Below are 58,110 nucleotides of genomic sequence, written 5' to 3'. Positions count from 1 at the left end.
GCCACGCCGCATTGAAGCAGTCATTTCTGCAAAAGGATTCCCGACCAAGTATTGAGTGCATAACTGAACATAATTATTTGAAGGTGGACTTTTTTTGTATTAAAAACACTTTTCTTTTATTGGTCGGATGAAATATGCTAATTTTTTGAGATAGGAATTTTGGGTTTTCATGAGCTGTATGCCAAAATCATCAGTATTAAAACAATAAAAGACCTGAAATATTTCAGTTGGTGTGCAATGAATATAAAATATATGAAAGTTTAATTTTTATCATTACATTATGGAAAATAATAAACTTTATCACAATATGCTAATTTTTTGAGAAGGACCTGTACATTGTTTATTTCTATGTCATCAGTACACCTTCTCACCTCTCACCGCTGAGATACATTTTGACCTGGTCTGTTCTTTATAAGTTTTACCAACAAACAATTGGATTCATTTCCCATCTCAAATAAACGTTGTCTAGCACAAAGAAGATTCACACTTTATTCATGTTGATGCAAAGCTGAATTTTCAGTAGCCATTACTCCAGTCTTCCGTGTCATTCTAATATGCTGATTTGCTGCTGAAGAAATATTTCTTAGTATTGTCAATGTTGCTGCTAATTGTTTTTGTAGAAACTGTGATGGATTTTTTTAGGATTCTTTGATAAATAGAAAGTACAAAAGACCAGCATTTACAATGTTTTGCAGCTAAAAAAATTCTGCACTCACTTTTGATCATTTTAATGTATTCTTGCTGAATAAAAGTGCTAATTTCTCGCTGACCCCATACATTTTATGTCTACACCACTTATTCAGCTTTGGATTTTGAATACTTTGTACAGTCAAGTCAAGTGACCAGTCTATGATGTTTAGATTTTGTGTTTGTCAAATCCTTTTGTAGGTCAGACTTAATAACAACATGTGTTTGTTGATTTAGTTGCCAAATACTGATGGCTTTGTCTGAACAAAGCAGGATGTCATTGCTTGCAAATGACAGTTAAATTGATTTATGTGCAAAGATGTAACCAAAACATACTGTTACACATTTAGGCTACATCTTTAATCCAACAGACTGCAGAATAGAATTGCATCAACCATTCATTCCTTGTGTGACACACACACGCACACACACAATTAAAATAATTTTGCATGAAATAAAATAAGTCTTTTACAATTTCCAAAGTTGGTCTCAGACTGCAAAACTGGGGCCAAAATCACAGTATACACTAAATGTTGTTCCTTTTAGCTCTTTAGCCTACATGATATGTGATGGTTTTTCTGTTATTCTGTCTCAGGACTCTTCTCAGGGGAACTCAGTGTTTCAGATCAGTATGATCAACTTCATTAAACAGAAATATCCAGAACTACAAGTGGTGGGAGGAAACGGTGAGACTTTTTTGTCCTTTATGTGGTTATTTTCTGTATAACGTGAGGATAGAGTGATAATAGACATATTTAAGATGCATGTATCTACAGTTGTTTTCCATACTTAAATCGAGTAATAGCATATTCTTTGTGTTTTATTCTCCTTCTCTTGTATACAGTGGTGACTGCTGCTCAAGCAAAGAATCTTATAGATGCTGGTGTTGATGCTTTACGAGTGGGCATGGGCTGTGGATCCATCTGCATCACACAGGAAGGTATGTGTGAGTTTTTTTTGGCTGACTTTGGAGGAAAAACCTGCTGTGGAAACTTCCCAAAATTAGCTAAATGTAATGTAAAAGTAGCTATGTAAAACAACTTTAAGGACACATTCTAAAGGAAAAATGATGTCTTAATTCACTTCTGGGAATTTTATTTTTTTTTATTTGAGATTTTTGGGATTTGGTTTCAGCAATTATTTTCATTTTATGTTTTATTCATTAAGTTTTTTACAGCAAAAGTTTTGGGGATGACAATTATCATTTTAAATATTATTATATTCCTTTAATTTAAATTACAACGAAAAATTACTTTACTAGAAATAGTAAATGTGTTTATGCAGACATATTTAAAAGGAAAATTATTCTTATAATTATGACAAAAAGAAAATGGATTTAAAAATTATTTCAGGACATTTGGGATTATTTTATTTTACTTTAATTGTATTATTTATTTTATAAGAATTCTTTATATAGTAACGTAAAGGTGTATAAATAGTAAAATGATAAATGGTACTTTTATTCATGTCTAAAAGTGACAAAAGTTGTATTTTAGAGATAATTTTTTTTTCATTTTATTTTTAAGAACAGGAGACCTTTTATTAGATGTTATATAGCAATATAAATATGTGTACATGTTGTGTGTATATCATAAAGTGATGGCGTGTGGGAGACCGCAGGGCACATCTGTGTATAAGGTGGCTGAATACGCCCGGCGTTTTGGGGTTCCGGTCATTGCAGACGGTGGCATCCAGACGGTTGGGCACGTTGTCAAAGCCCTTGCAGTGGGAGCTTCCACAGGTGTGTGTGTTTTCTGAGTGATTTGCCTGAACGATCATTGTTATTAATAGCTGGGATTTATTTGCCTACATTTTACTGTCTGTGCCTGAATGTGCCCTTCCCTCCGCCTGCTTTGTTTCAGTGATGATGGGGTCATTGTTAGCGGCAACCACAGAAGCGCCCGGTGAATATTTTTTCTCAGATGGTGTACGACTGAAAAAGTACCGTGGCATGGGCTCTTTGGACGCCATGGAGAAAAACAACAGCAGTCAGAAACGTTACTTTAGGTAAACACTCTTAAACTCAGGTGACCTTGTGTACATACATAAAGACAACATTGGGTGTATTAATCTCATATATGCTCTTCACTAATTTTATAGTTTCTAGCAACAATTTAAGTTTTATATTTTTACAGTCTTTAGTCCAAAACAAGGTTAAAACAATAAAATATATACAGAAATGGCAATAAAAAAAGTGTTTTGTATGCAGGACATAATGGGTTGTGTGTATATGTGTGTGTTTTTCAGTGAAGGTGATAAAGTGAAGGTGGCTCAGGGAGTCTCTGGCTCAGTTCAGGATAAAGGCTCTATACACAAATTTGTTCCTTACCTCATTGCTGGAATTCAGCATGGCTGCCAGGATATCGGTGCAAAGAGCTTGTCCATTCTGCGGTAAGTGTGTCATTTTCTTTTATAGACATTTGAAGAGCTTGACAAAAGACCTCATGAAATCAAAATGAAATTGCACTTTTGTTATATATATATATTTTTTTTTATTTTTTTTTTTTTTATATAATTTTTCACAATATGAGTGTATTTAGTAGACTTATTTCCCCCAAAAAGGAAATGTCTTAATTATTCCAAACTATTGGCCAGCACTTTTTTCTTCTGAAAAAAAAAAAACTAAAAAAATTATACTCATTCTACACTAAAATTTTTGTTCAATAATTCTCTCTAGAAAAAGAAGGTAACACTTTAGTATAGAGTCCAATTCTCACTAATAACTAGTTGCTTATTAGCATGCCTATTATTAAAATATTTTATAAGCACTGTTTATTAGTGCTTATAACTTAACAACTACCTTATAAGCTAATAATAAGCAGCAAATTAGGAGTTAACTGAGACAAAAGTCATAGTTAATGGTTAGTTAATAGTGAGAATTGGACCTTAAAATAAAATGTGACCAAAAAGAATATTGCCTTTCCTTTGCTACATTGATCTAGCAGTAGATATTAGTGAATCATGGTTCACTGTGTATCTTTAGTTGTACTAATGCTTCGACAATATTTAGTTTCAGTATGTGAGCCCTGTGGTCTGAGCATTTTATAATCACTCTGCTCCGGGTTCACCATTTCCCGCTCCTCGCTCACTGATATCAGAAACCGTTTTTACCTACATCTGTGTAAGTCTCACCTGCGTTACATATAGATCGATGATGTACTCTGGAGAGCTGAAGTTTGAGAAGAGGACGATATCTGCTCAGGTTGAGGGCGGAGTTCATGGACTGCATTCGTAAGTCTCCGCCCACTAATTTAACCCCACCCACTTCCCCTAACATCATGTTTCTTTCCTCACAACAAATGCCCTCAAAAAATGGCTGTGAACACATTTCACATCATTAGAAGTCTTGTGGTTCACATAAACTAAACTTTTAGCAATCCCCTCTGTTTATTTTAAAGTTTCTCTCAGAGACCCACAGTCCATCCTTTCTTACATTGTCATGGAAAAGTAGAGTTTACATGTGAAAATGTCTTCTCTTCCTTTCTCTTACGCTGTCATAGATATTCTTTTGTGCCATGTAAGTATGCTAGCGTCTCATGTCTTTTATAATAGCGTTAAATTCTGGTGGAGGGGATTGTGTTGTAAACAGCATTAAGGTCTGGGCTCTTTAGTGGGCATTGAGACTATTTTCGTTTCCTTACTGTCATATCATGTAGAAAAACCTAGTGTCCACTAACCCAGTGTTGCAGTTGTGTACTCGTAATACTATCAGAGTCTGGTTTTTAAAAAGGAGATATCTTGAAAGAAACCCACTCCTACATTAAAAGATAGTTTAACCAAAAATGAGAGTTCTGTCATGAGAGCTTTTTAACATTCTTCAAATGCATATGGTGAAAGGACAGAAAAAGACCATGAAAGTACAAACTGGGTTGTGGTTCTGCCTTATATTTTGTAAAAAAAAATTTATACAAAGTTCAAAAGAACAGCATTTATTTGAAATAGAAATCTTTTGTATCACTTTTGGTGAATTTTATGCATCCTTGCTGAATAAAATTATAATTTTATTTTTATGTATACACATGGTGTTAACACTGAGATAATACTAAGTAGTATTCGATCATAGTATATACATATAATACTGAGCTCAAACTTTTGAATGGTATTGCATCATAAAAATAATCCATATGACTTGGCACTCTATTTCATATCTTCTGAAGCCATATAATAGCTTTGTGTGAAGAACAGACTGGAACCTAAATCAAGACTAGATTTGAAATCTTCAAGCCATTGTTTCACATACATCTCATAACCGATGACAGTATGCATGTTTCAATATGTGGATGCACAATTTATATTTGAGACTGAGTAACATCTTAAATTGTAGTCTGTTCCTTGCTGAAAGGCACTTGTATGATACTTCCATGCTGCTTTTTTATTTGAATTTTTGGGCTAACTGTTCCTTTAGGTAGTTATCCTGACATCTTTTTAAAAACCTTTAATTTAATAATATAATCAATGTAACTGCATTTATTAAGGTTGTGTTGCTTTGCTTTCCTCTGCAGTCATGAGAAGCGGTTATATTGAGCCAGGCAGCAGGGGGCATCCGAGAGCTGGACCCAATGTCCCGTCACCAGCCATCACTAAACACAGCAGCTGAAAGTGATTTCTGCTATCCTCAACCCCTTTATCCTTTTTCCTGGTGGCTCTTGACTCTAGATAAACATTCAAATGAAAAAACTGTCTGATTGTTAAAAAAGCCAGCAACAGTGCTGAATGTACTATGGACTTTCTTGTTTTTATTTTTATTTTTTTGTTCGGGCTTTCCTGAAGAAATTAGACTTGGCACTAGAGATATTATTTTCAAAATCCTTTGAATGTACAGCATTATCTGAAATATGGAGATGCTAATTGTGTTAATGTAAGAGAGAGTATGAACATTTATGATCTATGTTGGGTATGTTTCTCCAGACTGTCTTGCTGGTTCATTGTAATTCATATTGTCTGTTATTACAATAGTAACAATATTTTTGTGACCATCGTGGTATATGACGAATTCATGTGCATACCACATTGCCATTAGAGTGTTATGAGTTCAGTTTTAATGTAATCTAAGAAAGGCATTTGTTTTCTTTATTTTTCCACTAGGGTGGGTTTGCAGGCTGCTTGTGTCATGATGCTTTTCAAATTACCATTAGAATGATGTTATTCTGTGGACCCGATTATGAGTATCAGCCTTAAAATCAGGTATTCTGTACTGTTACTCGCCTTGCACTAGTCAATAATGTACACTGACATTAGAGGCGCTCATTTCTTAGTTTATTTAACAGTTTCACACACTTGTATCATTTAACTTAGAAGCATTTACATATATCGAACATTTTACAGTATAAAAAAGGACAGTCTGAATTGTAGGACAGTCAAAAGCATTTGCTGTAAAAGTGATACTTTCAACTTTGGGCACCATTTGGTAGTTTGCAAAGACTTGTGTTGTCATTCTGAATGTAATACAGTTTATAGAATAAAGAATGAGTTTTATAAATTGTGTTTCTTATTTTGTTCATGTAGTATCAGTTTCTGTCTACTTTGCTTAAATATTTTAGATGTTAATATACCCTTTTATAAACACAGTAGCATAATGAGCAATACAATTCAGAGCATTAAATTGTCATGTAGAAGCGTGGAAGTTATTGGAGCATTTACTATTCACAGAGAGAAATTGCACATCTCAAAAACTTGAAAAAAAAGAGTAACAAGAGTGAGACAATCTTAAAGTTTATGCGGATGTGCACTAATGAAGATGACTAATGCACATGCTGTTAAAACTTCATAGTTTTACACTTCTATGGCCAACAGAGGGCAGTATTTGTGCAGCGAAATGGCTGTGAGGGATTATGGGTACAGGATAGAATAGATCTTTATCAAGCACTAAATGTAATGAAATAACAGTTTAGAAAAACAGTAGTACTAAAATGCCAAGTGTTCCATACATACAACAGCTAATTAGCATGGTTTTCATCTTCATGCAGCCTTTTGCTAAATAAGTCTTTTCCCCTAAGTATATGCTCCAACAGATCACCCAGGTATCATTACAGAACAAAATATTTCCCAAGTGACAGCGCTGCCACAAATGAGTGGATTAACACTGTGATAGTGATGCAATAAAATGTAAAATGGTACTAGAGAATGTGTCTCTCTATAATGTACATCATGAGTGTTTAGGTGATCTGTGCTGTAAGAGCAAAACCAAAAGACATATCATCATAAAAACATGTTCATAAGTGCTAGATTTTTTGCTAGCAATACAAGCAATACAAAAGCCTCCTGTACAGCAGTTTATTTTTTAAAGTCTTTTGATCAAACCAAGCATTTTAAACGAGACTGGTCAAATATGACAAGTGGAATTCAAAGGATTTCTCTGCGTCACTCAGAGGTTGTAGGTTGCCTTTTTTTTGTTCATGTCATGTCTGCTTCTAAAATAAAACATTTCTTTCCATTCAATCAGAACGCATTAACAGCAAATTCATTTCTGTGTGTATGTCAAGAAAAGTTCTGTAAATTGGAGTTGTGAGGGTTGAAATTACTTAAAGGCGTTATAGGTCAGGGCTGAGCAACTTTGGTCCTTGAGGGACCACTGTCCTGCAGAGATCAGCTCCAACCCTAATCAAACACACCTACCTGTAACTTTTTTAGTGATCTTGAAGACATTGATTAGCTTGTTGCCCTAATTAAACACCTGAACTAGCTGTTTAAGGTCTTCAGGATCACTTGAAACTTCTAAGCAGGTATGTCAGATGTAAACTGTGCCAGAAGTTGGACCTTGAAAGAGCACACCCAGACACCCAAGAGTTAAATATTGAACTGGAAAATATTAAGGTTAATTCTGCAGGAAAGTACGACACATGCTATACTTATGTGGTACTCCTACAACCTTTATCAAACTCTCCTAACAGCGAATTTCTAGTAATCCTGAAAACTTTAATTAGCTTGTTCAGGTGTGTTTGATTTGGGTTGGAGCTAAACTTTACAGGAAAGTGGACCTCGAGGGCAGGTCAGTGATGAGAACCCCTACAACATAATATGTAGGTGAATAAAGATTTCTCCCCCTATAGGTCGATCGTATCACTACTGATACTAAGTGCATCTATCTGCCTGCAGACGTTAATGAATTCAGCCTGAATGGCAAGCTCATCAACATGAGAAGTTGTCTCCACATCCACGCTCCCTCTGGAGGAAGTAGAGCCTAAGGTTGTGTAGCGTCTGTGGAGTTGCTGCCCGGACTGATCGCCCCTATGTAGGCTGCTCTGGGATTGTTGCGTTGAGTTTAACCCACTGCAATGGACCGAGACGTGAGCTGGTCTGCCAGATATAGTGCTCCATTGCCTGGGTTGGCTGGGGACTGTAGTGGGGTCCACGTCCCCACAGGAGGCAGTACGGTATAGGCTGGGTTCGGTGGAGTTTCCCCGACAGGGTTGTCCATCCGGGGGTCCACGTGTGCTGAGAGAGAGCCTGGAAGAGCCAAAAAGGCTATGCTGGAACAAAGCCTCACTGTTCAAGGCCTCATCAATGCTTCGTCTCAGGTCGATTGGCGAAGGGGGCCGCAGATCTGCCGTGGAGTCAACATCAAAGCTTGCAAAGGAGGATACATGGGATACTTTACTCTTCTTTGTGGTTTGGGTGAGTTCTGTGCAAGACTCATGCTGAGGGCTGCTGGGATAGTGGAGGTCCAAGCCATCGGATTCGCTGTGCGGAAGCTCCACCAAGGTGTAGAGTGGCATGCTTTCGCTTTCACTTTCCCGCCGTGCTATTCCCTCACACAACCCCAGCTTCTCTGCAGGCCGCAGTGACCAGCCACACCGACTCGAGAGGATGGTGGGTTTGGCCATGATTGTTCCTTCTGTGGGTGGCTTTTTGAAGAGCCAACTACATCCTCCTGGTTTGGAAAGGGGCACTCCGCAACAGAGAAGGGGGTGAGTGATTACAAGAGCAAGGGTGAGACATACTCCTGTTTCACAGACTCTGCAGCTGAGCTGGAAGCCCCACCACGGCCAGGGCATCAGGCCAACAATGACTCCACCGGTCAGCCCTGCTGCATTGAGCATAGCATAAAGTCGTAGACTGCCACATGCTAGCAGAAACAGGGCAGAGAATACCCCTGTCCTGGCTGCCCTTTCCCACATCCGTGCTTCTGTGAATTGACACCTGCTAGCATGGCACGATGGCCGCTCGGGAGAGCTATCACTTAGCCGGTAAATGTGCTTGACATCGGCACGAGCACAGCAGTAAAGAAGCAGGTATGTGAATGACAAGAGAGAGGACATCAATACGAATGCTGCAGGTGGTAATAGAGGCACAACTTGCAGGGTGGGAAAGAGTTGCAGTATTGCCATAGATGCCATTACTATAGCTATTTGCAGCAGCACTAGGGCAGCCAACAAGCAGGTGCTGCGCTGCAGGGTGTTTTGGGAAAGTAGCTGGGTACAAGAGCGAGCGGTTAGCAGTAGAAGCAGCAGACCAAATGATGCCGTAATACAGGGATAGGCAGCTTCATGCAGTAGTCGTGCCCAGGCTATGGGTAGGCGCTCTTTTTGGCCGTATGGATCGTAGAGGAGCCACATAGCTCTGCTGGAACCTGTTAGTAGTTGGAGAAGGTGGAGGAGGCTGAAGTGGGCACAGCCAGAGGGCCAACGCAATGGCAAACACATAAGGCTGAGCACAGACAGCACAGCCACGAGCGAGAACACACAGCCAAGTCCATATACCTGCAACTCCCATGCAAGGCCCCATGTAGCCATTGCAGCATTCCAATCAGTCAGCAGAGGGACCAGTAGAGGTGGGGTGAGGGGTGGGGTTATTACACCAGGGGGTGTGGTTTCATACACAGGAGGTGGAGTGGACAGAGTGTTGTTAGTTGAAGCATGATTCCTTGAGTAGTCAGGTGACTGACAGATTTCAGTGCCAACCAAGCTGCAGTCCAGAAGTGTGGAAGATTTGCGCCAGTCATCACCTGGAGATGCTGAAATACAATATATAGCTTAATTTAAGATGCATTGTTATATACATACACTCTCAGAGGTACAAATGCTATAACTAGGCACGATACCTTAGAAACACTAAGGTACACCTTTGTACCTAAAGGGTGTGCACTGGTACCTAAAAGGTACATATTTAGAACCTGAAGTGTACATATTAGTACCTACAATGTAGATTATTGTAAAGTAAAAAATAAGTATTGAACACCACCATTTTTCTCAGTAAATATATTTCTTAAATTGCTGTTGACATGAAACCCTCACTAGATGTTGGTTACAAGCTAAGTAATCCATATATACAAAGAAAACAGTACAAATAAGTAGTGTTATAAAATTATTGAAAGTATTGAACACACGTACTGAAATTCATTTAATACTTCGTACAAAAGCCTTTGTTGGTAATGAAAGCTTCAAGAAACCTTCTGTATGGAGAAACATTTGCTCACATTTATCAAGCAGTAAAAATGCCCCTCCCCATGCCCTAAGTGGGTTGCCTGTGGAGGATCCAGAACTGGTGGGAGGTTGTCCTGCTCCACTTCGAAGTAGCCGAGTGAAGTTTTATAATGACACACATTTATACAACAATTTATTCAAAAGGAAGAGCTCTTGTTTCTCGCGTCATATGTAATTACGCTATTTCTGCGTCATTGCACATGCACAGTACTTTCAATTTCGTGGTTCAATCCGATCGAGTGTTTACTTGCACTCTCAATCATATTAGAAAAGAAATAAACCAACCCCTTCAATTCGATCAAAATTTCATTCCGATCGAGCTCAGTCTGATCAATTAAGGTGTTTACATGAAGGCTTTTCAGTCTAATTGAGCCGTCAGTCCGATTACAAATGGATTATTTGGTAGCCATTGTCTCGCTGGAATGTCCACCCTTGTTTCATCTTCATTATCCTGGTGTCACATGTTGGTTTCTGTTTAGTTCCTGTCTGTCCTCATTTTGGTTAATTCCTTGTTTTCATCAGTTAATCTTCATTCTTTAATTTCTTTATTCTTTATTCTTTGCTCCTTAGTTGCCTACACTTTATAAGCCCTCAGTTTCTTTATTGTCTTTGTTTTGGATTAATATTATGTTTGAATGGTCAAAGTGTGTTTATGTTCATTAAGAGATTATTTTATCTCCACTCCTTCTTCGTGCTCTTTACTAAAACCACGACCGCCTGACAGAATCCAAGACCAAATTACAGAAGACTGTGATGGCTGGGGACGAGTGGTGTTGGAGAAGGCGGCTGGTACTGGTCCGTAAAGGAGTCAAGCCCGCCAAGCATTCATGTGGCAAGCCCTCCAAGCATTCATGTGGCAAGCCCGCCGGACATCAATGTGGCAAGCCCGCAGAACGTTCAGCACCACCACCCTTAACCCCGCCCTTTTTTCCATTCATCCATCCTTCAATTATTTGAATAATGCCGGTGCTACACCATGATGTTTTGGGGTGATGTGCAGTGCCATTTGACCTCCAAACATGGTGTGTATTATGGCATCCAAAGAGTAAATTGTTTGTCTCAACTGACCAGACTATATTTTCCCAGTATTTCACTTCCTTGTCTAAATGTTGTGCAGTGTGGTGAGCATGCATATAGGTCACGGCAGTTGAGTACATTGCATATTGTACTTATTATTTTCTTTGAAAAAATTGTACATGCTAATTCCAGGTCTTCCTGAAGCTTTCCACAAGTGATCGTTGGCTCTTGGACAACTCTTCTGATAATTCTTTTCACTCCTCTGTCAGAAATCTTGCGAGGAGCACCTGATCATGGCCAGTTTATGGGGAAATTATGTTCTTTCCACTTCTGGGTTATTGCCCCAACAATGCTCACTGGAACATTCAGAAGTATAAAAACCCTTCTGTAATCAATGATATCAATATGTTTTGCACCAATAAGGCTGCGAAGGTCTTGAGAAAGCTCTTTGCTTTTACCCATCATGAAATGTTTCTTGTGTGACAACTTTTTATAGGCCATCAGTTGGGACTGAACAAACTAATATTAATTTCCACTGACAAGGGGCAGGATTGCTTTCTAATTACTGATAGACTTCATTTTTGGCTTTCCAAGTTTTTTTCACCTCCCTTTCTTTATGTGTTCAATACTTTTTTCTGTGTGATTCTACTTTATTACACAGAAATTAATTTCTGAACTTATTTGTTTTGCTTTCTTTGTACAGTGTGTATGGATTACTTATTACCGACATCTGGTAAAAATTTTACGTCAACAGAGAAAAATGGTACTGGTCAATATATATATATATATATATATATATATATATATATATATATATATATATATATATATATATATATATATATATATATATATATATATATATATATATATATATTTTACCAGCTGTATAAGTATGCATAAAATATAACATTAATTTGTTTTTGTTTTTCACACAAACATTAATCAATGTTGTATAGATGAACATTTACTGTTGGAACTGTTGTATTTTTCTTTTTTTTAATTAAAGTTTACAACATTGATCATACCAGTAAAAAGAAACCACAGCACAAACATTATTTTTCAATTATTTATATTATTGATTTCATATTTAGTTAAGATTTTTAGCACACTTGTTTGACTTAGCATTATTTATTTATTTTTTTTACAAAAAATTACAAAACTAACTGTTAGTTATAGAATGCTTTCTTTCAAATGGTGTAAGATATTGTAATGTAGCTTCTAAGTAGATTTAGTCTGTTTATTCACTCATGAGGTTATATTCACAAAACACTAAGCTAATATTCTCCACAAGCAGTTTATTAAGTTTTTTTTATGCATATGATGAAGTTACACTGGATACAACGCAAGAGGTATTTAAGTCACTGAGAAAACACATAACAAACCACATACTGATGTTTCACAGAACAGTCCTGTATCTAGAAGTATACAAATGATGTAAAACAAAAGTTAAGATAGCTGTGCATCAGTATTGTATGTACTGTATGTATGTATATTCCAGTATGTAAGCCATGTCATGAATCTCAGCATTAATATAAGAAGATACACCATCAGCCGTAAATATATAAAAACAATGACTGTTAATAAGCTTTAGAGAGATGTGGAACTAGGCTTTTGTAAATGGGTCGCACTTCAGCTCTGACACACATTCACATACGGCACAGTTAAGAGGCATTGACCTTGTTGCCGTTCTCATGAGTGTGACTATTTAAAAACTAGTAACTGACACACTTTCATGACATTACATCACTTACATACCTGTGTGTTGAAGTGAGGAGGTGGGGCTCTGTGTTTTAAGCTTGTGTTTCTGAATACAGCCTAATTTTTTCCAATACCCAGCTCTAATTGTGGATTGAGCAGCACTTCATTGCTTATTGGAGGGTTGATTGATTAATATAGATTATTAGTAAGTGTTTCCACTTGAGTTACGATCCAGAATACACTGGGGCTGAATCTCTGAGTCAGCATTAGCCTTTAGCATGTGTTAATTAAGGTCAGAGAATCTGTCTTGAGTTTAGAAGCCTTTGAAGAACTGGAAAGCTCTTGCTCTCTGCTCACCAACAGTATAAGTCCATAGAGGTAATTCTGACAATAAATGCTTCAGTACCTGCTTCAGGATAGCTTTCAGTGACCTCGATCACAGTGGTGGTCGATTGGCCATTTTGTTCCTTTTTCACTTGGTCAACACCCTTGCGCTCCTTTTTTTCAGGGTCAGGATTTGTCATATTGATAGTCGGCTCTGTCAGACTAACTGAGAGAGGGAGAAAATAGGATTGTAAACATGTTGTCAAGCAAGCAGAGCTTCGAGCTAATGCTAGCTCAAAGTGAAAACATGTCCTTTGATTTAAACCTGTTTTTGTTCTTGTTTTATACCCATAATCCTCAGCCAAACTTTAATTCCAAAAGATTCATACAAAAGAAGCTGTAAATTGCATTAAGTTTCACAATGAGTCGCTTAGAGGGCTTGTATCCCACTCACATCTGCAGTGATGAACGGCTTGTTTGCTGCTGGAATACTGATGTTTTCACTGCAGCTTGAGAAACCGCAAGCAAAGTAAGCTAAGAGCACAATGAGGATGCACTATACTGACGCAGGCATTAAGTGGAAGCTATTATGCCAAAACAGCTTTACCAAATAGATGCAGTAAAAGTTCAATGATACTAATATCACTATATTACAAAATTCTGATGTGTACATTTACTCGTTTTATTTAGTTTAAAATGTCATTATCAGTGTTTCAAGTGTCATACAATTAATAATAAGTAGATTTTCCTATTGTATTAAAAATTGTACTGCAAAATATTGACAATAAGTTATTTTCTACTGAGTTGCCCGTGGAGTCTGCATTCAAAAAAACATACAATGTGACCTATAAATCTAACACAAATGACTCAAATCATATAGCCAAAAGTAATCAGATTCACAAATAAATCTTCTGAGCCGAATCTTTTTTTTTTTTTTTTTTTTTGATGAACCAAAAACATACAGTGCAACCAGAGTAATCAGATTCACAAACTATTCTGAGCTGATTTTTTTGTGAATCAAAAGCATACAGTGTCATAAGTAGTTAGATTCATGAATGAAATGACTCTCATGAGCCAAATATTTTTAGTGAATCAAAAAATACAGTGCACTTGTAGTCTGATTCACGAACAAGTGACTCTTATGAGCCGATTCTTTTTAGTGAATCAAAAACATACAGCACGACCAGAGTCAGATTCACTGGTTTGAATCAGTCTGACAAATCCTTCACTGAACAGAATGCTTACAACAAATTATTTACTATGATTATTGTGATTATTTTGATGACTATTTTCAGTGATGTCTGTATTAAACTGAGATATCAGCTTTATCAGTTAAGCATGGTTATGCTCAGTCATGAGCACCAGTACAGCATGAACTGTCATGATCCAACATGGAAAATCATTTGATTTAGGGTTTTCTTTTGTGTTGTTTTTTTTTGCAAAGTTTTGCATGTATTTCGTACACAGATATACATTCACACACTATCATGTTCAGAGTTGGCTCTAATTTGATTACCTGTGGGAGCATCTGTCAATTGCTTTGTTTCCTCATATGGCTGCAGACTGTCTGTTAGCCCTCTTGGCAAAGTGGTACCATCTAAAGTTCCTCTGGCATATGGTGTCTGAATAGCACCCGAGGACTTCCACAGTGTCTGGTAGGTGCTAAATCTAGTTTCAGCAGTCTGAGGTGTATATGTCTCTGTATTCCAAGGAATAGGTGTCTTGGATTTGGTACTCCAGGCCTTAGAAGAAAAAGGCTGTAGTGTTGCCAGTGGAGATGATTTAAAAGATTTTTCCATATTGCCTTGCTTACTAAAATTTGGCCAATCAGATACCTCTGTTTGAGGTCCCTCTTCATCGTTCTGGATATCTGAAGGAGGTTTAATCTTAGCAGAAGTCAGAGTTTTTATCCATGGTGTTCTTGAGGCTAGAAGTCTTGACAAACCATGATCATCTATTGTGACAGAGGGGTTTTGATCAACTGAAGGGTCCACCTCAAGGTCTCTGCTAGTCCCATCTGAATGTAATACATCGGTTGGACTTGTCATATCCATTTCTGTTGATCGAGACGTCCATGGTGTGCTGGTAGCTGTCTCTGGGTCTGCGCTGGCCCAAACGTGGGCTCTTTCATTTCTATTTAAAGATACAGCACACAAACTACCACACAGTGAGAAACTGAAGACCAGCAGTAGAGCTTCACTGTGAGGGGTCATGCTGACACTCCTCTCAAGATGATGTTTCTCCTCACAATATCACCAAGTTGTCTTCATTGACTATCACATTCTGCTCTGTTTCTGGGGGTTGACACAGATAAGATAAGAACAGCTAGCTTGGTAACTGAATTTCAAATGCACATACACCAATATAAATTTTATTATTTTGATGTTAAACAGCATAAATAAATAAATTACATTCTAAATTATACATTAGTATAAATCTATACTTTTGCAAGATAAAATACAAACTATGTCTATACTTCAATTAATAATAAAAATACAAAATAAATAATTAAATAAAATTATATATATATTAATTTATACTTAATTCAAAAATATATTGATGTATTTGTTATAAATCTATACTTTTTTGCTAATTAATAATATAAAATCTAATCAAAAATATCAAATTAGTATAAATCTATACTTTGCAAAATTATAAAATAAAATGTATGAATTAATGTAAATCTATACTTCATGTAAAAATATAATATTTAGAAATTATAAATCTGTGTCATTTGCAAAATAAAATAAAATAAAACACAATATAACATAAAAGGGTTCATTGTTTACAATAATCGTTTGCTATCACTAAGTTGTTGGTGGTGATATGTTAATATGTAAAAAATATATTACAAATATTTAACATTTTCATAAATATCCAATAAAAATCTGATAAAACTCAAATTAGGGATGCATAATATAATAGTTATCAGCTAATATCTGTTATTTTATTTAATGTATCACATATAACTGATAATGTACTGATATATCAGGAATCTCTAATGTCAAATATATGTAACTTTACATGAAAGTGGTTGCACTAAAGGTTGAGTGTTGAGTTGCATATTACATCCAGAGCTCTGAATTTACACACCATCAGTTTTATTCGATCCCCTCGAGTCATGTGACCCAATTCAGAAAAAAAATGTACCCCACAGAACAGGACAGCCACCAAACACACACAGAAATACTTCACAGTGCATAGTTTTACACAGACAAATGCTAGATATTTAGCATAATTAATATGAATCAGTCCTTATTAATAACAGAATTTCAGATATTAAGACTGTAACAGTATGTAATTCCATTAGACTTAGATTTATGTCAAATGATCTGACAGCTGCTGCAGTGCAAGCTCTTCTTCTTAACTCACAAGAACCTTTTCTTTTCTCGCCTTTTTGCATTTCTCAAGACTCTTTCCTCTTATTTCTGCCTCTCCAAGTGGATGCAGCATTTATCATTTATATTTCAGCAATAGAGAGGGGATGCTGGTCTACATTACCAACCAGTGCAGCACTGTGTCATGCATCTCCTTTTCAGCATCCAGTGACACATTTTCACACAGAAGCAGCTGAACTCACATACACATACATGCACAGACACAAAGTTTGATTAGACCAGTAGAGATGTGCTTACCCCGGGACGCATGGATGAAGAGTCTAAAATAGGAGTAATCCTTCTGCCTCCTGTCCTGCAGCAGACAGGACTTGATTCTGTCTGTGCCTGCATGCACAAGCGTGTGTGTTTTAGTGCTCTCTCTCTCTCTCTATCTCTCTCCCTCTCTCACTCTCTCTGTAACACACACACATACCCATCTGTGCTTTTCGTAGGGACACACACACATGCTGAGGGACACACCCCCTTTTAGTATCCCATCTCCATTCTCTCTCTCTCTCTCTCTCTCTCTCTCTCTCTCCCCCTCTCTCTATCTCTCTTTCTCTTCGGGTGTCTGATCCCTCTCTTCTGATTCGGTTAAGCTGTGCCTGTTGTTTCCAGAGCTGGATTAGCCATGTTAGGTGTTTGACTTCCTTTCTCTTATATCATTGAGTATCAGAGGCATGGCATCTACTGCAGTAATGCTCCTAAAAAAAAATATATATATATATATTTACAGTGCATTCAAAGATCTAAATAACAGAGGATGAGCCTCTCATCCCAATTTCATTTAGCAAGTCGATATACAATATTGAACGTCATTTTCTGAATCCCTCAGAGAGAGTCAGAGATCAATATTGAGTAATAACTCACAGCTCTAAAGACCACAAGAGTAACTGCTGCTGTTTTACCTTACGGGGATTGATATAAAGCATTTTAAAGATAAAATAAAATAATAAATATATTAATGGCCATAAATCTATACTTTGCAAAATAATAAAATATAATTGAATAAGTTGTAATAAAACAAAATGAAATGGACTGGTTTGAAATGGACAAGGGAAAAGTCCCTTCAAGTAGGATTAATTTAAAAATAAGGAGCTAAAATATGTTTGTTTTATTTTATTTTATTTTTTTCAGCAATGATTCATTGAATTGATCTAAAGTGTAGTGAAGACATTTATAATTTACAAAAGACTTATATTTCTAATAAATGCTGTTTTTTAACTGCTTGCATAATCATCAAAGAACCCTGAAAAAACAATGCATCATGGTTTTCACAAAAATTGTAAGCAGCAGCATGATTTCAACACCAATAAGCATAAGAAATGTTTATTCTGCACCAAAGTTGCTGAAAAGAAAAAAAAAAAAATTTTTTTTTAGAAATATTCAAGTAGGAAACAATTATTTTAAACTGTAATAATGTCACACAATATTACAGATTTTTCTGAGTTTTGATCGAATAAATGAAGCCTTTGTAAGCATAAGAAATGTCTTTCAAAAACACTTAAAAAGCCCAGTTTATATATATATATACAAATACAATTCCTCAGGCAGACAGATTTATGCATTTTATTAGCTGATCCCATTGGCACGTGAATCTATGTGGGTAAATGAGTGAGTGGCACTAGGTGGGCAAACACTCTACTTCCATATTCAGAGCATATAAACACTCAATACATATTTAGAGCCATTCCCCATCAGTGAATCCAGGATGGATAGTCCGCTGGGACGCACCAGTGTGTGTGGTCAGACAGAATGAGCAGGATGTAGATCAATCCTTATTAAAACACACCCCGAGAGAACACAAACTGGGGCAGGCCCATAAAATGCTAGTTGTGAGAGGACTAGTTAGGGCTCAGAGAATATTACAGATTATAATATTTGGTAAAACAGTTAAAGTAATCACTGTATGCCACATGCATCAGAGAAGTTTAGACTGCATGATTAATACATTTATCCAATTGGCTTTCACAGATTGACATGCATTTTGAATGCTTTGCAAATTGCATTCTCTTATAGTGTGTGTACAGGAAGGCACCAAATGAGCTGGAACTAAAGGGGGGTTTGGTTAGAACAATGACCCAGATGAGCTGATCAAACATATGACATCAGCGTGGTCCGCAGTCAGATCCCCCCAGGCTAGGGCTGCTTTTACGGCCCCACCAATCATCTGCATCACTGCTGCTGAGAAGGGGGCTTGTTGGGTCGGACACAGCAATGCTGACTTCTGCAAACAGCAATCATTCACAGCACACATTATGCAGAAACAGTTCATATACTTTGCTATGAAGCAGAAAGAATGATTGGACTAAACCTGTCATTTTAAAGGAGAAACATGTTTTTAATGTGAACAGATTGAAGTCAATATCAGATTAAATACAGACCATATACAAATAAATAAATATTAGTTTATTATATTTGCACATTGTCAATGCAAAAGTAAGCTTTGACCATTATTTACTTTTCATATATATAAAAAAGGAAATGCAAACACAAGTCAGAAGTTTGGAATATGTAAGGTGTTCATTTTGTTTTCTTTAAAGAAATTAATATTTCATTTATATATATAAATGTTGTTTTTTACTGTATATTTTCTCCATCAAATAATCCTAAAATCTAGAAAAAGACCTAAATTAACACACACACACACACACACACACACACACACACACACACACACACACATATATATATATATATATATATATATATATACAGTACAGACCAAAAGTTTGGACACACCTTCTCATTCAAAGAGTTTTCTTTATTTTCATGACTATGAAAATTGTAGAGTCACACTGAAGGCATCAAGGGCTATTTGACCAAGAAGGAGAGTGATGGGGTGCTGCGCCAGATGACCCGGCCTCCACAGTCACTGGACCTGAACCCAATCGAGATGGTTTAGGGGTGAGCTGGACCGCAGACAGAGGGCAAAAGGGCCAACAAGTGCTAAGCATCTCTCGGGGAACTCCTTCAAGACTGTTGGAAGACCATTTCAGGTGACTACCTCTTGAAGCTCATCAAGAGAATGCCAAGAGTGTGCAAAGCAGTAATCAAAGCAAAATGTGGCTACTTTGAAGAACCTAGAATATGACATATTTTCAGTTTTTTCACACTTTTTTGTTATGTGTATAATTCCATATATAATTCCACGTGTTAATGCATAGTTTTGATGCCTTCAGTGTGAATCTACAATTTTCATAGTCATGAAAATAAAGAAAACTCTTTGAATAAGAAGGTGTGTCCAAACTTTTGGTCTGTACTGTATATATACAGTACGGTATATGTAAATGTGTCTTTTGTAGTGATGTCTTTTACGTGATGACGTAACGCAAAAATAACTGATGAGTTGGTTTGAGTCGGCTCACTATAAAAGACTGTTCGTATGAACCGGTTCAGGGAAATGAATCAGACTTCTGTAATAATATTTAACCAGGTTTAACCCTTCACAGCTGAATTGAATGTGCTTGCTTAGAAAAGCGTGATTCATCTTCGCCACCTGCTGGTGATAAAGAGCACTTACACTCACAGTGTCCTGAGACTTAAGCTGTGGTTTTCACTAATATCAGACTATTTAGAACATTATTACTTACTAGTAAGGTGCACTTGTTTTTATAGGCTATATATATATATATATATATATATATATATATATATATATATATATATATATATATATATATATATATATATATATATTTATTATTGCTTGCACGCGCTTGCTGCAAAATGTCACGCGCAGCAGAGCTGCTCGTGCACGTCAGCTTCTGCTTCAGCTCGCGACCCACGAGTCCTCCTGTTAGCAGCAGGTAGTAACTCACTCATATCCTTGTTTTTGGCGTATTTTTTTAAAAAGCCGTATTGTCCGTTTACACCTAGGCTGACCAGCAGAGATCTGAGACAGTTTATGTAAGTCAAAATAACGCAAAGTTTCGTTTTATAAGTTAGTTTGGCGATGCTAACGTAACAGCTAACATTAGTCATGTCAACAAGAAACGTTAATCTCTCCTAAATTACGAAAAGGCTGCTAAATGTAATAACTGATTGTATCAGGATAAATGTGCAAAAAAAAAAAAAAACTCCAAGCTTATCTAACAAACATTTTCCTTCGCTTGTGTTATGACATTAGACATTTGAACTGCTTTAATCAAGCTCCAATGTGGCAAATTTTGTGATTTCTGTGGCATCAAAAAAAAACTTTTTTTTTCACGTTAATCATTCAGACAGCAGTGGATGATCAGTCCTGATGATCGAGGGTTATTTTGAGACTGGGCTTTGTTTTGGATCAAAACATGAGTGGGGATCATCGACACTTGCATAGTTCACATAGACTGAATTCATGCGTGTAATTAACAGTAGAAAAAAAAAGGCAAGATCTAACGTTACAGATCTTTGGACCATAAACATGACGATACTTTATGACCTTCTGCCTAATTCCAGTTTCTTAATAATTTTCGAGGATGTGTTAAGAATGACAAAGGTATATATGATACATAATGTAATGCACTTTAAAAAATACTTATTTTGAACATTTTGTACTCAACCAGTTGGTTGAGGACAATACAGATGAATGAACCATTTGAACTCTCAGCCCAGTTCTTGTGATATTTTCTTGGTTTTATGCTGTATATTTCAGCCCAGTTGCTTTTGCTGTTTCTCCTTCTTTTCAAAGAGTGCATTAAATATGACATGGTTATGATATTAAACCTAAGGCTCTATCAAAATACAAAGTTTGAATATTTTTACTGCAGTCATTTTTCATAAGTTAGAGGTACAGGTTGTAGGACCTGCCACTAGAGGGCGCACTACCAAAACAATAACAATCGCGTGGTTTGATGACGCTAAGAAGGAGCGTGGAATGATGGGATTTGTTGTCTTCTACCCAACCGCTGACGGCCATCAATAAGACGATATGAAAACGATTACCACTTGTTCAACAAATATATACACTCGTGTACATTTAAACACAATAATTGGGCATACATAGCAAACGCGAATTTAACGATTTGCGCGAGTAGATTACATACAAAGTCAATGCAAAGACGCGATCAGACTATGGATCAGACGCATCCTCGCATGGGTCTAGAGACGCGATGCGCGTTTGCCATGTATGCCCCATAATACTAATCAAAACAACTCACCTGTCGAGTAAAACACAAGCGAGATCGGCATCTCTTTCTAGTTGAAGTTTGTCACGTAGCTCTCTCCATCTAGAAAATACAACACCGATATTGATCCTCGCTCTTTCCTCTGGTCCCAAACTCTTCTTGGGTCGTTTGGTTGGCCCGTACGCTTACGTTTACGGGAGCTGTCCTTGTCGACAGAACCAGCGGCAGACGGTAAACAGTAATAATGTTCCATAAATAAGTAACACAATCCACCATAAAATGTGCAAGAAGAAGTAAATAAGGAACTGCTTGAAGCAAGCTAGTGGTTTGCTGGATGCTAGACACTACTTCCGCATTTGTCCACGACACTGTTGTCATGTGGTTTCTACGTCAGTAAAGGCGGTAACAAAGGGTAACTAACGTCATTGACAGGTGACTGCACTTGCCGGTTTCGCTGTTTAGAATGGGAATTTTCTCATGATTTACAAGTAGTTGAAAACATTACAGATATTGTTAGTAATCAGCTGGACAAAATATATAACACTAGCCTAGTGGTTTTTGGATATTTTACTGCAAATATCATGCATTATATGCATTATATGTGCATTATATCACATTTTATGTTAACGAAAATAACAGAATCAGGATTGTATAGACACAATGCTGTAGATACTGTCATGTTAATGAAGCATCACACGGAATAGAAAGCTTCAGTAAGTGAAGTAGGTGGAATTAGCCTTGTGAGAGCATGTGTGAGGTTTATAAGTGTGTGTTATGCTCTCACTTGTGCTGAAAAGTCATGTTAGCTTGGCAGTGGTTTGAGAATCATGCCACTAATATTTTGACCCTTGTAAAAATCCATGCATGTGTTTGTTCTTTGACCTTTGATCACACATTCCTCTGTATTTGTCAATCCTGCTTTTGCAGGCCCCCCAGTGTTACATATTTTAGACATCCTCCATTACATAAGATAGTTTAGATAAAAGTAGGACAGATATGCCAGTTGTCTTTGATGAGGTTTATTTTCTTGCAAGAAAAGGCCAGCAGTCAGACAGTCACTCAGTGACAGTGACAGTGAAGGGAGGGCATCCTATCTCTTATAGTCTCATCTTTCAGAATGTTATCTCTCTTGGCCAATGATGGTATTTTCAACCACATTTTTAAACTTGCTTATCATATTCTGTCTTTGGGTGTCACGTACCAACACCCTTTTACCATTCCATTCCACATTAGAATATGGATTGTGTGTGCTCTTTTACTTTCACACTTATCTTAAAGATCAATAGCCATTCTTTGTTATGTTTAGTCAGCAAAGAAGCATGTCACTCTTAAGCAATACAGTAATTGTAAACATAACATATTAATACAATTTCTTCCACAGGAAAATGTGAACTCTTGGGGGAAAAAAAACAACATCAACTTAGATCATGTGCACATTGTAAGGCCACTTTGTGAGTTTTATGACAGTTAGTTGCTGTCAGATTTGATAAAACTATGTGGCAAACTTACTTTGCTCTTTAGAGTACTGAAATATCTGCCCTATTGACTTCCACTCTGCCACTGGACTTCTTGATAAAGTGACCTTCAAATGGTCTTAAATCAGAGCGTAAAAGTTACTGTAAGGGGTTAGTTGCTACTTATTTTCTTATTTAACGTATTCAGAACTCTTAGGTTTGGTTGTTAGTAATGCTAATAGGTTTTAAGTTCTCTGTAATGTTATAAAGGTGTTTCTCAATAAATTAGGATGTCGTGAAAAAGTTAATTTATTTCAGTAATTCAACTCAAATTGTGAAACTTGTGTATTAAACAAATTCAATGCACACAGACTGAACTGGTTTTAGTCTTTCGTTCTTTTAATTGTGATGATTTTGGCTCACATTTAACAAAAACCCACCAATTCACAATCTCAACAAATTAGAATATGGTGACATGTTAATCAGCTAATCAACTCAAAACACCTGCAAATGTTTCCTGAGCCTTCAAAAAAGGTCTCTCAGTTTGGTTCACTAGGCTACACAATCACGGGGAAGACTGCTGATCTGACAGTTGTCAAGAAGACAACAAGGAGGGTCAGCCACAAACATTCATTGACAAAGAAGCTGGCTGTTCACAGAGTGCTGTATCCAAGCATGTTAAGAGAACGTTGAGTGGAAGGAAAAAGTGTGGAAGAAAAAGATGCACAACCAACTGAGAGACTTGCAACCTTATGAGGATTGTCAAGCAAACCTGGGCTTCCATACCACCTCAGCAGTGCCACAGACTGATCACCTCCATGCCACGCCGAATTGAGGCAGTAATTAAAGCAAATGAGCCCCTACCAAGTATTGAGTACATGTACAGTAAATGAACTTACTTTCCAGAAGGCTAACAATTCACTATTTTTTTTTATTGGTCTTATGAAGTATTCTATTTTGTTGAGGGTTTCTGTTAAATGTGAGACTAAATCATCAGAGTTAAAAGAACCAAAGACTAAAACCACTTCAGTCTGTGTGCATTGAATTTATTTAATACACGAGTTTCACATTTTTAGTTGAATTACTGAAATAAATGAACTTTTTCAATACATTCTAATTTATTGAGAAGCACCTGTATATAATTGCATATGATATATGGTATTTATAAAATGTAAACATTATCAAATAATGTATGTCGAAAAGCATTAGTCTGTTACCAAATCTATCTCACTGATTTAATTCAGTCAGAATGCTATCACTCCTGGTCAGAGGCTTTGGTTATGTATAAGGCTATTTTACATGCAGTTTTACTAAACTTCATCAAGTTTAATGGTGCAACACAAAAATATTTAGCATTTCGTGAATTATAGATTGATCTCTCCCAGGGGAGAAGGTTTCTTCACCATGGTCTATCAGACACGGTATGAACACATCCGAAATGGGCGGTGTCTGAGAAGCACACTCTTTTTAATCGATTCAGACCTACCGTAACTAAACCAACTGAAAGAATTAAGGCAATACAGCATGCCGTTCATCCAGAAGATTAGATATTTCAGATTTCTAGATTTCATTTGGCATTGAGAGGATTTCTTTGGCACCAACCATAGACCGTAAAACAATTTGGACGATGCTTATCCTATTCCTTCCATTATAGAAAGGGAAGCCAAAGTATCTCAGTATGGCCACTGCCATCTTCAGTAAATTATGTAATTCGTGACCAGAGTCTGCGCAGTAGAGATTTGTTTGTAGCCAGAGTCTGCGCAGTAGAGATTTGTTTGTAGCCAGAGTCTGCGCAGTAGAGATTTGTTTGTAGCCAGAGTCTGCGCAGTAGAGATTTGTTTGTAGCCAGAGTCTGCACAGTAGAGATTCGTTTGTAGCCAGAGTCTGCGCAGTAGAGATTCGTTTGTAGCCAGAGTCTGCGCAGTAGAGTTTCGTTTGTCGCCAGAGTATGCGCACTAGAGATTCGTTTGTAGCCAGAGTCTGTGCAGTAATGTCATGAGGTGGATCCGCCGTATCAATCCGGGCAAACTCCCACAGACCCAATCAACCATAATGACACACCCCGTTTTTACAGCATCAAATTACTAGCTAAAATTAAACTAATCTCAGAAATGAACAACTTGACTTTAATCAGCATAACAACAACCCTAAATGACCAAAACCGTCTTTCAGCAAATTGTAATGTTTTTTTTTTTTTTTTTTTTTTTTGACTCAAGCGCCTTTTGTTTACACAGAGAGGGCAGGTTTATGACCTGTACTGCAGCCAGCCACCAGAGAGCGATCAAAGAGCCTGCAGCTTCACTTTTCAGGACGTGTGAGGCAAACCCGTCACCGACCAACACGTGAGTAAGTTGGAGTCAGCTGTGCCTTTTATAAAAATTAACTGTTGTTGTTTCCATTCTGTTCTTTCTTTAGCTCACCTGCTATCATGTTTTCCAGAGCAGCCACCATGATAGGTGTCACTACTCACAAGATCAGTAAACACATTACCTTCCTCACTAATGATGTCGCTGGGACTCCCACGGCTAGTGTTTCAGCTGGTCACCCTAAACCGATACTGCTGCTGCTGTCATGGCTGGGCTCCAGGCCGCAGACCATTGCCAAATACTGTGAGATTTACTTTCGCATGGGCTTTGATGTGCTCGTAGTGGAAAGTGAGGTGAGCCAGTTCTTGTGGCCCCGCTGGGGGTTGGAGTATGGTGGTCGTTTGCTGGAATTATTAGAGAGCGAGCGCTTCTCACAGCGCCCTCTACTGGTCCATGCTTTCTCCATAGGTGCATATACGTTTGGTCAGATGCTTGTTCATGTGGCCAAAGACACCCAGCGTTACCAAGGCCTGACAAACAGGATCAGGGGGCACATATATGACAGCCTTGTCATGGGATCGCTGGAGCATATGGTCAACGGTATGTACAGAGATTGGAATGTAAAGTGTATTTATATACATCACGGTATGACTATAAATATCATATACCATTATTATATACCATACCATGTTTCTCTCATGTAAATAACCAAATAGTGACACAAATACATATAAAATATACAAATATAGCATATTTAATATAGCTAATTATTGCAATAACACCCCCTCCCCCCAAGGTTATTAACACACATTTCCATTCCAATGTGCCACTTTTCCATTGTTTTTCTATGTAAACCAACTAGAAAGACATGTTTTTCTATTGTTTTGGCAGTTTTTTCGCCATCCCACTGCTCTTGTATCATGATTTTTGAAGCAAAAGCATGTTTTTTTGTGAACTGGCCCATCCTGTTTTAGTAGTATACTGAATGTGTTCTTTCGTACCTCTCTATTTTTTGTAATTTAATATGGCTTTGTGTAGGAGTGTGGAGTGCGCCAAATCACATAACAGATGCTTAACATGCACTGGAAAATTAAAGTTGGCACTACAGCCAAACAATGAGTCATATAGACCCTATAAATCAATCAGCTTGTTCTAATAATTATGGTTACTTGATTACTCGTGTGTAGTATCACATTTTTTTCAGGTTTGGTTTGAAACTTGTAAGTACAATGTACAAAATTCACATTTCTCCAAAATGAACCCAAATAGTACTTAATTGATATTATAAAAGTACATTTGTTTATTGTCAAACATTAAAAAATTATTGAAACACTTTGCCTCAATCTGGAGATTGCATCGTTTTTTAAAATTTGCAGTTGGTAATATTGTTATTTTGAAAGAAGTCTCTCACTCACCAGAGCTTCATTTATTTGATTATAAATACAGTAAAAACAGTAATATTGTGGAGCTTTATTACAATTTAGACCTGTTTTCTATTTGAATCAATTTTGAAATGTAATTTATTCCTGTGATGGAAATCTAAATTTTCAGCAATCATTATTCTTGTCTTCCTGATCCTTCAGAAATCATTGTAAATCAATCAGATTTGATGCTCACAAAACATTATTATCAGTGTTGAAAACAGTTGTGCTGCTTAATATTTTAGTAAAAACTGTGATTCATTTTTTTAAGTAAAAATGTATTTTAAATAGAAATCTTCTTGTAGGTTTAAAACATCATATTTATCTTTACACAGCAAACTACATAAGGCCTAAAAAAACCCTGCAGATTTCAGAGAGAGAAATTCATCAACTCACGGAAATCTCTTAATTATTTTGGGTTTGTTGTCCAGGCCTAGGTAAAACCATATTGCCCCGGATGGAAGGTCTCGTGAAGTTGACTAGCATGATGTACTTCCGTGTCTTTAAACACCAGACGGTTGACTACTACAACACATCTATCAGTGTTTTCTGGAACACTCCTGTGATGGCACCTGCTCTTTTCTTCTACTCTGAGAACGATGCACTCTGTGATTACAAGAGCTTGGAGAAGATGGTGGAGTTCTGGAGGAGCCGCGGCCAAACTGTCGAGAGCAGGAAGTGGAAGGAGTCTGTTCATGCAGGTCATCTGCGCACACACCCTCAGGATTATCTCTCCACGCTGGAGTACTTTGTGCAGTCTCTCAACATGGTGCCTCTGAAGGCCAAAATGTGAATTTTGAAGGCCGTCATCCGTCTCATTAAAGTGCCTGATTTTATTGTAATATTGACATTCTCATGATCTTTTGTACTTTGGTCTTGCAAAATCTGACTGTTTCTCAAACTTCTTCAGTCTGTTTAAATATTTATGACTACATAAAACCCTTTTCAGCCAAAAATTCATACCCGGTTCAAAAGAAGAATCTAAGCTCCCTTTGAAGACTGTAGCATTGTTATGTTGGGGATGTGTAATACTGTACTTCATACTTTCTGCTGATATCAGACCAGTTAGGTTTATTGCACTACAATGTGAAGCTCTTGTACTTTGTCCAACATTTGATCTGACCTCAAAAGGACTATCTTGACATACAAAACTGTGTATTATTTTGTTATAATTTTTTGCTAAACTGTAAACTGACCTTTCATTAATAGAGAATTATAGTTTGTGACAACTTACATTTACACCTTAACATTTAACATCTATAGTATGTTCTTTTGAATATACTGTCCTTTGATCATTTATGTGTTACCTCAAAAGGAAACAATTATTTTTAAATCTACAGAAATTACTTACTTTAAATTTGTCAATGACAAAATCTGAAGTAAATTAATAAATTAAAAACATAATATAATTAAATATAATGCACTGTTTGAAAATCCTTGTAAAAATATGCAGTGTTGTTTGTCTAGAAATGACACGTGGGTGGTTTGTTCAGGTACCTATGCAGACAATATGGTAAATACAAGTAAGGTGGGACACTTAGGTTTTTATATTACATGTTTTTATATTTTTATTCTGTATAATGTAATAGAAACCTTTAGCTTATACCAACGTTTTTGGCAAATTAGCGAAGTGTCCTGCTTTACAGTGCATCAATGCAATAATAAAGGTTTTTACTTTTCTGTTGCTACATATTAAAAAAAGTCAAATAAATGATTCAGATTGTTGATGTGTTTTGTCTGTTTAAACTAGAAGTCTAGAAAAAGGGTTGTGCAAGATGAAACAATTTGGCAGAATTGTGTTTTTGAGTTTTCCTCTAGAGGGCGCTTGTTGACATGAGCACCACAATCAGGTGTAGATGCAGTAGTATTTTCCAAATAATGTAAAAATTCTGTTATCTTGCAAAGTGATTATTACTTATTATATAGTGAAACGTAATTCATTTTAATGAAATGGTTTTAAAGATTATCATCTAGTAATCACAAATGAATGTGATTAGTCTCTCTCTACCAGCGCTGTGAAAAGTAACAGGTCCCACCTGACAACCTCGTTCTTAGAAGTTGTTTTAGCAAAGGTATTGAAAGTCATTTTAACCTAAATAATTAACCAGGGAATATTTAAAGACATTTAAACGAAGAGAGGGACGGGGGAAACAGTGAATAGCTAAAATATAAAAATAATAATATGAATCAATTTTACCTGGGCCGCTAAGGTCCGCCCACTTGTTTTGATTGGATGTGATGTGAATTGAATTCTTCAAGCATAATCTCATGACCATTTCTCCTAACAACGTCTCCCTGTGTTCCATTAAGATGTGTGCAAAACAGCTCGCTTTGTGTTTCTGCCTCGGCCTGAGGCCTGAGTGAGTGTTACGCATCTGAAGGAATGAGAAAGTGCTTTCAGGCCTGATCATGAGTGCAGGAGGCTGAGGCAGGGTTCAGAGATGATCCGCTTCTCATGACCACAAACCCTCTCAATCCCAGCAGCAACATGGATGATGACTTCAGGACGCGCTCCAGTGGCGCAGACAACACGCTGTTTGGAGAGCCTTTAACTCGGGTGAGAGAAACAGTTACTTGCTGCTTTTTACGGTTAGTTTTTAAGTGTTTATCAACATTAATTCAGAAACATTATTTTTAAGAGTGGTTTATTGCTTATTGATCAAGGCTAAACTCTTGAGGAGGCATTACAGGACTCTAGAGGGAGATTATAAAGCAGAATTAAAGGGATTTAAGCATGCACAACATGAACTTGAATATATGGAAAGATTTTCATCAAATCAAACTAGTTAAACTGACAAATTTAGCCTCTGTATTTCTTCATGTCAACTTCTGTTTTCTTTCAGCACACAGCTGTTAATCTGGCTATTGGTGGACTCACATCTCTGTTTGTTCTAGTGAGTATTAGGGACCACACACCTTTAGTTAGCTATCTAAATGAGGACACAGCATAGACATCTATTGTTTTTATATACAGCAACTTACCAATACTATAACCAAACCCACACTCTGTATGTTCTTACAGTTTTTTTTTAAATGACTGATCCATTCAGCTGCAGCTTGCTAGTTGTACCTGAAAATTTTATGTTTTTGTTTAACCCCTCCCCTTACTTTTTCAGGTAACTGTCATCAGTTCGTTTGTCTTCCCAACACCTTCTCCAACAGCATTAAATATTTTCTTTGTGGTCTGCATCATTATGATCTGTTCTTCTGTATTGGTGCTGGTTAGTACTGTATAACATTTCTATATATATGGTTAAATGCTTTCCAACTCTATTATAATAATGCATGTAAATCAAAAGCTATCTTTTTGTCAAATCATGGGAGTTTTACAATTTAGTTTTCTACTGTGCTTCATGGTCAAATTGCTGTAACAGGACGTTTGAATCTTTTGGGTGATTTTTTTTTTCTTCTTTTAGTGTTATATATATATATATATATATATATATATATATATATATATATATATATATATATATATATATATATATATATAATTTGCAAAAAAAAATTCTCTGTTTTTTGTAGATATTCTGGTATCGTCAAGGTGATCTGGATCCAAAGTTTCGTGGTCTGATTTATTATTCCATAGGTCTCATTATCCTTCTCTGTCTGTGTGCCAATCTGTACTTCCATGATGTCGGAAGATGACATGATTTAGACACACTACGTGACCTTCATAATTCTGTCAAGCACATTAAAAAGTGATTTATTTGTCAGAAGTGAGCCTCACAGTTTCAATTATGTTTGCATAGGTGATAAGATGTATTTTTCAAATCTATTAAGTTTTTATTTGAATATTTGGAAAGTGTACTTTTTTGCAAATTTTATTTTGCCAAAGCTGTATATACTCAATATTTTGTACATTATTTTCTGTTGCTATCAAGAGTCAAGTCATGCTAAATAAAGCAGCATTTCAGTTAGTTATTAAATATTGTGATTTATGTTATGAGAACAATACTGGTGCCAAAGGTCTGAAAACTGGCAATAAATAAAATAGTATACATGCACTATGGAAGTGAAATATTTTATGGGTTGTAGACCATTATGACTATTGCAGAGTCTGGATTCTCCATGAAGAAAAAAAAGAAGATAATTTTGTTTTTGATATACAATCCACTGTTATTGGAAAGTTGACAGATACCATGGTATTTTTCACTTTTAAGATAACAATTATTTAAATGTTTAAGAAAAATGTTTAAATAGTTTTAAAGCATAGCGTTCCACATTGTAATTTCTTTGAAACGACTGCCATCTTTTGGCGTGCATATGAAGAAGAATCACAAATGCTTTGGATTATTTTATTAGTAAATGTAAAAGCAGTGTTCTGAATTCTCTTTGTCCTTATTCGAATATATTATTATCATATTTATGTCTCTACAGTGTGTAATTATACAAAGAATTTGACTGTCACCCTCAAATTTTAAAACCTCAAAACACAAAGTAGATATGTACTATTTTAAGATAGCTACTAGTTTTACGACTATTTTGGGTAACGCCGCTGTGACGTCATTTCTATTACTTCAAAGCGGCTCCGTCAAGATGACGTTCAATGTTGACGTCGCGCGCTGGGCTGGTGTGATGGGACGGTCCCGTTATTCCACTTGGCATCGGCAAGCGATGGAGCGCACGAGGAAGACCATTGTCCGCCACCGAGGCCGTTTTGCACTGGATCATACGGCGTGGATATGTTTTGTTTTCATCCTGAAGGCGTCCGGGGCGTCTGCAGCTCACCTGCGCCCGTGTAAAGAGGTGAGAGATCACTCCCACTTAGGTTTCTGCATTCAGAGCCAGCGTTTATTGCGTTTGATACGCTCGTCCAGTTCATAAATCTGTTTTTCAAGCATCTGTGGTTTTCTATATATTTATTTGCACTTTTGGGATCAGTATTTACTGACATGTGCAGCAAGATAATGCAGGTTGTCACACCTTACAATAACCAAAGTAACAGGTGCGTCAGATACTGTACACAACAACCAAAAAAACAACAACCAATGAAAGGCTGTCTGAATAATGCAAAAGGCTGGTTTAGACACTCAATATTTATTGTTATTTATGGCTTTCTTTGCTTAAACATGTAGGAAATACTATTGGCGAACATCTAAAAATGCTTTTACAAAAGATAGTTCTGCAAGAGACTTCTTTAGGAGCAGTAAATCACCTCTTTGGAAGCTTAGAAGTGCTTAATGTGACTCCCAAGTTCTTACAAGAGCTGTAAATTCTGTCAGTACTTCCTTCAATGTGGGAAATGGCTTTTGATGCTCTGAATAATTATTTAGGTTCTTTGAAGTCATGTTTTAGGCACTTTTATTTTAAATTTGTTTTTAATAACTGCATACAGGATACAATATCTCTTTTTTTCAGGTATTCGGAATCCTTTTTAAGATGAATATCAGTTTATTCTTAAGTCTTTTGTTTATCTGATTATGGCATACTAAGGTATCTTGAGCTTTTCAGATGCATATTGATCAAGAAACTGAGCTGCTTTTTGTCTCTGTATATTGATTGGTGTCAGATTGCTTTTTGGGATGGCCATCTCACTGCAGATATGCACTTGTCATCCAGCCAGGGTGTGTGTTTTATGTCTAATGTTATGGTAATGGCTGAATAAGGTTCCAGTGGAGTGCTAAATGGAGCTTTTCACAGAGATGATCAGCACTGCGTGCCCATCTCAAGAGCATGGTGATATGATGCTAAGAATAGCCTTGCTGAAACCGCTTTCACTGAGAGCTCAGTACCTCCTCTGTGCAGGAAGACTGTGACAGTTAAAATCCCTGTGTGTCCCATAAACTAAAATATTGACTGCAGTGCTTGGCTAGGAATAAGGAACAAAATTGCAGAATTGGAACTATTTGGCTTATGCATTTACAAAAATCAGATGGTAATTGCACATAGTTCCCTCAAAGCTGCATTAATTATTTACATTATCCAGTAAAGCCTAGCATATGAAATAACAGTTTTCTTTTTATTAATCAAACAGTTTATTGAATCTTTAAAACAAAAAAGGTAATCATGTAAAAGTAAAAAGAGAGTAAAAACAGCCGTTTTTGTTTCATATTTAGAGGCAATTTATAAAGATGCAGTTAATGAGATCTTAAAAAAAGAAAAAAAAAATCTTCATATGACAAGATTTGACAACCGAAGCACTGAAATATTAATCTTTTGTTATAATGTACTAAAGTGGTTATAGTGGCTGCATAGAAAGCATTGATTTTGCTACATGAGTTTTAGTGAGCTGTCTTGCATTGTGTCATTCAGTGGCACATTATTACAGTATCTGTGGTAATGGACTAGGCTTTTGTATGGTAATGTCAGACTATTTCCTGTTTTGAGCTGTGTCTCTCAGTCTGCCCTCCCGTATGTTGACCCGCAGGGCATTCTTGGTTTTATTATCAGCTTCCTCCATATAGCTGCCTTTCCTTCCCAGTCACTCAGTAAGTGCTGGAGGATCTGCATGCATGTGATGATAAAGAAATGATTTGGAGGTTTTCTGTTGCATTTTGGCCAAACAAAATTGTCACATCCCAGCTAAATGCTGATTAGTAGTGGGCATTTTAATTCATCCCAGTGACAATTTTTTAAATTTAGGTTATGTTGTTATTCCAGGAATAAGTATGTTTCTCTTTGCATATAATAGTCACGATCATTAGATGGAGTGCCCATGAACTTCAGTAGAGGGCACTCCACTCAGGACCATTCCACCCATCAAATACCAGATGTCACTTGGACAATAGCACCTCTCATACTGTTGCACCACACCCGAACTACATTCCCCATGAGTCACTGCATCACAATCACCCTGCCACACCTGCACCTCATTCATCAGCCAATTTCCTTGCCACACCTGCACCTCATTTACACACACATAAAAGCAGCACACTCACTCTCACTCACTGCAAAGTCTTGTTTAGCCTGTCTAGCATTTCCGAGCGTATTCCCTTGTGTTTGTTTTTCCCGTTCATTATCTTTGATTGTTTAAACCGACTCTGATTCTCTGCCGCCTGGCCTGAAATCTGCTTGTTACCGTTAATGATTCTGGATATCCCTGACACACCTGACGCCGTTCCTGATTTCTGCCTGTATGACAATTCTCTTAATAAAATTCTGCACATGGATCCGAACGCCTCTGACTCCTCGTTACAATAATGAGCAAGTCATTCATCGAATCACTGAGTTGACTAAAACAAGTCATTTAATCTTTTATTGAAATTCTGACTTTTGTTCTTGAAGTTGCGAGTTTACATCCTGCAATTCTCACTCTTTTCTCAATTGCAAGTTATAAAGTTATTAATGCGTGTGTATATTTTGCACATATTATCCCAGTTTGATCAATTTGGTTGGGTCTAACTCTGACTCAAAATACAGCCTTATTGAGTGTAGGGGAAATTGTTTAAGGCACTGAATGAAAAATCAGTCAGTGCATGGTTGTGAACAGGAAAGCTCTGTTCAAAAACCTGAGAACCATACACAGTTAAAACCCACAAATGCTGATGTCTGGAGAGGAAAGGGTGCGGACTCAGGACAGATGACTCATGGATTTATTAAGGCATGTTACGACCCTGTTTAACTCTGCATTAAATCCACACAAAACTCAAACACCCATGTGCTTTACTCTTTTACAGTCAAACTTTACACATCACACCCACAAAACACAAGTATCTTGTTAAATTTAGACGTGTTGTTTGTTTTCGCAGGCGGACTACTACTTTCAGTACACAGAGTGTGACAGCACCGGATCAAGATGGAGAGTGGCCATTCCTCTGAATCCAGGACAGTGTACAGGACTACCAGAACCTGTGCAGGGCACCGACTGCAGTAGGTTCACATAGTGTGTTAGACAGACAGGAAGATTTTCCACTTTGTGAAAAGGACATTGCTTGTTTATTTGCATGTTCCTGCATGAATGTGTACATTAATGTGATTCCATGTGTTTTGAATGTCAAGTGTGTGAATTAGAACAGCATATTTGACACCCCTTATCAGCACAGAGGAATTTCCTGGACAGAGTATGTTCAGTGGCCTCAGAGGAATCATTCCCAAAACCTCACAGAGTCCTTGGCCCCTGTATTTTATTTGTAGTCATGTGTAATTTGAACTAAAGTTTGAAAAATGACTATTTTTACTTGATTAATAAATGTCTGAGGTTTTATTGTGCACATTATTAATATCTTCATAAATATTCATCAAAACATTGATCAATATTGATTAAATAATTTTTGCTTTCTTGTGACACAACAAAGACAACAAAGGTGAAAAAAAAAACAAATAACATTTTTTCATGATCCCTGTTTATAAAATAGTATAAAATAGGTCCCACTCATTACATTATTTCTTGCTTTATTATTAGTTTCATTATTCATTTGAAAATGTGTCGCGTCACGTAAATTAAAAACTTGGAATTCTGTTGAACGTTGATTGTAATATATATATATATATATATATATATATATATATATATATATTATTATTATTTTATTTTTACCGGAAAGCTGTCGTTATTGATTTTGTAATTGACAGTTACACTGACGTTAATATGTACTTCGTTATGATGTCATTGATTTTTTTTTCAGAGGAATACTATGATAGCTTGCATATTTATTTATCAAAATAAGCTGGCATGGCATTAAAAACAACAGTTATTTATTTATTTTAAATAGACAAAGAGCCTGGTATGATGTTTAAAACAACAACAAAAAATGTAATTAAAACATCCAAAGAAGTTGACATGATGGTAAAAAAAAAAAAAAGCAAATAAATGTAATTAATTGATTAACTAACCAAAAAAAGCTAAATAGAATGAATAAACAAACTTTTTTTGTTTATTATGTTAGTGGGCTGAATGTTATGGCCTAACTGATTTAAGATCTATAATAATAGTTTTTGGTGCACTTGACCCATCCAGTATTTGGATTAGTGATTGATCTGGTCACTATGTTTTTCTCTTTTGCATAAAAAGCATTGTACATTTTGTTACGTCTTTCGGTCAGCATTCTCGTGCAAAGCGGGGGAATTTCTGGAGATGTCTGCTCAGAAGTGTACTCAGTGTGCGGCTGGCACTTACTCGCTGGGCAGCGGCCTGCGTCTGGATGAGTGGGACGACATCCCTCCTGGATTTAGCAGCCTGGCAACCAGCCCTGACAATGCACCCAATGCACAGAATGGGTCCACCTGCAGCAGGTCAGTTCCTTTGGAGGAGTCAGTCATGTACAAAAGATTGTTTTGAAGACCATATGATTTTTGCTTCTGTATTTGGTGTGTTTTAAAAGTTATTGATTATGTGTTCTGTTTATGACACAACATAGAAATAAAATCCAAATGCATAAAAGACAACATGCATATAAGACACTTACAGCAAGTCAGATAGATCTAAAATGACTGTTCCCAATCCAAGTTCTAATTTGTTTGTTCTCATCAATGTCTTTGCAGTAAAACACTGTATTTTTGCCCTTTCCTTTTATTTATTTATTTAATATCAAAAATGTAGATTAAAGCATACACAGATTTATTCATGCAGGAACACATATTTCCAGGGACACGAAGCAATACAAGTATTAAACCAATAATTTATTTTTATCCTGTTATATAACTTAAGACTGTAGTCACCACAGTGTGTGTGTGTGTTGTTGTGTATTTGTATGTGTTTAGTGCAAAGTGGGTCGCTCAGGGCTCGTATCTGGAGTCCAACAGAGATGAGTGTACCGTGTCGCTGATCTACACTGTACACTTGAAGAAGCCGGGGTCAGTGTCTTTTGACTACCAGTATGTGGATAACAGCATCTTCTTTGAGTTCTTTGTAAGTTTGGATCCCATTTTGGATGTGAAATGCTTGTCTGCAAGATATTTTAAGACATCAAAAGCAGCTATTTTTATTGCAAATATATGTTTTTTTCTTTTTTGACAGATTCAGAACGACCAGTGTCAAGAGATGGACCAGGATTCAAATCAAAAATGGATCAAATTAACTACTCATGGAGAGTGGGGAGCACATAGTGTAAGTCAAAAACACTTAACTACACACTACTACTACTACTACTACTATTATTTTTCTTTATACACTCAGGCTTGAAATGCCATTCAAAAGTCTGGGGATTTTTTTAAAATGTTTTTTTTTTTTTGCTCACAAAACTGGATTTATTTTATTAATATAATATTGTGAAATAAGATTGCAGTTTTAAATAATTGTTCTCTCTTTGAGTATATTTTAAAATGTTATTTATTTATCAGGTGAATCTGAATTCTGGCACTAATATCCTGTATTGGAGAACCACTAGAGTAACACTCGGCTCTAAAGCAGCCAAACCTGTACTCCTGAAGAACATACAGATTGAAGGTCAGGAAGTGCTACTTATGTGTTCTCCATTTTTATCTGGAAAAAAAAGCATTCCCTTATTGAAAAATTATATGACACCATTTCTCTCCTTCAGGTGTGGCATATACATCAGAGTGTTTTCCATGTAAGCCTGGGATGTTCAGCCGCACCCCAGGCTCCTCCTCCTGTGAGCCCTGTCCACGAGACACGTACTCTGGCCGAGGGGCCAGCTCCTGCACACCTTGCAACACAAAAACACACTACGCCTGTAAGTACATACATGCAGATGCATATTTTGTATGGACAGAGATGAAGCCATTTGATTTTAAAGGAATAGAACACACACACACACACACACACACACACACGAGATTCTGATATCACTTACATTATCCTCATATCACAATATTTCCTTTTTAACACTTTGAATAGTTTTGCTTGTGTTAGACTTGTCTTCCAGTTCCAAACTATTCATGTCTATGTGAGGTATGACTTTTCTCTATTTTTAATAGCAGAAGGCTCTGCCATGTGCAAAAGTAGACCTCCATGCTCCAAAAAAGATTACATCCAGACATACAGCAATTGTGATAAAGATGGAAAGGTAAAATAATTATCTTAAAAAAATATGTACTGTATTTTTGAAGCATCAGTGTCCCATATTTATTTTATATATACTTGTATGTACATTTGTAAATTAATATATACTCAAGCTTGCATTTCAAACTTTTTTATATGTATTGTATGTGTGTGTATATATATATATATATAATATTCTTTATAGTTCCATTTAAAACATACAAGTACATAAATGCTCAAATTTATACAAATATATACAGGTGCAACTTAAAAAATGTTAATATCATGAAAAAGTAAAAAAAAAATAAAATAATTTAAACTTATTGCAAAAAGTGAAACTTTCACATTTCTAGATTCATTATATGTAAAGTTTTTTTTTATGATTGGAGCTTCCAGCTCATCTCAAAATATTTTAATATTTCCTAAGATCAATCAAAAAAAGGATTGTTCTTTAAAGTAGGTTCATTTGTGCACTCAATACTTGGTCAGGGCTCCTTTAGCACAAATGACACTGTTGAGCCTTCAGCTCCTCTGCATTTTTGGATCGACTGTTTCTCATCTTTCTATTGAAATTCTTCCATATGGGGTTCAGGTCAGACATGTTGGCTGGCCAATCAAGCACACTAATATCGTGGGCAGCATACCACTTGGAAGTGGTTTTTACACTGTGGACAGGTCCTGCTGGAAAAGGAAATCAGCATCTCCATAAAGATTGTCAGCAGATGGAATCATAAAGTGTTCCAAAATCTCCTGGTAGATGGCTGCATTGACTCTGGACTTGATAAAACACAATGGACCAAAACCAGCAGACATCACAGCTCCCCAAATCATCACTGACTACGGAAACTTCACACTCAACTTCAAGCAGCCTGGATAATGTGCCTATCCAGTCTTCCTCCAAGACTCCAGACCTTGATTTCCAAATGAAATGCAAAATGTAATATTATCTGAAAAGAGGACTTGGGACTTTGGACTGAGCATCAGTCCAGCTCTTTTTCTCCTCTTCCTGAAGACATCTGAGTGTGGTGACCCTTGATGCACTCCAGCTTCAGTCCACTCCTTTTAAAGCTCTCCCCTTGTCAAGTCAAGTCAAGTCACCTTTATTTATATAGCGCTTTAAACAAAATACATTGCATCAAAGCAACTGAACAACATTCATTAGGAAAACAGTGTGTCAATAATGCAAAATGATAGTTAAAGGCAGTTCATCATTGTATTCAGTGATGTCATCTCTGTTCAGTTAAATAGTGTCTGTGCATTTATTTGCAATCAACTCAACGATATCGCTGTAAATGAAGTGTCCCCAACTAAGCAAGCCAAAGGCGACAGCGGCAAGGAACTGAAACTCCATCAGTGACAGAATGGAGAAAAAAACCTTGGGAGAAACCAGGCTCAGTTGGGGGGCCAGTTCTCCTCTGACCAGACGAAACCAGTAGTTCAATTCCAGGCTGCAGCAAAGTCAGATTGTGCAGAAGAATCATCCATTTCCTGTGGTCTTGTCCTGGTGCTCCTCTGAGACAAGGTCTTTACAGGGGATCTGTATCTGTGGCTCTAGTTGTCCTGGCCTCCGCTGTCTTTCAGGGCAGTAGAGGTCCTTTCTAGGTGCTGATCCACCATCTGGTCTGGATACGTACTGGATCCGGGTGACTGCAGTGACCCTCTGATCTGGATACAGACTGGATCTGGGTAAGTCACAGAAGAGGGTAAGTCCCTTGTGTTTGAATCAGCTTTGCTTGACAGTATTCTCAAGCTTGCGGTCATCCCAGTTGCTTGTGCACCTTTTCCTACCCAATTTCTACCTTCCAGTCAACTTTGCATTCAATATGCTTTGATACAGCTCTCTGTGAACAGCCACCGCTTTCAGTAATGACCTTCTGTGACTTACTCTCTTTGTTGAGGGTGCCAGTGATTGTCTTCTAGACCATTGCCAAGTCAGCAGTCTTCCCCATTATTGTGGTTTCAAAGAACAAGAGATACCAAGCATTTATATCATAGGGATGGTCATGTAATGAAACTCAAATGTAAATATTCTAATATTTTGAGATCCTAGACTTTTGAGCTCCATGAGCTGCAAGCTCTTATCATAAAAGTCTAAACAAAAAAACTTTTGAAATGTTTTACTTTACATGTAATGAATGTAGAATATATGAAAGTTTCACTTTTTGTTTGTTACAAAAAAATTAACTTTTTCAATAATTTTTAGATGCACCTGTGTGTGTGTGTGTGTGTATTTATAAAGAGAGAAATGTAGTAAAATAATGGATGTCTGATGAAGAGCCTGCGTCCTCGAAACGTCACATATGCTATGCGATAGTTTTTAAACAATTCATTTTTGATACCTTTGGAGCTTTGGTGTTGCCGACTTTACATTTAAATATTTTTCTGCTTGTTTTTTGGTCAAGCACCCAGTTTAGATTGTGCTTTTGCCTGCTTTTTTGTTGTTGTTTTGTTACAAATAAAATGCAAATAAAAAAGTTGATCACAAAAATGAAATGTAGTAAAATAGAAATATTGTTTATTTTTCTATTTAAAACATTCAAGTACATAAATGCTGTCTCTCTCAGACTCAGGTCAAATATAAGTGGGTAGAGCCTCAGATTTGTTTGGCAGCTGCTGCTGGCGCAGTAACACTGCCTCCATCTGGTCAGCGTGAGCCTTGTCCACCCTGTAATCCTGGTTTCTATAACAACGGCACTGCCACCTGTTCTCCCTGTCCTCCCGGGACTTACTCCGATGGGGTCAAAGGTGAGAAACTATCCTGACATCTTAAAAAGGATATATAAATTATGATTTTTTTTTTTTTAAAGCATGAACATCATTTCAAACAAACAGCCAAAAGATATTAAACATGGATTGTGTGGCATCTGTAGCATGCCAGCCTTGTCCAGCTGGCACAGAGCCTGTCCTCGGGTATGAGTACAAGTGGTGGAACGTGCTGCCTGCCAACATGAAGACATCCTGCTTCAATGTGGCCAACAACAATTGTGATGGATCGAATGGTGAGAGATTACATGAGTATGGTGTTGTATTATGTTACGGCATATGGCTGCAATGCTTGCTTTTACTGCAAGGTGTCGCTGTTGCATCACTGATAAATGTAAATGGGATTTTTCTACATGTTCTTATTTTTGTGTACATTGTGTGCATAGTACCTTCATATCTTGAACATTTTTTTGTGTTTAGGTTGGGAAGTAGCTGGTGATCATGTACAATCAGGAGCAGGTCGTTCGGATAATGATTATCTCATATTAACTCTCACGGTGCCTGGATTCAAGTGAGTCTTCAAGTACTTGTCTACCTCCACACAACTACACTGTTCAAGTGCCGTCCACTGCTCATTACGTTCATTAAAGCTCATTAAAGCCTTGTGTGATTAGCATGGTCAAAATGCTGTACACGAACGTTTCGGCTGTGTGAGTTGGTAGTACAAGAACATAATGTCCTCAGAACATGGTGTGTATGCAGAAGTGTTTGTCCTTACATAACCTGTGCTGTCTGTTTAGAAATGAGTCTGTTACTGTCTGTCGTATCAGGTTGCCTGTGTCAGTTGGAGGAGTATCCGACAGTGAGTACGGCCGGATCACTTTTGAGTTTGAAACCAGCTGCTCAGCTGACTGTGAGTTCTACTTCATGACGGTGAGCATGTTTGCAGTTCTGTCACTCAAAATATTTTATGAAGTTAGGTACTTTTGACTTTCTAACTCTTCCATGACTGCTTGTAATTGGTTTGGAATGGAAACAAAATTTACCACCCCCCCACCCCCTGCCACGTTAACCCTTTCTGCCTAAAGAAACATGTAAAATATATAATAAAACTCAAACTTTTTTTTTTAGCCCCCCCCCCCCCCCATTAGCAATTTAATTAGTGCCCACCTGTAATTTCATGGTGTAACCACTAGAGCAGGGGTCATCAACTATATTTGTCGAAGGGCCAAAATTTTTCTCTGCAGACACTGTAAGGGCCAGATACTCGTAATATAAAATAAAATTTTAATTGTATCCTAATATGTTATTATTTGATATACTAATTCTAATTCCAAATTTATGTTATTTTTTTACATATTACCTGTACTGCAGCGAGCCACCACTGGGCGATAGCAATATTTTATGCTTCATATTTGTGAGGCTGTCAAGCTGTCCATCACTGTCACATGCAGGTCGTAGTTTGTGGAGAACACTAGAAGAAAGGCCTTCTTAATATATTTAAATGAAAAAATGGCACTCTCAAACAGCCTTAAGCGAAAAGTTGATTCAGAGAACCGTAGTTTTAATGAAGAATGGACTGATAAGTACGTATTCATAGTGCCTACTGTTAGAAATGCTGTACCTGTGTGCCTCATTTGCTTTTTTTTCTTGTTAGATTTAAAAATAAATAAATATGGAACGGACCCGAATATTCATTCGGTGGGTTGGTATTCGATTTGAAAATTTGACATTCGAATATTATTTTTATTTTTAATTTTTTTGCACACCTGGGATCCCCCGCGAAACGGTTCTCATTCCTCCTTGAATAATAATTCAATACATTTATATAGCACTTTTCTAGGCACTCAAAGCGCTTTTACATAGTCTGGGGGAATCTCCTCATCCACCACCAGTGTGCAGCATCCACCTGGATGATGCGACGGCAGCCATAGTGCGCCAGAACGCCCACCACACACCAGCTTACTGGTGGAGAGGAGACAGAGTGATGAAGCCGATCAGTAGACATGGGGATTGTTAGGAGGCCATGATGGTCAGATGCCAATTGGTGAATTTAGCCAGGATGCCGAGGTCACACCTCTACTCTTTTCGAAAGACATCCAGGATTTTTAATGACCACAGAGAGTCAGGACCTCGGTTTAACGTCTCATCCGAAGGACGGTGCTTGTTGACAGTATAGTGTCCCCATCACTACACTGGGGCGCTAGGACCCACACAGACCACAGGGTGAGCACCCCCTGCTGGCCTCACTAGCACCTCTTCCAGCAGCAACCTAGTTTTCTCAGGAGGTCTCCCATCCAGGTACTGACCAGGCTCAGCCCTGGTTAGCTTCAGTGGGAAACCGGTCTTGGGCTCCAGGGTGATATGGCTGCCGGCTCCAGGGTGATAAGGCCGGCGACACACTGGCTGCGTGAGCGTCTCGGCTGCGTGGCGTGTCCGTTTTTATTTCGGCTCCCTTTTAACAGGTTGGAGTTTGCACACTGAAACACGCGTCTCAGGCGCGCTCGAGCCACGTGGAAAACGCGTGCATGCTAGAAATAGAACCGACGCATGTCCCAGCAACGGCAGTGTTGTATGGACCGAAGTGCATGTCTGAGCTTCTGTTTTGTTGTTTTGACATTGTGGAAAATAGAATAATAGAAACAAAATGTATTAGCATTTTACCCGTTATTATTAATCTAAATTAATCTAGTTTTTCATTTAACTTAATTTCGTTTTTTCTTTATTTAAATTTCGTTTTTTCTTTATTTAAATTTCATTTTTTCTTTATTTAAATTTCGTTTTTTCTTTCATTTAAATTTTGTTTTTTCTTTAATTTGAATTTCATTTTTCCTTTAATTTAAGTTTCGTTTTTTCTTTAATTTAAATTTCGTTTTTTCTTTATTTAAATTTCGTTTTTTCTTTATTTAAATTTCCTTTTTCTTTATTTAAATCTACCCTTACTGCGGGAATTTGTCAGTCAGAAAAATATTAGACTACCTTAAAAGTATTGCTTAATTTAATAGACCTGTGTGTGTGCGTTTTATATCACTAGTGCAGTGTCCGTTCTTGGAGCATAAGCCCTGCCCGCTTCCCGCTCGCGCTGTTCTGACTATAGTTTACTAAAAGTTTATTAATTCTGAATGTGTCGCGTCTCGCGTGTCCATCTATATTGCACCAAATGCGACACTGCACTCCCTTGTGAAGTCGATTGGATGAACGGTTCTCGAAATAATAAAAATGCAAACGGACATAGGCCTACAGACACAGATTCCTGCCTTTATTAGAGAGAAAAATATGTTAATTACTACCGAAGCTTCGAAGGTCAAAAAATGGTATTCGGACCAGCCCTAAACGTTTTCCTCTTACAAGGCTATTCCTGAATTCAGTATTATTCTGGGGGCCGGATGGAAATCTCTGGCAGGCCGGATTGACGTTGCATGCACTAGAGTATAGGACCCTGTAGAGAAGCTTGTGAATTCCTTAGTTTTTTAAAATACATAATTGTTTACTTTTATTAGGTTGTGGATTTAGTTGTATATTAAGGCATTCTCAAAGACTATTTTGCCAAGGTTTATATTTTTTGTTGTTTTAAATGTTGATTTGAAGTGTAGGTTTTTGCATTATTATTACTACATTCAAACCTGAACACAGAAAGCATTTTGTCACACAAAACACACGTTTATAAAAATGCAACAAATTACCAGGAATGCTTTTTAAGAGATTAATCCTTCTGGGTCTGATCTGATTTTAACCTCTTATTTCAGTCTTCTGACTCATTTTGGCTAAATTGTTATAGCAATACCAATTCATTTTAGTATGTATAATTCTGTATGTGTGTGTCTGTGTAGGTAAGTGTGTGTGAGTGGATGTATCTGTTTTACACTCTTGATGTTTTGAAGTGTAAACTCTTCCTTGCTGTCCACTTTTTTTTTTTTTTTACTGATTTCTAGTTGAATTATTGATTTTATTTTACATAGTTGCAGTGTTATAGATACACCAGTTTATAGGTGTGTGTGTGTGTACAAGTGTTTGTCCGCACGTGTGTGAGTTGGTGTGTTGATTTTGCACTCTACATGTTTTAGAGTTTCACCCCTTCATTGCTGTGCAATTTTTTCAAATGATCTTTCATGTCCCACAGATGAAAGAAAGTCATAGCGTTTTGGAATGTAGAAAACAAGCAATTGTACTATGTACTATGCCTTCACGTTTACTACAAGTGGACAGACTTTAGTTTCTTTTTAAAGTGTTATTGATTTTGTTGTTGCTTCAGGATGTGAACAGAAGGAGCACAAATGTCATTGAATCATGGGAGGGGAGTAAAAGCAAACAGAGTTATACACACATCATGACGGAAGACTCTTCTGTTGTGTTCACCTGGGCTTTTCAACGCACCAGTCAGGCTAGTGATGTCAGTACAAATACATTCACAATCACGCTGATAAAAAAACATGTCTATAGATTGACAGTATTCATAATTAATTCCCACTGTCCATCAGGTGCGTCAGTATGTAAATGACATGGTGAAGATTTACTCTGTGACTGTCACTAATGCCATGGATGGAGTGGCATCAGCGTGTCGGGCGTGTGCCCTGCAGTCTCAGCGGGCCGGCTCCTCCTGTGTGCCCTGTCCAGCTGGACACTACATTGATAAAGAGACCAACCAGTGCCAAGAGTGCCCTCCTAACGCCGTCCTATCTGGGCATCACATCTATGGCAAAGAAGCGTGCCAGCCGTGTGGCCCAGGCAGCAAAAGCAACAAGGTATAGTTTCTCTGGTTTTAGGTGGAAGAATAGCACCTATAAATTAGTTTTAATTTATTTCTAGATATATTTATTAGTTTATTAATTTTTCTTCTTCTTACTACATATAAAAACTATTAACAAATAAAAATTATAAATATTATTATTGATATAATTTATTTTCTCCCAATATACTGTACATGTTTCTATATTGAAACATGGCCTTTTATATGGGGTTATATTGGTAATATTTTTTATTTTATATAATTTTATATTTATATAATTTAATATAATTGTATTATAATGTTCTATTTTCAAATGTTTGGCTAATGACATTTATCACTATTCACTATAAATATTCAGAAACTACTGAAAAAAATATGGTGAAGGGTCACTTTGCATGAAAAATGCTGTTAATTTAAGTCATTATGTAAATTGGTCAAATTTATAATTTTGAATTGAACAAACAAACAAACAAACAGATACATAAGTCTTAATTCCATTAGATTAGTGGTTGAGAAAATAGGCATTACTGAAAGTGCTTCAGGAATAATGATAAGTAATAAGTGTATGACCGTTCTCTCTTGAATGTTTTAATTTTAGGAGCACAGTGTGTGTTTCAGCGACTGTTTGTTTACATACACTATCCAGAATCGGACACTTCGGTATGACTTCAGTGCTCTGAACTCCACTGGATCCATCATGAACGGGCCCAGCTTCACTGCGAAGGGCACAAAGTATTACCAGCTCTTCAATATCAGCCTGTGTGGAGCTGAGGTACCACAACAACACCTGAAATAAGCAGAAATGACATCATAATGCTATTTATCCCTTCATCTGTCTTTTGGCAGGGTCACAAGGCTGCGGTCTGCAGAGATAATGTCACAAACTCTCCCAATGAGGACGCTGAAGGTGGCCAGCAGGGCAGTTCAGTGGAGGCTTTTCTCTGTCAATCAACGATTATCCCATCTGATGGGCGGAGCTTAAGAACAGCTCTTTCCTCTCAGTCCATTAGCCTGGCCGACACTTTTCAGGGTGAGATGATAATTTCACAACTTCAAATCTAAAAATTTATTTTGACTTTTGATAGTGTAGCATTTGTGATGTGCATGTCCATATTTCTTTCATTTGAATTACTTATTAATAAGTCTGCTAAAATTAATATAGTAAGTTATGACATCAATTAAATGTTTAACAGACTTTCCATTATCTGTAAATAATGGAGAAAAGCGTCCTTAATGGCTTATTGAATTATAAGTCAAATCCCGATGGGACTTCTAACTGAAGTAGAATCATTTGCAGTTTAATCATCAAAACTATAGAAGTATGAAATATCACCTATGAGCAAAAACATTGTCAGCGCTGCTGTTGTTAATGAGAAGACCACGTGGGGACTGTGGCAACTAAAAAACATCTTCATGCGGTGTTATTTTTTTGTCTTTACTATCTGAATGCATTATATATGAGTAGATTTTAAAAGGCCAATTATGCAAAATAAATTTTTTATAAATTCAAATAAATTTATGAATTTAGCAGACGCTTTTATCCAAAGCGACTTACAGTGCATTCAGGCTATCAATTTTTACATATCATTTGTTCCCGGGGAATCAAACCCCCAACCTTGCGCTTGATAGCGCAGTGCTCTACCAATTGTGCTACAGGAACACTATATATGTATTTTATGTATACAAGAAACAGAATAGCAATGTTTTCCACACACCTTCCACATGAGTAATCCTGTAACACCCCAACAATCCTGCCTGAAAACTATATATTATGTAATATTTATGTAATTATTAGATATTTAATTAAATTATTTCAATATAGAAATTTGTATTATTCTTTAAATATTCCATTTACATTTTATATGTTTGTTTGTATAATATTTTATAACATTGTTTTATTATTAAAATGAATATAATAATTAATATAATTAAATAATAATTAAATAATTAATAAGTATATAATAATATTTTTTTTCCAGAAATATAATAATTAAATAAATTATAATAAATTAAATAAAAACAATAAATTAAGCATTTTTGGGCCCTAGATGAAATACTATATTAACTTTAAAATCTTGTATGTTGTTATATGTTCACTGTATAATTCAAAGGCGATCTCTTGTTTTCATAAAAATATCATAATACTCTGACAGAGCCTTTAATATTAGGCAAGCTGCCAGTAAAGATGTGCTGTAGTTTTCTGTTCCTTTAATTCATCTGTGTTCTCAGGTATAAAACTCAGTATATATAAAACGGGGTTCTTGTTTAGTGATAAATACGATTAATTACTTGAATCTACGGGTGGTCCTGCTTACTAAGCACTTCCTGCAGTGCTGCCTGCCACCCCCATGTGTCCTCTAAGACAGGTTGTGTGTGTGTTTGTGCCACAGGAGCCACAGTGGAGAAATCTCTTAACGGAATAACCACCAGACCAGAACTATTTCCATCTGCATCCGAGAGAATCCCAGATGTCCACTTCTTCTATGGGTACTGGCGTTTACATCATCAAACCTAAAGTGCCTCTTAAAGTTCCTCTCATATGGTTATCTGGGGTTTTAGTTGTAGGGTTTTATTAATAAAGTTTGATGTTTGTTCATTTCCCTCTATCATCCATTACGTGTTTAATGGCGTCTTTTATTTGTAAAGATCTACACAGTTCACAGCCTCATGTCCGAGAGGCAGGAATGCAGTGGTTTCACTGCGCTGTAACCCAGAGAAAACAATGAGGGGAGACTTATCTGTGCCCAGGTACACACACACACACACACACACACACACACACACACACACACACACACACACACACACACACACACACACAAACAAACAAACAAGCACACTGCTGTTAATGGAGTCTAAATTTGGCACAGGGCATCTCCCATCATGCCGTGTCAAATCACCTCACTGCAGGGCTACTGAGTTGATGTATTTGTCTTGTTTTATTTTTATTAAATTTATTTTGGTTATTGCCAAGGGTGTAGTCACTTATTTTGTTGCTTTTATAATATAAATTTTTAATATTAATGCAATTATTAGTCATATACATATATATATATATATATATATATTTTTTTTTTTATTCTTTTAATAATCGATTATGTATTTATTTATTTATGTGTGTGGGTGTATGTAATGTAATGATTTTTTTTAGGATAGTTATAATATAGTCTGTCTCTCTTTTTATATATATATATATATATATATATATATATATATATATATATAGTGATTATATATTACATTGTCTTAATATAAAAGAGTTATAATAATAATAATATATTCATTGTAAGTATATATATATATATGTATGTATATATATATATATATATATATATATATATGTATATATATATATAAATGGATTATTAATATTTTCATAATTACTTAGTAACTACATGTGATATCACAATTATATTACATTACACAGTTTTTTTTTTCCTTCAATGAGGGGTCCCCTCTGTTGAAACCGCATTACAAGGAGATTACTAGAACATGCAGACAAAAAAACAACAAAAACCTGCGGCAACAAAATTAGTGTAAAAGAAGCTAAATTCTAGTTTAGTTTGACTCCCTCTGTCCTGTGTCAGTGAGTGTCCTGCAGGGACCTGTGACGGCTGCACGTTCCACTTCCTGTGGGAGAGCTCTAGCGCATGCCCACGCTGCACTGCTGTCGACTACCACACCATTGAAGGAGCTTGTAGGGCAGGAGTGCAGGTACACTTTTATTAATTCAATTGATGAGTTACTGTATATACACTGTATATACAGTGTTTTTGTATATTATTTATATATTATTATATATATGTGTGTGTGTGTAAATATATATATATATATATATATATATATATACATACAACCCGAATTCCAGAAAAGTTGGGACGTTTTTTAAATTTTAATAAAATGAAAACTAAAGGAATTTCAAATCACATGAGCCAATATTTTATTCACAATAGAACATAGATAACGTAGCAAATGTTTAAACTGAGAAATTTTACACTTTTATCCACTTAATTAGCTCATTTAAAATTTAATGCCTGCTACAGGTCTCAAAAAAGTTGGCACGGGGGCAACAAATGGCTAAAAAAGCAAGCAGTTTTGAAAAGATTCAGCTGGGAGAACATCTAGTGATTAATTAAGTTAATTGATATCAGGTCTGTAACATGATTAGCTATAAAAGCTTTGTCTTAGAGAAGCAGAGTCTCTCAGAAGTAAAGATGGGCAGAGGCTCTCCAATCTGTGAAAGACTGCGTAAAAAAATGGTGGAAAACTTTAAAAACAATGTTCCTCAATGTCAAATTGCAAAGGCTTTGCAAATCTCATCATCTACAGTGCATAACATCATCAAAAGATTCAGAGAAACTGGAGAAATCTCTGTGCGTAAGGGACAAGGCCGGAGACCTTTATTGGATGCCCGTGGTCTTCGGGCTCTCAGACGACACTGCATCACTCATCGGCATGATTGTGTCAATGACATTACTAAATGGGCCCAGGAATACTTTCAGAAACCACTGTCGGTAAACACAATCCGCCGTGCCATCAGCAGATGCCAACTAAAGCTCTATCATGCAAAAAGGAAGCCATAGGCTCGTTTAAAATGGACTATTTCAAAGTGGAATAGTGTTTTATGGTCAGACAAGTCCAAATTTGACATTCTTGTTGGAAATCACGGACGCCGTGTCCTCCGGGCTAAAGAGGAGGGAGACCTTCCAGCATGTTATCAGCGTTCAGTTCAAAAGCCAGCATCTCTGATGGTATGGGGGTGCATAAGTGCATACGGTATGGGCAGCTTGCATATTTTGGAAGGCTCTGTGAATGCTGAAAGGTATATAAAGGTTTTAGAGCAACATATGCTTCCCTCCAAACAACGTCTATTTTAGGGAAGGCCTTGTTTATTTCAGCAGGACAATGCAAAACCACATACTGCAGCTATAACAACAGCATGGCTTTGTCGTAGAAGAGTCCGGGTGCTAACCTGGCCTGCCTGCAGTCCAGATCTTTCACCTATAGAGAACATTTGGCGCATCATTAAACGAAAAATACGTCAAAGACGACCACGAACTCTTCAGCAGCTGGAAATCTATATAAGGCAAGAATGGGACCAAATTCCAACAGCAAAACTCCAGCAACTCATAGCCTCAATGCCCAGACGTCTTCAAACTGTTTTGAAAAGAAAAGGAGATGCTACACCATGGTAAACATGCCCCGTCCCAACTATTTTGAGACCTGTAGCAGAAATCAAAATTGAAATGAGCTCATTTTGTGCATAAAATTGTAAACTTTCTCAGTTTAAACATTTGCTATGTTATCTATGTTCTATTGTGAATACAATATTGGCTCATGTGATTTGAAAGTCTTTTAGTTTTCATTTTATTAAAATTTAAAAAACGTCCCAATTTTTCCGGAATTCGGGTTGTATATATACATATAGTATATGTAACCCTGGACCACAAAACCAGTTTTAAGTCGCTGGGGTATATTTGTAGCAATAGCCAAAAATACATTGTATGGAACACAATTATAGATTTTTATTTTATGCCAAAAATCCTTAGGATATTAAGTAAAGATCATGTTTCATAAAGATATTTAGTACATTTATTTCCGTAAATATATCAAAACTTAATTTTTGATTAGTAATGTGCATTGCTAAAGACTTCATTAAGACTTAAAAGGCGATTTTCTCAGTAGTTAGATTTTTTTTGCACCCTCAGATTCCAGATATCTAAATAGTTGTATCTCAGCCATACAACCATACATCAATGGAAAGCTTATTTATATATAAATCTCAATTTTGAAAAATTCACACTTAAGAGGTTTTTGTGGTCCAGGGTCTTGACACACACACACACACACACACACACACACACACACACACACACACACACACACACACACACACACACACACACACACACACACACACACACACACACACACACACACACACACACACACACACACACACACACACACACACACACACACACATATGTATGTGTATATGTGTACCAAGTGCAGTTAAAATTGGCTTTGGCGGGGAACTGCAAGTTAAAACATACTTCAAATCAGATAATAGTCTGATCCTCGCTGAAGTAGTCAGTCTAGTAACGAAACACATCTGTCGTGACTTGTGCATATTCTACTGAATTTATCATCAGAGGTTCATCTAGGGGAAGTTTGTTTTCTTCAGAACTCAGTGTGGTGACACACATGCGGAATATTCCTCACATTAAGCAGGCAAAACAAAAATGATGAACAAAATCACCGTGGGTGTTCACGTGTTTGTGACAGGTGCAGTTTGAAAGATGATGATGACTACCTCGAACATGATGCTCGAGTGACACAAATAACTTTCTCATTGTCACAAGTAGAAAAGGGAAAAACTAAGTACATTACTGTTTTAAAGGCTGCTGTCAGTACGTTTTTGTTTAAATAAAATAAATTAATACTTTTTTTGTGACAGTCAAGACATTTACAACGTTACAAAAGATTTCCATTTAAAATAAATGTTGTTGTGTACAAGCTGCACAACTGTTTTTACGATTGATAATACAAGTAATGTTCCTTGAGCAGCGAATTAGCATATTAGAATGATTTCTGAAGGATCATGTGACACTGAAGAAAACTCCGCTTTGCATCACATGAATAAATGACATTTTAAAATATATTCCTATGTACAGTTTTATTTTTATTCCATTTAAAACAAAAAAGATAAATCATTAGTATTAACAGTTACAGATGATAAAAATGAAATATAAAAATTAAAATAATAAATCTATTATTAATAATAATTAAAAAATGTATACAAAATCCAAACTGCATATATATATATATATATATATATATATATATATATATATATATATATACTAGAGACTTATATCCTCTTATAACATCATGAGAAGTTCATGTCCGATCGATAAATGTCAGAAGCAAACATCTACGAATATTTTTTTTATATATATACATTACTTAAATTAGCTTGAAGTCGAGGCTGGGTCATGTTAACATGACACTGAAATGCAATAGATAAGATTAGATAATAAAATAACAAAAAAATAAAGATGAAGCTGTGGTTTTACACTTTTAGATACAGCAGATCTTAGCAATCTTTAAATATCACTTTGCAAATACCAGTTCTTAGAAAAGAACAGAACACTTAGTACCCAGAAAAACTGAGACAACTTTAGTAAAACATCCTTGCATATAAAATGGTTTTTTTTGAGAATAAGTTTTCATCATCCGATAGACACTATTTTAATCATAACAAGATGTACCTTTCATATGTGGAATCTACATCAATGGAATATGAGTATAAATGAATGGATAACAATAAAAGAGAATAAATGTATAATAATAAATGCACAATTAAGTATGTAATGATGCAAATGTTCATTCTAAGGACACTGTGTTTGTTTGGACTGAACCTCGGCTGTGTATCGGAGGACTGACTCTCCCGCCGAAGAGAACGTCTCCATGCGAGGCCATTGACTTCTGGCTGAAGGTGGGCGCTGGGCTTGGAGTGTTCTGTGCTATTCTGCTCGTCTCCCTGACCTGCTACTTCTGGAAGAAGAACAAAAAGTATGATTCTTGCTTTTGGAGATATACAACAATCTCTTTGTTTATGCTAATAAGCATTGTGGTTCTCTATCTTTGTGCTCTGATAGGCTGGAGTATAAGTATTCCAAACTCGTGATGTCGGCCAATAAAGAGTGCGAGTTACCGGCGGCGGACAGCTGTGCCATTATGGAAGGAGAAGGAGATGAGAACGAGGAGGAAGAAGTGGTTTATGCCAACAAGTCTACTCTTCTGGCTAAACTAAAGGCTGTTGCTACCAAGGTTAGCTAAACAACAGCAGGTTTAAATGCTTTCCTTTAAAGAAAGATTGTAAATGGTGCCATAGCAAAAACAATCTCTCCCATCTTTCTCCTGTCACTCTTTGCTATTTTTGTTTATTAAAGAAGCATAAACCCAGAAAAGCAAGTAAGTTTTTTGGAGAATAAGCTGATTGAGGAAATTAGACATCAACACCAATGAACTTCATTGCTCTAAATTGAGGTTGTGCTGCACTAAACAGAACCGCAACAATAACTCTTTATTTACATTACATTTGCACATTTAGAATTTGTTTTTATCCAAAGTGCTTTAAGTAAGAGGAGCAAAAGCAATTAGTCAAGGAGCCAACAAGAGTTGACAACTAAATTATAGAGAAGAAACGTTTTAGTTTCTTCTACTTTTATTCAATAAGGATGCATTAAATTGATCAAAAGTAACAGTAAAGACATTTATAATATTACAAAATGTTTCTGTTTTAAAAAAGCAGGAAAATGATCAAAAATAGTCTGTTTCCTTAAAACTATTAAGTAGGAAACCCGGTTTTCACCACTGATAATAAAAAGAATAATTTAGCACCGATAATAATTGAGCATTGGACAAGGCTGCTGAAAATTCATCTTTGCTAGATTTTAGTTTAAAATATAATAAAATAGAAAATTGTTCATTTAAATTGTAATATTTTACAATATAAAATTTTCTTATTGTATTTTTGGGCAAATAAATGCAGCATGTGTAAGCATAAGAGTCTAATTTAAAATAAAAATAAAAACATGTTTTGTGTAATTTAGTGACCTCTAATGGACATTCACGGAAGTGTTTTTGAAAATATGCTTAAAGTTCTTAATGATTTTCTCTTCCACACTCTGTTCAAATGACCTCAGTTAAACCCTCCCTGTACTCTTTTCACTAGCCTTGCTTTTTCTTTGTCGTTTCCCTTTTTTCAAGCCGCACTAGAATCCACTGCAGTCAGAAAGTTAGCTGTGAGTCTGCGTGAGGGTGGGTGTGTATATGCCTTGATGTTTAACTCTGGGCAGCTGAAGGAGCCGCTGAGGGACTTCTAGAAACATCTGTAAGATTAAAGACTGTTGAGCTGCGTTGGCATATGCGGTGTCACACTGTGTTCACGGCCAATTAGAAGAGAGTTTGAAAGGGAGAGAGTTGTATTCAAGCGTCACTCTTCAGAACTTCCATTGTCACTTAAAGTCTCAAGTGTTCAATTCTGAAAAATGCTCAGATTTCCTGCAGTATATGGAGTCAGTTTTGGTCCTGTAATTATCAAGTAAGTTAATTAAGAGAATAATCTGTCTAAATGGAGAGTTATTAATCACTCATGTTCCTGGTGACTGGTTGGACTTAGACAAACCCTGCCGAATGGAGAAAAATGTATTTGCTGGTCTCCCAGCCTGGTTTTAGCTGGGGATTGGGCACTTTGGGCCAGCTTGGTGAGGCTGAAAGATCAGCTTAAACTAGCTTGGACTGGTTTTTAACCATCAGAGACCCAGCGTAAAACAATTACAAAATTTGGCAAAAAAAAAAAACAACAACTTACAAATATAACTTTTGCTAAACATGGGTTACAACCTACATGTAAAAATATCTGACACTGTATCAGAACACTTTTGAGGACAAGAATCACATATTAACAGAATTCTGAACAAGGTAATCTATTCATGAAGTTTGTTTTTGACATACAATATTTTAAAAAATATATTTCTGTGTGTCTAGTGATAGCAAAAGTCTTGTATGTGAAAGTACATACATCTAAAACCATTATAAAGTGTAGCAAAAATTGAGGTATTTTCTGTTGTTCTCAAAGTATAGAGTGTATGGAAAAAAACTACTGTATACAAAAATTTACATTTTTTCCAGCAGTTTTCTGAGGGGTATAAAAATATATATACATTTAATACTAATTATTTAATTAATTTGTATTAAAATTAATACATTTTATTTAAAAACAATGTCTATTTTAATATTACGTTGACTCACACCACACAAGATAGCACTACTTGTTAGGAACTTAGCAAGGAATTTGTGAATATGGCACAAAATATTGAGCTAATAAGCTTTTAAGAAATAATCAACACACAAATATTGGGTAAAATAGTGCAACTTAACTTTCAGTTTTTTGAATGCAACCTACATTTTTAGTTAACATTTCTCACAGCTTAAGGCATCTGCCATCTTAAATAGATTTTTTCACTGCGCTTGCCAAAAAGAGTTTCTAAAATGCAGCATATTATTATTTGCTACCTTTTGAACATGCTTTGCGTAGGGAGCATGCCGCTGATGCATTAAAATACTGTCTATCTAGGAAACTAGGTTTCATAACCAAACTTATGTGTGAATAACAATGCTCCAGAAATCTGTGCCATACAGAGGCAGATGCAGGTCTTTTGTCTTTCTGTTTAACAGACCTAGCTGTTTGATTTGCGCGCTGGTTGTCCTGGTAACACACGCTGTCCTCGGACTGTCCTTGGCCTTTGCAGGGCAGGCTTTTCAAAGGAAGGCGACCTTGATGAAGAGACTGATTCCGCACTCTGTTTGTGTACATTTGTCGCGCCTGCGTTCAGCGATTTGTTCCCATTTCGCCTGCGTTTTCAAAACCGTGTTCCTGTTTCTAGGGCAACAAGAAGAGCGGTGAAGCCATCCAACTGCAATTCTCCAATACAGAGAAGTCTGTGTGAGGATAGAAGAGGAGCGAAGAGGGATACAGAAAAGAAAGGGATGAATGGAAGTTCGAGATCACACGTAGTGGCCTTAAGAAAACAAGGGCACAAGTGCCCCGAGGAAAGAATATGGGTTAAACAAGCCTGCGATGCCTCAGGAACCCAGATGGATGGATATTCCTGTCAAGATTGGTCACTATGCAGTTGTGTATGTGTTTTCCTATTGTAAATGCGTGAAAATTCCCTCCTTCTTCAGTGCTCGGGTTTCTCCAGAAGCTTTTTGGAGCGACAGGCGTGACTTTACACGAGTCCTAGCTTGTCAGAGCGAATGTAGCCAAGGGTCACACAAATATACTCAGACGTTAAGCTTTACTGACAGACGCTTCCAATCCCAACTAAACAGCACTGGAAAGCCATGCAAAGTGTGTTGTGTTCAAGTACGGCCAAAATAGACTCTCTCTCTCTCTCTCTCTCTCTCTCTCTCTCTCTCTCTCTCTCTCTCTCTCTCTCTCTTTTTTCGTTAAGTAACCTATTTGACTGTGACGGTGACATTCCAAATGAAATATGACATAAATAAAGTCTATGAATAAAGAGATTACAGCAAAGCAGGAGTCATTCCTGTACAGCTATTTTTATGATTTTTCGACATACCTCTGTGTTAATCTGGTTTACAGTACCAAGACAAACACAGGAGCTTTCAGGAGAAAAGAATTCCTTCAAAACTGTGTCTGCAGACTGAGGTGATGAAACATTTGCAGTCTAATTAAGGAACGTAATGAGCTGCCGGTGGGGTTTTTATTCATGAAATGTTAAGACCCATCGACATGAAATCTGGGGAAATGATCTGTCGAGACCTGTATTGATTCTGGATTGAGGAGTAAACCTGTGGTTTACTGTGCCGCTGGGATTTTTAGGTGTTTTGTTTTGTTCCACTGCTCTGAAGTTTTAGATATACTGTAGGCAATATTATTCACTTGAGTAATTCTGTGATTTTTCTTGTTTTGTGTGTGTGTGTTTACAATGAATTGAACCTGTAACTGTTTCCAACTGATGTCAGTTTTTGATATAAGTTGTTTTTGATATTTTGTGTATTAAATGTTTGTTTGCCCTCTAAAATGTGTCAAATTGAAGAACTTAAAAACAACCAATATGAAGAATTTCATCTGATGTTTTGATTTTTTTTCATAACCCTTAAATATTTTGTATGCTCAATTATAATATGTATACATATTTGAAATGAGCTTTAATTCATTTTCAGTCTTCCTTTTCATTTTAAGTAATTTGGGTGGGTTATTTTTATTAAAAAAATTCTATTTGGCTTTATTTTTATTTTAGTACTTCAACAAAGCAATTTCATTTAGTTGTCAAGGCAACATTTCTATTTTTTTTTATCTAATTCAAGTATTTCTATCAGATATTTCTATTTTATTTCAGATTTATTTCAATGAACAAAAGATTGAATATTTTGTCATTTGTATGCTATTTTCAAAAGAACTATGCTTATTGTGATTGAGAACATAATTTGCAGCAACAACAACAAACCATAAGTGGGTTGCCAGGTTTAAGCAACAAAACCCAACCAGCTGCTACTCAAAACTGGCCCAATTGCGTTTCGAGGGTGGTTCACCGATAAAAATCACTGCTCTGCGGCGGTGTACAAAATCTCTTACATTTAGCGGTCCTCAGTTCTCTCACTCGTTCTGAATGTCACAGCTAACTATCTTTTATTCTGACTAACTCATTCCTGTGCCTCCTCGTCTCTCGGGGCTTCAGAAATCTTGTGGTTGTAACGTTAGGTGGAGGAGGTTGTGTCTAACCTGGAAAAGTGCAGCGGGTGTGATATCTCCCATAAAAGCCTCGACTCGGTGCCACAGCCATTAGAGTTACACCGAGGACGGAAGAAGTGTGATGTGCACAATTCACCAAAAATAAAAAATCCCTCACTATCTCTATCCCTCAGCCATTACTTTAACTCTCTCATTCATGCCGTTCTCTCTCGTTTCTCTCACCTGTCCTCTCTCTCTCTCTCTCTCTCTCCTCAGACGAACTCTCATGGCTGATAAAAGGAAGAGTTTTCAAAGACTTCAGCACTTCCGATGTATTATTCTGGCCAGAAAATCCCTGGCAAAAATTGCATTCCATTTTCCCTGCTCATAATCTCTGCTGCTTCGTCCTCTTTAGAAAGCCAGAAGCCAGCTGATTGGATGTCAGCAGAATAATTTAGTGGAAGAGAGAACACCCGGGGAAGGTTTTTTTCATTTTAAATTTCAGTGAGGAAATGGTAACCTGACCTGTCTTTGTGAGACATCTGAATCCATCACAGTGCCAATGACAGAAATGTTGAGAAGGTACGTCAACGTGTGTTTGTGTATGATAAAGATTCACTGTTATCCCACAACCTCGACATGAGGAATAAAACAGACAATTCATCATTTAGTTTGTTTATTATGATGTTATCATGTCCTTTTTTATTGCACACT

At 36.6% G+C, this 58,110-nt stretch overlaps 5 protein-coding genes across 9 annotated transcripts in view; 4 read left to right on the top strand and 1 right to left on the bottom strand.

Annotated features, from left to right (window-relative positions):
* Positions 1-6,166, top strand: part of impdh1a (IMP (inosine 5'-monophosphate) dehydrogenase 1a) — a 19,950-nt gene extending 13,784 nt beyond the window's left edge. For 2 of the 3 annotated variants that reach the window (XM_059506800.1, XM_059506802.1), the window contains exons 9-16: positions 1,283-1,373; positions 1,532-1,627; positions 2,285-2,428; positions 2,550-2,694; positions 2,935-3,078; positions 3,835-3,918; positions 4,188-4,204; positions 5,190-6,166. In XM_059506800.1, coding sequence (XP_059362783.1) covers positions 1,283-1,373; positions 1,532-1,627; positions 2,285-2,428; positions 2,550-2,694; positions 2,935-3,078; positions 3,835-3,918; positions 4,188-4,204; positions 5,190-5,284 — 816 coding nt within the window. In that variant the 3' untranslated portion in view covers positions 5,285-6,166. The remainder of the gene's footprint in view (positions 1-1,282; positions 1,374-1,531; positions 1,628-2,284; positions 2,429-2,549; positions 2,695-2,934; positions 3,079-3,834; positions 3,919-4,187; positions 4,205-5,189) is intronic. The other variant, XM_059506801.1, reaches the window with a different exon arrangement.
* A 1,185-nt stretch (positions 6,167-7,351) lies between these two features.
* prrt4a (proline rich transmembrane protein 4a) lies at positions 7,352-17,070 on the bottom strand. The gene is made up of 4 exons (XM_059506795.1): positions 16,787-17,070; positions 14,668-15,445; positions 13,234-13,377; positions 7,352-9,640 (listed from the first exon to the last, which is right to left on the bottom strand). The coding sequence occupies exons 2-4, from the start codon at positions 15,362-15,364 to the stop codon at positions 7,731-7,733; spliced, it is 2,751 nt and encodes a 916-aa protein (XP_059362778.1). The 5' UTR covers positions 15,365-15,445; positions 16,787-17,070; the 3' UTR covers positions 7,352-7,730.
* Positions 17,071-20,256: 3,186 nt separating this feature from the next.
* On the top strand, positions 20,257-28,540 carry LOC132101675 (transmembrane protein 53-like). Of its 3 annotated transcripts, XM_059506796.1 has the most exons (4): positions 20,257-20,337; positions 25,307-25,432; positions 25,530-25,996; positions 27,249-28,540. In XM_059506796.1, the coding sequence occupies exons 1-4, from the start codon at positions 20,258-20,260 to the stop codon at positions 27,608-27,610; spliced, it is 1,035 nt and encodes a 344-aa protein (XP_059362779.1). In that variant the 5' UTR covers position 20,257; the 3' UTR covers positions 27,611-28,540. The 3 variants fall into 3 exon arrangements, with proteins under 3 accessions (XP_059362779.1, XP_059362782.1, XP_059362781.1); XM_059506799.1 differs by lacking the exon at positions 20,257-20,337 and having other exon boundaries at positions 25,309-25,432; positions 25,535-25,996; XM_059506798.1 differs by lacking the exons at positions 20,257-20,337; positions 25,307-25,432 and having other exon boundaries at positions 25,519-25,996.
* Positions 28,541-29,080: 540 nt separating this feature from the next.
* On the top strand, positions 29,081-30,882 carry tmem243a (transmembrane protein 243, mitochondrial a). The gene is made up of 4 exons (XM_059507185.1): positions 29,081-29,374; positions 29,661-29,711; positions 29,934-30,038; positions 30,343-30,882. Exons 1-4 carry the CDS (start codon positions 29,273-29,275, stop codon positions 30,463-30,465), a joined length of 381 nt encoding a protein of 126 aa, XP_059363168.1. The 5' UTR covers positions 29,081-29,272; the 3' UTR covers positions 30,466-30,882.
* Positions 30,883-31,392: 510 nt separating this feature from the next.
* LOC132101673 (endosome/lysosome-associated apoptosis and autophagy regulator family member 2-like) lies at positions 31,393-56,708 on the top strand. Its single transcript, XM_059506794.1, has 22 exons — positions 31,393-31,566; positions 34,509-34,629; positions 35,802-35,991; positions 36,460-36,607; positions 36,716-36,805; positions 37,039-37,144; positions 37,239-37,391; positions 37,636-37,724; positions 40,264-40,444; positions 40,570-40,698; positions 40,883-40,973; positions 41,233-41,335; positions 44,655-44,792; positions 44,881-45,144; positions 45,727-45,900; positions 45,975-46,158; positions 47,519-47,615; positions 47,775-47,876; positions 48,716-48,842; positions 52,528-52,706; positions 52,793-52,964; positions 55,586-56,708. The coding sequence occupies exons 1-22, from the start codon at positions 31,396-31,398 to the stop codon at positions 55,646-55,648; spliced, it is 3,072 nt and encodes a 1,023-aa protein (XP_059362777.1). The 5' UTR covers positions 31,393-31,395; the 3' UTR covers positions 55,649-56,708.
* Positions 56,709-58,110: the final 1,402 nt, after the last annotated feature.

Source organism: Carassius carassius, chromosome 23, assembly GCF_963082965.1.
Source record: "Carassius carassius chromosome 23, fCarCar2.1, whole genome shotgun sequence".
Lineage (NCBI taxonomy): Eukaryota > Metazoa > Chordata > Actinopteri > Cypriniformes > Cyprinidae > Carassius > Carassius carassius.
Note: the sequence above shows the minus strand (reverse complement) of the source record. Positions and strands in the feature narration are given on the sequence as shown.

What these genes read in the sequence shown, in the direction of transcription:
- prrt4a (XM_059506795.1), bottom strand. Translation starts at nt 15,364, where the DNA reads ATGACCCCTCACAGTGAAGCTCTACTGCTGGTCTTCAGTTTCTCACTG. An exon ending in ATTGACAGATGCTCCCACAG is followed by an intron (nt 13,378 to 14,667) that starts GTAATCAAATTA and finishes TCCCTCTCTCAG; the next exon opens with TTAGTCTGACAGAGCCGACT. An exon ending in TGAAAGCTATCCTGAAGCAG is followed by an intron (nt 9,641 to 13,233) that starts GTACTGAAGCAT and finishes ATTGTATTTCAG; the next exon opens with CATCTCCAGGTGATGACTGG.
- LOC132101675 (XM_059506796.1), top strand. Translation starts at nt 20,258, where the DNA reads ATGTCACGCGCAGCAGAGCTGCTCGTGCACGTCAGCTTCTGCTTCAGC. An exon ending in AGTCCTCCTGTTAGCAGCAG is followed by an intron (nt 20,338 to 25,306) that starts GTAGTAACTCAC and finishes TTTTGACTCAAG; the next exon opens with CGCCTTTTGTTTACACAGAG. An exon ending in AACCCGTCACCGACCAACAC is followed by an intron (nt 25,433 to 25,529) that starts GTGAGTAAGTTG and finishes CATGTTTTCCAG; the next exon opens with AGCAGCCACCATGATAGGTG.
- LOC132101673 (XM_059506794.1), top strand. Translation starts at nt 31,396, where the DNA reads ATGGGACGGTCCCGTTATTCCACTTGGCATCGGCAAGCGATGGAGCGC. An exon ending in TGTGCAGGGCACCGACTGCA is followed by an intron (nt 34,630 to 35,801) that starts GTAGGTTCACAT and finishes TCTTTCGGTCAG; the next exon opens with CATTCTCGTGCAAAGCGGGG. An exon ending in TTACTCCGATGGGGTCAAAG is followed by an intron (nt 40,445 to 40,569) that starts GTGAGAAACTAT and finishes TGGCATCTGTAG; the next exon opens with CATGCCAGCCTTGTCCAGCT.
- tmem243a (XM_059507185.1), top strand. Translation starts at nt 29,273, where the DNA reads ATGACCACAAACCCTCTCAATCCCAGCAGCAACATGGATGATGACTTC. An exon ending in TCACATCTCTGTTTGTTCTA is followed by an intron (nt 29,712 to 29,933) that starts GTGAGTATTAGG and finishes TTACTTTTTCAG; the next exon opens with GTAACTGTCATCAGTTCGTT. An exon ending in GTTCTTCTGTATTGGTGCTG is followed by an intron (nt 30,039 to 30,342) that starts GTTAGTACTGTA and finishes TGTTTTTTGTAG; the next exon opens with ATATTCTGGTATCGTCAAGG.